At 42.1% G+C, this 72,089-nt stretch overlaps 1 protein-coding gene across 1 annotated transcript; it reads left to right on the top strand.

Moving 5' to 3' along the window:
• Positions 1-28,618: 28,618 nt before the first annotated feature.
• Positions 28,619-65,748, top strand: NDFIP1 (Nedd4 family interacting protein 1). The gene is made up of 8 exons (XM_053666486.1): positions 28,619-28,897; positions 42,949-43,036; positions 47,896-48,026; positions 51,333-51,420; positions 52,319-52,443; positions 54,355-54,421; positions 59,621-59,726; positions 64,711-65,748. Exons 1-7 carry the CDS (start codon positions 28,835-28,837, stop codon positions 59,722-59,724), a joined length of 666 nt encoding a protein of 221 aa, XP_053522461.1. The 5' UTR covers positions 28,619-28,834; the 3' UTR covers positions 59,725-59,726; positions 64,711-65,748.
• The last annotated feature ends 6,341 nt before the right edge of the window (positions 65,749-72,089 follow it).

The following is a 72,089-nucleotide window of genomic DNA, read 5'->3' as shown; positions in this document are numbered from 1 at the left end:
AATCCTCACATAAACTATGTCACACCCTACAGTGAAATTGTGATGCGGTGGTTACAAAGAACAGGTAGGTCTGCACACTCTGCAGTGAAAGTAAGGCCAAGACAAAATGTTAAGTGAGGAAAGCAAGTTGTAGCTACATTGAGCATGACCCTGTGCAGGAAAACAGAACAGATGCAACCTTCCCCAAACAGCAAAGGCTCAAAGACAAAATACCAAATTGGCTGCAGTGGATACTTCTGGGTGAAGTGGATGTGGGTTTGGGGAGTTGAATGGGCTTTTACTTCAACTGTACTGTTTGACCCTCCCCCCCTAGAGGGAATATATTCTTTTATTTCCTTGTCAGTAAAAAATGATTTAAAAGCTATGAAGATAAGTGTGTCCCTGAGTGATGTGCAGAGGGAGGCTCGGGCTGATTGTTGAGCCCCAGGCCAGCTCCCCCTGCCCGGCTGGGCCCCGAGCTGCCCTTCTCCAGGTGATGAACCCCAAGGTCAGCCTGAGTAAATGTGCACCCAACTCCCCAGCCCCAAGTTGCAGTTTAGCAGCAACCAAGTCCCTCAGGCCCACGAAGAACCACGAGCACACAGCCCTGCCCCTGTTCAGACGGTCACGGGTAGTGAAGCTGGGTCTCACAACAAACCACTGGCTGGAAGAGCAAGGTGGGAAAAACAAGCGAGACCGGGACATTGTGAATAGAATTCCGCTGTTTGAATGAAGAGAAAGACTGTGAACGTGCAGACTTGTGTGGACATAAACTATTTCTAGAAACTAGTGACAGTGACTGCTTCTGGAAAAGACCACAGGGTGGCTGAAAGACAGGAATGGGGGAGCCTTTATTATGAGCACTCTGCCTTTAGAATTTTGAAATATCCGTGTTGCCTAATTCAAAATAAGTACTTTAAAAAAACACTAAAAGTAAAATTGGACCACCAGAGAAAAACTACTAGAAAGGGCCCTTTTCTAAATTCTAACATGACTGGGGGTTTCCCTTGACTCAGGGACAGGTGCCACTGCTGACGGGACGTCCCCACAGGGGCTGCTGCCCCCGGTGGTGACTCAGTTTCTCCTAAGGCACCTGGGGACGCCCTCGCGGTGATCTAGAAATCATCCTGTTGCTGGCCAGGGCACCTCTGCAGGCATCTGTCCCTTAGTCTCCTTTTGGGGGTTTGGGGTGATAAAACAGTCACTTATAATTATTTCATACCGTAGTTGGGTCATGCCGCGGGACTGATGTTTCCAGAATGCAGCTGAGAAAGCTTCCTGTGGTTGCTTTCCTAGGAAACATATTATATATGCCTAGCCACTCCAATTCCTTTATGAAGTGAGGCAGAATCTAAATAAATATAAAGGAATAGGCCTGACTGGTGTGGCTCGGTGGGTTTGGTGTCGTCCCACAGACCAAAAGGTCATGGGTTCAATTCCTGGTCAGGGCACATGCATGGGTTGCAGGCCAGGCCCCTGGTTGGGGCACATGCAAGAGGCAACCCATTGACGTTTCTCTTGCACATCGATGTTTCTCTCCTTCTCTTTCTCCCTCCTTCCCCCTCGTCTAAAAATAAATAAATAAACACACACACAAATAAACAAACAAATAAATAAATATGCCCTTCTGCGTGTCACGTGGACCCTGAGCTAACGTCATGTGCCAGTTCAAATAGTGTGAACCCTCTTTTGTGAGAGTGTACTTGCCACACACACATTTTCTCACAAGTAAGCTCTCTTCCCACGGGTACTACGGACAACAGGAAGTTGGTGAAGGTTTTAAGCAGAGGAGGGACCCGACTGTATTTGCACTATTAAAAGATCTCCGCAGGCCCTGTGGAAAACAGAAGGGACTCTGGTGAGACCAGAGTGGACGAGGGGAGAAGAGGCGGGAGGGGAGGCTGCGATGTCTGTGGTTCAGGCTACAAGTGAAGGGTGGGCTCGGTGGGACAATAGACGTGCAACGGAATCTGTCAATTCCTCACGGGCGGGGGGCTCTCGGTGACTGCCTGGCATCAGCTCCCTGCAGCTGCCCCGCACGTCCCAGTCCAGGCAGAGGCGACAGGCTCTCCTTAGACGCAGCTGAGGACAGAGGGAGGGCAGGGGCCTGCTCAGGCTGCCACAGCTTGTGGAGTGAGAGGCGAACCCGAGTCTGTGCGGAGCCTCCGCCATGTGGCCGACGGAGCGGCTCCTGGGAGCGGATGTGGGGGATGGCAGACTCAGAGCTTCGGACAGAGAGGCAGCACCCCGCCTTTTCCTGGAGTTTAATTGCAGCACCCCTCAGCTTGCTTCTTTGGACGTCCCAGGCGGTCAGTGTGTGACCAGCTCTGAGAGCTGCAGAGTTAGAGACGCGTGACATCCGGGCAGGAGGGAAGGGGCCTGGCTTCTGGGACTTGACATCATCGCGCCCCGCCTGTCCCGATCCTGGGGCTTGGCCCTTAACCTCTTTTCAGGGAGCTCAATTCGGGCCTCTGTAACATGGTGCTTAGCAGTTCTCTTGCGGAATTTAGTGTGAACCAACTATTTTTTTCTTTTTTTTAAAATTGATTGAGTTATTTTTCAAGTACAGTTTTCTTTTGTCAATTTCTCCCATCCCAACCCCCCCTCCGCCCCGTCTCCCCACCTCCCTCCCATCCCCCCCTCCCCACAGACCTCATCCCTGTGTGAACCAACTATTAAATGCTGTTCTTGTCACACAGAGAGCTCCAGGCTCAAAGAGCAGAGGTGTTTCAAATGTGCTCCAGGCGATGAGCGAGGAGGGGGGCCCGAGGGTGGGACTCTACACCTCTCTCTCCCTTCCCTGGTTCAACAAGGACAGCTCCACTCTTCACAATTCTGGAACGTCGACTAAGATCTCATTGGCTCAAAGGGTTCTGTCACTAAAACAGTTTTGAAACTGTGCAGCATTCCTCACTCTGTAATTCAGAGACGTCTGGCCTGAACGCAGGGATGGTCACGAAATCAACCCCCACTTCCCATCTCTGTGACCGACCTGGTCGATGGTCTCTGGCTCTTTCCTGCTGAATCTTAATATGGCCTCAGGTTTGTTGGCGGCACTTCTAGCAGCCAGTTCCACGGTGGGCATGTGGGATGAAACGGATTTTCCTCCCTTTTGACTCTTCATTGTAGGTCAGCCTTGAGAGTCTGGCTGCATTGAGGACAATAGCTGCTCTAAAAATTCATTTAGATAAAGGAGTTTTAAAGCAAGTCAAAGTTGTCACTTTTGTCTTAGGCCATTTGTGCTGGATAATGATATACCACACAGGCTGGGAGGCTTAAACACCGAGCATGTATTTCTCACAGTCTGAGAGCAGGGTTCTAGTGAAAGCCCTTTTCAAGGTTTATAAGATGGTGTTTTCTTGCTGTATCCCCATGTGGTCCAGAGACAAACCTCTCTCGTGACCCTGGTAAGGGCACCAGTCCCAATAGGAGAGCTCCACCCTAGGAACTCTTACTTCCCACAGGCCCTGCCTCCAAATACCATCTCACTACGGATTAGAGGGGCAATATGTGAATTTGGGGGGGACAGAGTCCGCAGCAGCTTTCCTAACCTTGCTTAACCAATGCGTATGTTAGAAAGTAAGACCAGTCACTTTTGATCAGTCACAGACTGTCCATAGTCCCAGTGTGCCCTCCTTCCTCTCATTTTACACATGCAAGTAACACTCCATCCTTTAAATCCTTATTGAAATGCCCCCTGCTTACCTCTCCATGAGGATGAACTTGAACAGCATTCTATTTGCCTTGCTCTTGGTAGTTAATGCCTTTGCAATGTTTTGTTGTTTTTTTCCCTGTAAATGTTTTGTTTCCATCTACCCAGTGAGCTCCATGAAATCCTGTCTTTGCACACGTTTGTATCCCTCCAGAGTGGTCCGGTAGTTACTCAGTAGATATTCGCGGAGAGAATGAGTCAACACAATGGGAAAAACTGAGTGCCAGTCCCAAAGGCTTTTTCACTTTGTTAAACTACAAACCGAAGTATACATGGGTTCTATTGGTGAGTGGAAAGTAGTTGTTGAAATGTAAATTCTAGGACAACAGGTGGTCTTTGGTCCATGCTTTACTGATGTCTAGGACAGTGCCTGGCACACGACTGGCTCTGAGTTTATTTTAGTTGAATAAATAAAAGCATGAATGAGTCAGGATGGTTTGAGACACTACTGTAAACTGGCAATGACTTTTCTTGTGTTTATCTCGCAGGAGTTAAGGCATTATTGAACGATCGACAGGGTCTGACAACTTTGGAAACCAGATGGCCAATCACTTGGTTGTTTCTCTGGAAACTTGCACATATCCGAACAGTTAAGAGTTTGTGGGGTGTTATGTGACTGAGGGATGACTTTCACTGCTAACTAGTAATTTACTCATTATTGCCTTGTCTATATGTGGTCCTTTAAAGGATGCTAATTTTCTGCATATTTAACATTTTAAATTTTATGTTTGTTATCAGAACAGCTCCTGAAAATTCTTTTATTGATGTGCTCTGCAAATGGAGACTTGGGTCTTCCAGGGCCACCCTGCCGGGGGGGCTACTGTGGTATGTTCAGGTCCCTCTTGCTGTGAGACATCGTTTCACGGTTTGCTATCAAACAGCATTGATCAGAAGATTGCTTTACTGCTGGTTGTGCACTCACTGATGGAAAAGTCCAGTGCTTGTCATCCACTGTTTGGCACATAGTAGGCACTTAAGTACACGTGGAATCCTGGCATTTAGTCATTCAACAAATGTTTGTCCAATGCCTGCCCTCCGCCTGAGGTTACCGACATTAAATTCAGATTCTGAGAACATTATTGATGTTGTCTGGCAGCATCAAGTTGACTAATTAATGTGGGTATGTTATTATTTTCTTGTCTGGCCTCATACTGCCAAATGGCTCAATTAAAGCAATAAACCTGAAGAGGGCTTGATCTTCCCTTAACATTTATCATGAACAGGGACTCAGTTCTGTGCTAAAAAGGCCCTGGTAGAGATTTTTATTGGGCCCTTTGCCTACTCAAACTACTATTTAACCATTAACAAGTTAATCCAAATAGGTCCTCAGGGAGGCCTGGCAGAGCCATTAACTCCACATCACTGAAAGCCAGGTGGCTTGTTCAAGATCATTGGGTAAAGTCAGAGCTGGTTCATGATGGGGGCAGACTGGAGCCCAGCCCTTCTTTGCCAGGATTGGTCAACCGCCCCCTCCCCTAGCATCTGCATATCTGTCTTTATTCGCTCCACTTTAGAAGAGCTCTATTTTGCCACCTTCTAGAGTTGTCCACTCATGACACGACCTCATTCTGACCGTCTTCTAGACACCTGCTCCGAGCCCTCTGGTTCCCGTGCTGGCCCCTGGAAGTGAGGCCAGACAGCCTCTGCTGTAGAAATTATGCCCAGCGCTGTGCAGACGCCAACAACTAAAGCTTTGGAGTCAGGCAACTTGGGCTCAAATCTTGGTGTTGTTGCTTAGTGACAATATGACTTTCAGCAAGTCATTTAACACTTCTCAAGCCTCAGTTTCCTCCTGTCTAAAATGGGGGTGTTAATCATAGTACTCCCCTATAGCACTGTGGCAAAAATTAAATGGTATAATGTCTGTAAGCACTTAGCACATTGCCTGGCACATACGACATGCTCGATGTATAGGAGCTTTCAAATTATTAGGCAATCATTACACATTGTCTCCAGTCAGAACAGACTGAGACTTCTCATCCGGTCACAACTGATCTTTGCAACAAAACTCACCTGAAACCCTACAGACAGAATAGAAACCAGGCCCTCAAATTGAGACGGAGCAGATCTGATCTATATACATCTGTGTTGGCTAAAACTTGGGGGGAAATATACATATAATGAAAAAGGAGTATGCCTTGTAGACCTTATTTACCTGGGTGCAGCAAATTGAAGAGAAAACAGACACACTTTGGAGACATGCATTTATTACCTTTGAGAGGCTGAGCTGAAGTGCAGCTGAGCAACCAGGATTTTGACATTTATCTGCTTTCCTGATGCTTTATGGGCTTTACATAAAACCCGTCTAATGACCTTCCTACCAAAGCTGAACACTTGCTGATAGAGCTGCAGGTTTCAGTGGGCCTTTTGTGTGTATGAGAGGGAGTGGCTTTAATTTCATTTCTGGAATAAAGGAAGTACAAAGACATTAACTCTGAATCCATTGCAGAAAGAGCTCTGGTAATTGCAATTTGGCAGCAACTGTGCTTGGGCTGTGCGCACTCTGAAAGCCAGTGGTGATTAATCCCGTACGTTTATCAGGGCCCAAGAGCAGACATGCAACTGCATCGGGCAAGAGAGCGTCTCGTTTGATCGCCTCAGACTTGGGCCTGCTGTGACCCGTGTGAGCAGCGTAAGCTCATTCAGGTCTCAGCCCTGAAATCTAGACCTGCATGCCCACTATCGTAGCCATTAGGCCCATGTGGCTACTGAGCACTCGAACGCTGCTAGTCCAAACTGAGACGTGCTGTAAGTGTAAAGCACATACTATATTTCGAAGACATGTATGGTGTCCAGCAGAAGGCCTACTTGAGTGTGGTTGGTAGGGTAAGAATATTGGTGTAGTAATTTATAGTTTCATTTGAACATTTCACCTAAAATGTCATATGATGTGCTTGGTTGTGATATTGTTATGTTACAGAATTACATACTTATGATTTTGTAATGAAAAGGGGGTGTTATTTGTGTCGGACCCTGTATAAAAGAGAATGCAAAATATTTTTTTTGCATTAAGTGCATGTTAATTATATTTTCTATGTATTGGGCAAAATGAAATGTATAATAAAATGAATCTCATCTGTTTCTCTGTACTTCTTTACTGTGTCTGCTAGAAAATCTGACGTCGCATGTGGCTCACATTTGGGTCCCACGTCATGTTGCCATTGGGCAGCGCTGCTCTGCAGTCAGAGATTGACAGGCCAGGCAGACACCGCTGGGGCCACTCCCTGGCTCTTTCTCTCATTGTTCCCATATCAGGGCTGAGTGGCCTCCTAGTTGCCATGGTGATGGGTTTTTTTTTTTGCCTTGAGGATGAGCACTGACTCAAGTCTGTCCGTTACAAGGCTTCCTGGGGAAGCTGCATTGGGAACTGCTGGTTGGAGCGGTTACATGTAAACTGGAGTGCTCTGGGAGGCCAGGGTGTTCTGCTTTATGGGTCAGAAAAGCAGATGGAGCTGTTCTTCGAAGAGGAAGATAAGAACTAAGTACAGTGTAGGTGCAGAGAGGAGGAGATGAAACACAGGGTGTCCCGCTGGTGTTTGCATCTCTGGTTGCAATACATGTTTGGCCCAGCAAGATTCTCATCCTTGGGTCCTTTGAAGGGTCCTGAATCCTTACCATAAATGCCAACTTTTTTCATGTCATTGAATTCAGGTGGGTTTCTAGCCCCCAAACGAGTCTGAGTAATTCATACTTCAACCTACTTTTTTTTTGTCACCTCAGGTCTCAACAGGGATGAATTTTCCATGAAGTTGATAAAGCTTAAGCTACAGAGCCTCTTACTTGCAAAGTCTCCTTCCAAAACTTAATTTTGTATTTGTACTTTTGTATTATTTCTCTTAAAGAGTGTCCCCCAAATTGTGTGAGTTTCAGGCCACAAAAAAAAAATGTGGATTTGCCTTGCCCATGCATCTTTTTTCTGTGGTTGCAAATGCGAACACAGACCTTTGGTGATTTCTGGACTTCTCCTCCGTAACACCAAATTCATACCTATGTTAAGGCTTCTGACCAGTTTCCCTCTGCCTGCGATGTTCTTCCTGCAGATCTTTGCAGAGTTGGCTCCTTCTTATGGATCAGGCCTCACCTTCAGTGTCACCACCTCCAAAAGGCCTTCCCTGTATACCCCACCCAAGGAGCTCTGGTGTCTCTGTCACATCAATTCTCTTTTGTTTTCATGCCAATTTCTTGTTTATTCACCATCTCCTGCTCTTTCTAAAATGAAAGTACCATAAGAGCACAAACACTATCCTGTTCATCACTGTATTTCCAGGATCTAGAGCAGGGCCTGGCATATTGTACATTCAGTAAACATTTGTCAGGGTTATATCTATTTATCGAATATTTGTAAAGTGCTTCTTGTGTGCCAGGCATGATTTGAAGAACTTTACAAATGAATGAATGAAGTTTCTAACTTTCTATTATAGTCCATGCTCTGTGACAGATTTTCAAACCCTAATCACTTTTACTAGGAAAGAAATAGTTTCTCATTACCAACATGTATTAAGTTAGGCCTATGTTCCAGACACTGGACTAAGTGCATGACAGATATCTTATTTGAATCCTCCTAGCAGCCCTATAAGGTATTGTATGCACTTAGGACTGCATTTGGCTGCATGTAACAGAATATTAACCATAGTGGCATAACCCACTGAAGGTTTATTTCTCTCATGTCACATGAAGTCAGGGAGGGGTATGTGGCACAGGTATTTTACAGCATCTCCATGAAATCATCAAGGACATGGTTTCTTTTGCTTTTCAGTCATTATTAACAGATGGCTGTTATAGTTGCTAAAACGGCTCCTCTTTTTAAAAAATATATTTTATTGACTATGCCATTACAATTGTCCCATTCCCCCCCTTCATTCCCCTCCACCCTGCACACCTCTTCCCCACCATTCCCCCTTTAGTTTATGTCCATGTGTCACAAGTTCTTTAGATTCTATATTTCCCATACTATTCTTGCCCTCCCCCTATCTATTTTCTACCTACCGTCTATGCTACTTATTTTCTGTACCTTCTCCCCCCTTCTCCTCCTCCCACTCCCCTGTTGCTAACCCTCCCTGTGATCTCCATTTTTATGGTTTGCTCCTGATCTAGCTGTCCTCTTAGTTTGCTTTTGTTTTAGGTGTGGTTGTTACTAACTGTGAGTTTGCTGTCCTTTCACTGTTCATCTTTTTTATCCTCTTTTTCTTAGATAAGTCCCTTTAACATTTCATATAATAAGGGCTTGGTGATGATGAACTCCTTGAATTTGACCTTATCTGAGAAGCACTTTATCTGTCCTTCCATTCTAAATGAAAGCTTTGCTGGATAGAGTAATCTTGGTTATAGGTCTTTGGATTTCATGACTTGGAATACTTCTTTCCAGCCCCTTCTTGCCTGTAAGGTCTCTTTTGAGAAATCAGGGGACAGTCTGATGGGAACTCCTTTGTAGGTGACTGTCCCCTTATCTCTTGCTGCTTCTAGAATTCTGTCCTTCATTTTAATCTTGGCTAATGTAATGATGATGTGCCTTGGTGTGTTCCTTCTTGGGTCCAACTTCTTTGGGACTCTCTGAGCTTCCTGGACTTCCTGAAAGTCTATTTCCTTTGCCAGATTGGGGAAATTCTCCTTTATTTGTTCAAATAAGTTTTCCACTGGTGGCTGTGCCTTTCCCCCTTCTGGTACCCCTATAATTCAGATGTTGGAGCGTTTAAAGATGTCCTGGAGGTTCCTAAGTCTCTCCTCATTATTTTGAATTCTTGTTTCCATATTCTTTTCTGTTTGGTCATTTTTTTCTTCCTTCTGGTCCACTCCCTTGATTTGACTCCCAGTTTTCCTTCCATCACTATTGGTTTCCTGTGCATTTCCCTTCATTTCAATTAGTTTAGCCTTCATATGTTTCTCTAATTTGTGACTAAAATCAACCAGTTCTGTGAGCATCCTGATCACAAGGGTTTTGAACTGTGCATCTGATAGGTTGGCTATCTCTTGATCACTTAGAAGTATTGGCTCTGGGGCTTTGAGCTGTTCTTCTTGAGCCATAATGTTTTGGTCTGTTTGCCCCTATTATGTATGAGGGGTGGAGCCTTAGGTGTTCACCAGGGTGGGGCGACCCAGTTGCTGGGTTGTGACGCTGTATGTGGGGGCGGGGTCAGAGAGGAGCAATGGCGTTTGTTCTGCTCTCTCTCTCAGATTTCGGTCCCCTCTGCTGCTTACCACAAGCAAACTGGGCCCCCCTGGTGCTGGCTCCTGGGTGTGTGGGCTTGTGCACCCTCAAGAACCCTGTGGGTCTCTCCAACAAACTCTCTGTGAGCCTGGGAGCTTCTCCTGGCACCTCAATCTGAGAGTTTTTCCAATTGGTACTTTTAGGCTTTAATTCCCATTGCTGGGGCCCTAGCCTGTGCTGTCTGTCTCACTACTTGCTCCTTTGCCTGGTTTATCTGTGGGTGAATGTGTGACTGTGGTCAGCCAGCCACCTTGCACCCTCACTGGGTCTGCTCGTTGCCACCCAAAACCTGGGATCTGCCAAATGAGGCCTGTGCGCCTGGGCCGGTCTCACCACTTTTTTCTGCGTGACCCCTCTCTGCCAGCCACTGACTCCACCCCTCTTACCAGTCTAACTGAATGGTTCGTTGTTGTCGGACTTCCGTACAGTTCAATTTTCTGTGTTTTGGTTGCGTTTTTGTTACTAAAACTTTTTTGTCTTTAAACTTGGTTGTGCAAGGAGGCACAGTGTTTCCACCTATGCCTTCATCTTGGCCGGAAGTTTTCGCTCCTAATTCTTTAACTATCATTCCTTGCTTCAGGCAGGAACAGTGGCAAGAGTTAAGGCCAAAGAATACACGTCCACTGAATCTCTCCCCTCTGATAAGGGAAAATAACAGTTTTCTTGGAAGCCTCTTGTAGTATATAAGAATATTACTTACTCATTGGCCAAAGTGGATCACATGACCACCTCTAACTGCAAGGAAGTCTGGGGGGTGAGTATTTTTAGTTGGGCACATTTCTGCCCTGCATAAAATCCAAGTTCTATTGGTAAAGAGAAGGGGAAGAAGAGAATTGTGTAGTGAATTAGCTGTGTTGGCCATGACTAGGAGCTCTTGTTGTACACAGGACCTGAAATAGTGACAAAGTCGCAAACACTTTAGGAATTCAGAGTGTTTGGAATAGCTGGAAACACTAAAAGCTCCACAGATTATGCCGCGGTCCAGCCGCAGCAGGTCAAGGGGTCCCACAGGTGAGGGTAGGCGTCGACGCTGGGTAACAGACGACAACATGCCTCAAAGGACAGTGAAGCTCTGTTCCGTTTATTGCAAGTACAAGCAGGTTTTTATATTTTCATTTTAGGTAGTGATTAACATTTGCAGTATAACATGATCATTTAAGCAGAAAAAATTAATACAAAGGTAATCAGTAAAAGTACGAAAGTTCCCATAGATTTAGTTAAAGATTATTTTAACTAGGAGAGCCATTAATCAGACAATTAGAAGTATCTTATTGTATGTTAAGGTTTCTCAGAATTTGTCATAGGGCAAAAGGATATGCTAGATTGAGTAGAGAAAATAGGAAATTTATTATAAGGCCCTTGTGATGTCTAACTTAGCTATCTATCTTTTTTGCCTAAAATGTTTTTCTGTGTACCATAAATTCTGACTCTTTAGTAACTGTTTAGTTTGTAATAACTAGCTAGCTTTTGTTATTTCTTTGCCTGTCTAGTTGATATATATTCTTATTCAAGGTACAGGAGGGGCTATTCCTATGTTGCAGGGGGCTTTCAAGGGTACTTCTTTTAAGTTTCTCTAGGAGTTCTTTTATAGACATGTTTTGTACTTTGATTCCCTCTAAGGAAGCAGTGAGATCATCTCCTGATTTCCTAGAGTTTTCTATCTTATCTTGGGTTTTTTTCCAATGATCTGTTATTGATTAAGCTTGAATTCTCAGATTGTTCTGGTTGTTTCTTTGTACCTATATTCCCTGACATTTCTAGTATGATATCATTATTCTGTTCATTGAGCCGGGAAAGGTCTAGGCACACTATCTGAATCACCGCAAGGGTATTCATAATGATTAAAGCAGAAAAGGTCATGATCCCCAAAGCAAGCACAATCACAATAGGTATTGCAGGGCCTTCCATGCCACGTCCACCAGGTTGGAAACTGCTTCCTTGAAGTCTTACACCCCCTCTCAGGACCTTGTCACGGAGAGAGGGATCCAACAGTGGACACGGCAGTGGACGTGGCAAGATTATATAGGGTTTGGGCAATTAGATGAAGGGGAAAGCATTTTATTTTACAGATGGAGGCACCAAAGCTGTAAGTGGCCAAGTGCTTTGCTTGAGGTGTAGTGTCTAAAAAGATCGAGAGGGGGAAATAAAGATACAGACCTGAGATTCAAACCTAGGACAATCTGATGCCAAAGCCCATATTCTTAAGGACTGGGCTCTGTGGGATGGAACAAGCCATCTTTTCACAATAGACTTTCACAGGGATCACGTCTACCGCTGACTGAGCACTTGCTGTGTGTGATTTTCTTTATATGCGTTATTTGATTTTGAAAGTGGCTTTAAGTTTTTTGTAAAAATTATTCCTAATTATTATAAAAAATTTTTTTAGATCCCCCAAACAAAGAAATCCAAGCAGTGTGGCAAATAAGTAAGTAAGTAAGTAAGTAAGTAAGTAAGTAAAATCTCTAGAAGTTCCACCTCCAGAGGAAACCAAGGTTTGTGTGTTGGCAGACATGTTTCCAGACGCTTCTCTTTGCAGGCTGACATATCAGACAGGCGTTTAAATACATGAGTGGGAGCACACCGTCTGTTTCCCTGTAGACTCACAGGGTCCCAGCTAATCATCCCACAACCCCGTGGGCCATCCTTTTACAGGCTTGGGAAGGCTAGGTGACACGCCTGAGGGCACACAGCTGACAAGTGGGTAGATGAGGCTGGTTTCCATTTTACCTGAACTGATCACCCTGACTCCCTGGCGGAATTAGACCCAGACAAAGCAAAGGTCTCTTTCTCTGGAGAATTTTAAAATATCTGTACACACGATGATGGTCCCACTATCAAGTCACCTTGGTGATAGGAAAGCATGGCTGGTTTAGGGGACTCAGCAGCTGTACCGAATATACCCATTATGACTAAAACAAAGCATATTCAGGGCTGTAAATCTTCTGAGATATTGTTAGTCTGAAGTCTCTATTCGAAGCCACACTGCACTGACATCATCCAGGGCGATACCCCCCGGCCCAATTATGGGGCTGAGTCTTCACTGACTGGCAGTTTTTACAGCTTAAGATCATTACAAATTATCTTCTTTCTGGTGCATTGCAAATGACTTTTCATTCTACACACTGCCACCAGCTCTGTGGATGCTTTTCTTTGTACTTGTATTTGCCAGATGTTGTAGGCCAAGCTGAATAATCTTTACAGTTGCAGGATTTTGAATGAATGAATGAATGAATGAAATAGGGATCCTTCCTTCATATGGGTGAATGGCATGTCAATTGCCAAGGTGCACGCTGAACTCTTTAAAAGCTGTTTTGCCATTGATAGGGTACTGGTTAAATAAATTACAACACATCCATATGTTAGAAAACCATGTGCTGATGAAATGAATGAGGTGGGTCAGGAAAGAATGCCAACATGTATTATCTAGTAAGAAAAAAGGCAAGGTATAGAACATAATGTAGAACACATCCCTCTCCCTATTTCGTTTGTAAATTTAAAAAGAATATATATTGCCCTGGCTGGTATAGCTCAGTGGATTGAGCATGGGCCTGCGAACCAAAAGATCGCGGTTCGATTCCCCGTCAGGGCACATGCCTGGGTTGCAGGCCAGTTCTCAGCAGGAGCCAGTTCCCAGCAGGGGATGCACCAGAAGCAACCATACATTGATATTTCTCTCCCTCTCTCCTTCCCTTCCCTTCTAAAGATAAATAAATTTTAAAAAGTAAAATAAAATATATATATTTATATATATACATACATATATATCTGTATAAATACATAAATATATGTACATACATAAATATATACTTTTTCTGGAAGGATCCTTGACAAACTATTACTAAGTAATAATTGTTACCATTAGGAGGAGCAGAAACAGAAGTTATCACTTGTTGTTGTATACTTTAATGTTTAAAATTTCAAAAACATATACGAGAAGAGGCTCATACCTGGAAGGCACCTTGGTGATAGGAGAGCACGGCCACCTCACTGGGCTCGGCACCTGTGGTGGCTAATAGAATTCATGTCATAATTATTGCCTAATATCTACAGGAGTGATCTGACCAATGAGAACACAGGCCATTCCATGTTTTCTTCTCTGTACTTCTTCTCCATGCTTAAAAAATGTTAGTACTTATTTTTAAAAGACGTTTTCAGAGAGATTTCCCTCCTCCGGAAAGGAGCAACGGTCTCTCACCTGACAGACGTTCGGTGTGGGGAAAACTCACCAAGCAGCACCGTACGCACAGGGAACACGACCTGAGCAACAGTGCGAAGCTGCCCCCGCTTTGGGGGCAGATTTATTTTTTCTCTGTCAGTGGTTGTTCTAAATCACTAGGTCTGCCAAACAGCACCCATTGAGTTCTGCTGCTGGGGCTGCCTGGGGTGCGGGGGGAAGATCCCAGAGGCCAGTTCCGGGCTCGGCCGTGACTGGCGACCAGGTGGGGAGTCGGGTGGCAAGCTCTGAGGGGGTGGGTGTCGCCAAGGGACAAGTTCTCCCCAGGTTGGCTGTGGCCTACCCTGCCCCCCAGCATGCCAGCACATTGCAGTGTGCTCCCCAGAATGTTCCCACACCCCAAAGGGGGACACAGGGTCTAATGGAAGCAGCAGAGAACAAGAGACCTGATGGTGCATGAAATTAACAATAGACACAGGGAGACAGCTCTGCTTGTTCTGAGACAGGGGAATAGCACGATCATTTCATCAGAATAGGAGCTAAAGCCGGAGAAAAGCTGAGGGCCAACTGATCAAAAGGACGCCCCCCCCCACTTGTGGCTGGTGGCCCTGTCACCCCGAACCCTTGCAGAGCCTCTGTGAATAAGAGGGAGAGAGGATGAGGGCTCTGCCAACTGGGATCAACAGCAGTTTCGTCTTTAGCATCTCAAGGGCTGTGTGAGGCGCTGAGGAGACCCCTCTGAGGAGGACACAGCTGAACTGGTGACCAGTACGTGCTACACAGGGAGCCAGCCACTTGCATATCCACAACCGCTGCTTTCTTGTCAGGGCTGAGTCTTCCATGGGGCTTTTCAGGCTCCTACTGATAGAACATGTCGCCTCTGGCCTGGTCTGTCTGCCAGGGTTTAACTAACAGGGGCAAAGAGGGCTTTTCCCAAAGGTGGCTTTTTGGACCTCCCTGCTTTTTGTCTTTGATGGGTCTGGGGGGCAAGTACACAGCTGTGTGGTCTGTGAAGGTGCTCCCCGCAGAAAGCCGAGCACCCGCTGCCAGCATCCACTACCCAGACTTGCTGCTTAAAATAGCAGCATCGAACGGTGGCTTATTCTGCTTCTCCCAGAGATGCAATGAGATGACGCACAGAGGCGTCGGTGAGCCCTGGGAGGAGGGTGAGATGTTTACGATTCTGTGTCTGTTCATCACGCAGCCACCTTTGGGGTTTGGGCAAGTCAATTTGATTTAGTATTTAAACTCTTTGTTTGTTTGTTTTTGTTTCTTGGTACAAACTCCTAAGTATGAAGAAATTACTTTTCTTTCATAAATGGCAGGTGAAGCACGTGACTGAATAGAACCATTTGGTTTTCTGTGGCGGACGCTGCTCCCTCCCATCCTCAGAACACTGAAGACAGTCTTCCAGCTACACCTGCCTTCGACACATCAAAACTGGGGAATCTTCCCATCTTAGCCCTTAGAGCTGGTAAGGCTGGGGTCAGTGGCAGGACATAAACAATGGGTTGAAAGGGGCAATGGCTAGATTTTTTTTAATTTAACAAATGTATTACCTGTGTAGTCTGCCAGTCCTTGTTCCCAAGAACTCAGAGTCTAGTCGTGGGAGGTAGAAGAGGGCAGAGCTGCCCTGGCTGGTGTAGCTCAGTGGATTGAGCGCGGGCCTGCGAACCAGAATATCGAGGTTCAATTCCCAGTCAGGGCACATGCCTGGGTTGCAGGCCAGTTCCCAGCAGGGGACACATGAGAGGCAAACACACATTGATATTTCTCTTCCACTCTTTCTCCTTCCCTTCCCCTCTCTCAAAAAGAAAATAAATAAAATATTTAAAAAAAAAAGAAGAGGGCAGAGCGGGCATAAACGACGATGGAAGGAGACTTGACTTCGGGCGGTGAACATACAGTACCATATATAGATGGTCTATTATAGAACTGTACACCTGAAACCTGTGTGATTTTATTAACCACTCTCACCCCAATAAACTTCACAAATTTTTTTAAAAAGAACTTGAGCCTGGTGTGGGAGCTGAATCTGTTAAAAAACTATGTCTGTCTTTGTTTGCCTCCTTGGTTCCCTTCATTGAACCTTGTGGTGACGCTGCTCATGGCAGGATTAATGGGCAAAACCTATTAAGTGTTTAAGCTCGTTTAAAAATGGAGCCTCTAGCCCATAAACAGATGGATGAAATTACCAGGATCCTATTCTTGCAAAGAAAGGAACTTAAAAGTGTAATGAGAGGCTTTGGTGCTTCACTGTGTGTTATCACCACCTCCATCATTATCACTGGGACCTTGCGAGCGCCCATCCACTCAGGACCTTTGCCACATTGCAAAGTGGCAATGTGGCAAATTAACCAAGAAATTAACTTTTCTTAGTTAATTTTTTCATTTCTTAATTAACTTGATAGTAGTTCAAACTAGCATAGGCTAATAGGATTAAGGCCTCCAAAAATAAAATTACATTTGGCTTTAAAGAAACAAGGCCACAACCAAATAAACTTTGTAGTCATCCTGAACAGATGGCACACAGGACTAGAGTTGCAAAGTATATGACCTTATGCAGAAGGTAATGCTCCTTTTAAAAGAAGTGTACAGTTTACACAAAACATGTACATGAGTGATCATAGCATTGTTATTGATAATAGCCAGAAATTCAGAATAATCAAAATGTCCATCAAGTATATCCATACCAAGAAATATTCAACAAGGAAGAAATGAAGTTTGGATACACACGCTCTAATATGGATGAACTTTGAAAACTACATGCTAAGTGAAAGAAGCCATACACAAAAGGCCACGTGTTGTCCTATTGTATTTGTGGGAAATGTCCAGAACAAGCATATCCAGAGACAGAGAGCTGATTGGTGGTTGCCAGCGACTGGGTGGGGTGGGGGACTAGGGAGTGACTTCTTTGTGAGTGGGGCTTTCCTTTGGCCGCGATGAAAATGTTTCAGAACTAGACAGAGGTGAGGGTCGCACAACATAATGAAGGTAGTAAATGCCACTGAATGGTGCACTTTAATTGTTAATTATTATCTCAATTTAAAAAAAGAAGGAAGGTACAGGTACATGTTCAATTGTGGATGAACGTTGAAAACATCATGCTAAGTGAAAGAAGCCATATACAGAAGACCATGTATTGTATGGTTTCCTTTATATGAGCTGTCCAGCGCAGGCAAATCTACACAGACAAAAAGCAGAGTAGTGGTTGCCCAGGGCCGCAGGGGGATGGGACAAAATGGGAAGTGCCTGCCAGCAAACGCTGGGTTTCTTTAGGAGTGATGCAAAGGCTTTAAAGTTGAGTGTGGTGCAGGTTGGACACTGCAAACATGCTACAAACCACTGAATTTTAAATTAATGAATTGTGTGGCATGAGAATTATATGCCAATGAAACTTATTTATAAAGGTATGTATAAATTTAAGCTTTGAAAAAATGGACTCACTTCAGGGACAATTGGGGCAGTATGCTATCCGCAGCCCAAAAGACCCTATCCCTTTCGTTTACCTAATTCGTACATTGAGGGTTTTGTGATGTGAGTTTTCTTAAAAGCAGGGCTCCCAATAACATGTATGAACAGAGGAGTAAAAAAGAATCAGGGGTTCAGATATAAGCACAAGTATATATGAAGATTTTGTACATGATAAAGAAGACTTTTTATGCCCCCACATACAGCGTCACAACCCAGCGACCTGGGAGGCCCCACCCTGGTGAACACCTAAGGCTCTGCTCCTCATAATTAACAGGCGTGAACAGACCAAAAATGGCTCAAGAAGATCTCAAAGCCCCAGAGCCAATAACTCTAAGCAACCAAGAAATAGCCAAACTTTCAGATGCACAGTTCAAAACACTGGTGATCAGGATGCTCACAGAACTGGCTGATTTTAGCCACAAATTAGAGGAACATATGAAGGCTAAACTAATTGAAATGAATGGTAATGCACAGGAAACCAATAGTGATGAAGAGGAAACTGGGAGTCAAATCAAGGGAGTGAACCAGAAGGAAGAAAATAATGGCCAAACAGGAAAATATGAAGAAACAAGAATTCAATAAAATGAGAAGAGACTTAGGAACCTCCAGGACATCTTTAAACGCTCCAACATCCAAATTGTAGGGGTACCAGAAGGGGAAGAGGAAGAGCAACAAGTGGAAAACTTACTTGAACAAGTAACAAAGGAGAACTTCCCCATTCTGGCAAAGAAAATAGACTTCCAGAAAGTTCAGGAAGCTCAGAGAGTCTCAAAGAAGGTGGACCCAGGGAGGAACACACCAAGGCACATCATAATTACATTAGCCAAGATTAAACTGAAGGACAGAATTCTAGAAGCAGCAAGAGATAAGGGGACAGTCACCTACAAAGGAGTTCCCATCAGACTGTCAGCTGATTTCTCAAAAGAGACCCTACAGGCAAGAAGGGGCTGGAAAGAGGTATTCCAAGTCATGAAATCCAAAGACCTACATCCAAGATTACTCTATCCAGCAAAGCTTTCATTTAGAATGGAAGGACAGATAAAGTGCTTCTCAGATAAGGTCAAATTCAAGGAGTTCATCATCACCAAGCCCTTATTATATGAAATGTTAAAGGGACTTATCTAAGAAAAAGAAGATAAAAAAGATGAACAGTGAAAGGACAGCAAACTTACAGTTATTAACAACCACACCTAAAACAAAAGCAAACTAAAAAGACAGCTAGATCAGGAGTGGAACCATAGAAATGGAGGTCACATGGAGGGTTAGCAACAGGGGAGTGGGAGGAGGAGAAGGGGGGAGAAGGTACAGAGAATAAGTAGCATAGACGGTAGGTAGAAAATAGATAGGGGGGCAAGAATAGTGTGGGAAATATAGAATTTAAAGAACTTGAGACACGTGGTCATAAACTAAAGGGGGGAATCGTGGGGACAGGGGTGTGCAGGGTGGAGGGGAATGAAGGGGGTGAATAGAACAACTGTAATGGCATAATCAATAAAATTTAAAAAAAAGAAGACTTTTTAAATAATTATGCAAAAAATGGTGTGAGATCTAGCTAGCCAGCAAAAAAAAAAAAAAAAAAAAGCTGGACTCCTACCATATTACCCCCAAATAAATTGCAATTTGATAAAATATGTTCATGTAGAAAAGAAAACTATAAAAGTATTAGTAGAAAATATAGGCGAATGTTTTTTCAAGATCTTGGGAGTGAGGAAGACCTCCACAAATGAACTGGTTTTTCTCTGTCCTCTTCTCTACTCACTCGCTCTATCCGAATTTAATTGGTCCTGCAGGAATCTGCTGAAATTGCCCTCCCCTGTGGCACCCTCCCCATCCATGCCATTTCTTCCTTCTTCGAACTGATGCACGTGGTCAAAAATGCGTGGATGGAAAGGGGAGATGCATGGATTGTGTTTACCTGCCACCTCTAGACACCTGGCAGGGGGTGCTCAGAGCACTGTGTTGAGGAGGACCCTTTGGGGCATCTACCCTTGCAGGGAGTGTTGTGATTATTGCCGTCTGTCCTGGGCCTGGATGGGTGGAGGAGTCAGATGCACGTCCCCTGCCTTTGGGCGTTAACTGTCTTGCATATTCCCCTTCACTTGACTATGCCAGTAAAAGTACCTAAGTAAAGTACCTAAAACCCAGGCGCACCTAACAGTTCTCGTTCTTCTTAATGATGCGTTTGTGTTGTTGTTATTGTTATTGCTTTTATTTCCCCCCCAGAATCTCTCCTGGAGGCAGGCATTTGAATGCTCAACAAATGCTGTACTAATACTGTTACAAATACCATAAAAAGAGTACAATGGCATTCTGAAAACAGTGCTTTCCAGGAACACAGTGGTTCCCAGGAATAGAAAATACCCCAGAAGTATCCTCTAGTTTATGGGGAAGGTCAAGGAGGGTGGCAGGGAGTGGATGCATGGAAATAGGCACAACTTTACTTCTTGTATTTAAACAAAGCCTGTGTACCCTCAAGCTATGCTCACCATGTGTGGGCTTTGTATGAGCAGACAATAGAAGAGTTTTCTAAACAGAGAAGGCTGCCCATGCAGTAAGAATTGAATATGTATTTATTGAATGAATGAATGCATGAATAAAATAAGAAAACTGGAAACACCTCCAACGTGACAAAGTCTTCCATGGAGCTGAAGCATCACACACCCCCAGCAAGAAGCTAGCAAACTCGTCTTTGTCTAGAGAACAACTGCAGGTTCACACAGTGGCAGAGCTGCCCTTGGGAGGTCCTCCCAGGGCCAAACAAGGCTCTCTCCCTGTCTTCTCAATCTGCTGGCTAGTTGAAACTCATTTTTGTTAGGTCGGAGTTGCTCAAGAAACCAGATGGATGTAGTGAGCTAAGAAGCAGGGTTTATTAGAAGGGAATGAGAGGGAACAGTGGAGCCAACCATGGGAGACTGGGACTCACAGGGGAAGGTGGAGAAAGTGGAGCTAACTAAGGGAAGTTGGGGAGCCAACCAAGGGAGGTTAAGACTCGCTCGGTTGTTCTTAGGGCAGGGTTTTTACGTGCAAAAACCTGGGAAGGGTAACTCGTGGGTTCTTTTTCTGCTGACCATTGTTCTTGATACATCTTGTCAGGCTCAAGTTGAAGCTGTAACATGTTATTCTGGATAGGTCAACCCCGGACTCCAATCTCAGTTGAGCATCTGTTTGTCCTGGGTAGAGCCAGCAGGCAGTTTCCCACAGTACAGTTTCCTGCCTGATGATTTTCCATTCCTCCTAGGCCTGCCTAGGTCTGTCAATTTTGATGCATTCTAGCATCTGCACCCCATTTTAACTGGCATGAGCCCAGTCTCAGAACTGCTTCTATGCAGTGGGCCTAACCTCATCTCAGCACACAAGCGGTTAGTTTACCCATGGAAAACCCAGGCCGGGAAAACCACCTGGGTCTCTGTGCTGGAAAATCTGTGTCACCCAAGGTATCACAAGAAAAGTCATTCCTTCTGCTCACTGAGGATTCAGGAGCATGTGCACAGACATGTGATCATTCCTGGTATTGGCAATTTACAAAGCACTTTTCATGCATTGTTCCAATTATTGACCTCCAGGAGGTAAAAGACTAGGTCGGAGACCCACACCTTCTTTCTTGAAGTCACTTGGATTTAGAAGAGCGATAAGAAATATTGTTTCATTCTGCTGTCAGGAGATAATTCTCTCCCTTCTGCAAGATGGAAGTGTAGTCTCCAGGTGGGAGGAAGGCTTCTCTTTAAGTAGTTGCTGGTTTGGGAAGGAAGGGTTTTGCTCCAGGAAGTGATGTCTGTGTTTTGGAAGGGAGGAAAAAACTGACATTTTTAGGCTGCAAGCCTCTTCTGGGAGAGCTGGGGACAGATCTATTTTTAGATGCGTTCTCTGCCACCCACAATAAAACGCAAAAGGTAACCAAGCACCTGGAGGGTTTCCTGTGGGGAAAGTAATAAGGGCCAGAGAGCTTCTGCGTATCATGAGTCACAAAATTTGACGTCATTGTCAGTCTGATGCAGAGAGAGCAGGATGCTCCCCCTCCTTTGAATGACAACAGACTTGGGTATGGCATACATCCTCAACCACAAACAACTGGACCACAGACTCAGCAAACAGGAGTCCAGGGTGGTGTGTGCTAACCCAAAGTGGCAAAGGGTGCAGTTTGAGGATGAAACAAACCTTGTGTTAGGTATCAGCTCTGCCTCTTCCTGGCTGTGTGATCATAGGCACGTGACTTAACCTCTCTGAGCTCAGCTTTCTTATCTGTAAGATGAAGGATCATCAAAGGACTTCTGAAGCCCCTTTAGCCCTAATTTTCAAGATAATTCGCCTCTGTGGGACTTGTTCCCTCATCCACAGAATAGAAATAGATTCCACTTTATATGTTTACTGCAAGTGGTAAATTAAAAAAAAAAAGAATAAATAGAAATTGCTTGGCACAGACCCTGCCATGAAGTAAGTAGTCAATACATGTGGCCCTGGCTGGTGTGACTCAATGGATTGAGTGCTGGCCTGTGAACTGAAAGGCTGCTTCTTCAATCCCCAGTCAGGGCACATACCTGGGTTGCAGGCCGGGTTCCCAGTTGGGGTATGTGAGATTGATGTTTCGCTCATACATTGATGTTTCTCACCCTCTCTTTCTTCCTCCCTTCCCCTCTCTCTGAAAATAAGTGAATAAAATCTTCAGAAAAATACATGTGAGTTATTGAAGTAGCATTCTTGGGGCCAGTGAGATCAGAACACCTCTGTTGGAGCTGTGAATAGTAACAAATGTGCTTTAATGCTTTTTGTGGTGAGAAACATCAGTGGGAATTTAAGCTGGAATCCTGGATGTTTTGCAGACTAGCATAGTGACCGTGATTGCTCATGGAGTGACACCGACCTGATAGGAAATGGAAAGGCGAGGCGAGAGGATGTTTGGTGTTTCAAGAGCCCAGATCAACTGCTATTCAGCCACCCAGCAGCCATTTAGCAGGTATAAGGCCTATTATACCATTTAAAATGGAAATCCGAGTTGTTGTGACTTGCTTTATCACAGTCAGCTCTGGAGAGGCTTTGTGCCCACGGTGCCACCCCACCTTGCACCCCTGCCCTATTGCACACGGCACTGCTGACCCCAGGGGAGGAGTTTGACAGAGAAGGGGGCTTGTCTTTCCCTCCGGGGGCTTCAGCTACTGAAGACGGGCTGAGGGAGAGCACCACACAGGATAATGTTGGAGAGGAGTTCTTCAGTAATTGGCCGGGATTTCTGCTTAAAAACAAAGACATTATTTAGGTCCTGGGCCTTGTACCTTCTCCTCTAGAACGGGAGAGTCTCCGTGGGCGCTGCCTGAGGCCTGCATTAGTCCCCAGGACAAGTTCCCTGAAGGCCCCAGGAACCAGCCTTCGTGCTGTCCAGCTGCTGCCAACCTGCAGTGAAGTCAGCTGCTTCCAGTGGGGCCCCTGGCGGGTCACCTCTCTTCCTTGTCATAATTAACGAATTTTTTTCCTCCCCTGACACACCACCCGCAGCGCAGAGCTCCCGGCTTTCGTATTTCCCTGGTGTAATTGTGTTTCTTATGACACTCCCTAAACACAGTAAGAAAACTGCCATCCTGGGAAACGTGAGAAACCCTTTTCTTGCCTCACTAATCAGCCTCAGGGTTTGAGAGTTAAGAGCTTTCCCTGTTCAGCTGGGTTTTTTTTTCCCCAAGGCATTTAGTTATCACAACTGGTTGGTACAGGCTGTCCAAAGGTAAGGATCAGACACTTGATTTCCTTGTGGACACTTGGCTGTTCCTCGTGCCCCTCACAACACCCCATTTGTCAGGGGAGGAATCACTCAAAGATTTTACGGGGCCACACCCTACAGTTGCGCAGGTTGTGTACCGCCAGCAGGCGGAGGGCAGGGTGTCAGCTGCACGGACTGTAAGGGGATGGCTGTCGCGGGACGCGGCCGTGCACAACTGTACTGCGCCGCCTGTAGCTTCCCTCCCAGGGGTCCGATTCCCAAAACTTAAAGCACATATTCTGCTTGGGACACAGGGTCCGTGTAATTAAATGTTAGCGAGGACCCTCGGAAGAAATCTCTTCGCTGGTTTTGTATCTTCTCTTGTGTTATTTACCTCAGGCTTAATTAACATCAATTAAGTCCCACCAATCAGTTCCCCACTTCAAATGCACCCCAAATTTGTGAGGCATTTATAGCACACAGAACTTCATTTTTGTGTTCCCCTCATCCTGATGCCATTTCAGTCCTACAAGGGACTACTGTGCACCAGGCCCTGCTCATGTGGAGAGAACAAGAAGGGAAAGTCTGTTTCACGTGCTACTCTTGCTTTGCTTTTTCTTTCTCACTTACTTCTAATGCATGATTTCTTGCTATCCTGTGACCACTTGAATAGTTTTTGGATCAGCAGTGTATAAAATAAATAAATGCTATAAACATACATGCACCTAACAATAGAGCATTAAAATGTATGAAGCAAAAGTGACACAATTGAAGGGAGAAACAGAGAATTCAACAATGATAATTGGAGCCTTGAACAACCCACTACCAGTGATGGCTAGAACAAGTAGGCAAAAGATCGACAAGGAAATAGAAGACTCGAATTACATTCTGTCAATTCAAACTGATATACACTGCACCCAACAATACCAGAATATACATTCTTCTCTAGTGGGCAGGGAAAGATTCTCCAGCACAGACCGCATGCTAGGGCATAAAACAAAACTCAGTAAATTTAAACAGATTAAAATAATATAAAATATGTCCTCTAACCACAATGAAGTTAAATTAGAAATCAATAACTAAGAAATTTGGGAAATGCACCGACATATGGAAATTAAATCACCTACAGCTAAATAACCAATCAGTCAAAGAGGAAATTCCAAGGTAAATTAGAAAATCCTGAGCTGAATGAAGATCAAACATAGGATAACAAAACCTGTGGTAAACAAGTAAAATTAGTAAATAACCACCATTAGCATTTCTTAATTTCATTTTGGAGAATGAGAAACTATTATATTATAGTTTCAGCTCCTATGCAGAAGGCCACAGTACTTGCCCATATTGGTGCTAAGTCAATATTTGTGGGATGAGTGAATACATTGTGTTCCAGTGGGAAGAAGGTAAACCATGGAATCAGGAGTCCACGTCAGATTCCCGCTCAACTAACCCTTGTCTTCTCACGGTTTTGTACAAGCTGTTTATGTTTTAAGCTCTTTTATAAATTCTCATCCTCTTCTCTTTTTTCCTTCCCTCTCCATGAGGCCTTCTGCATTGCTCTGTGGTTTCAACTTCCTACTCAGGCTCTTAGCATAGAAACTTTTTTTGTCTTGCTAAGGGGTTGGCAGACTACTGCCTGGGAGCTGAATGCAGCCCACCGCCTGTTTTTGTGTGATCTGAGAGTTAAGAATAATAATAATCCTTGGAAAAAAATCAAAAGAAAAAAAATATTTCATGACATGTGAAAGTAATAGAAAATTCAACTTTCATTTCTCATAAATAAAGTTTTATTGGGACACAGCCAGGCTGATTTGTTTGGTATGGTCTATCGCTGTGTTTACCATACAATGGCAAAGTGGAGTATTTGTGACAGAAAGCATGTGGCCCATGGAGTCCAAAATGTTTACTATTTATCCCTCTACATAAAAGTTGGCTGCCCTTGTTCTGAGTTTCTGCACAAGTATACTTATGACTTCGTGTGCCTTCCCTTTTCCCATCACAACAAAGCCTTTTTCTCATGTGAAGCCCTTTCGCCTGAATTCTTACCTGATTAATCCCACCCGGTTACATAATTCTCTACACCATCTCTCAGCATTAGTTAATGTAGCTCAACACAGATATAATTAACGTGCAATATTCATATTAAAAATGTCTTGACTATGTGTTTACTGTCTCCTCTCTTTCATGGTGAAGACCCCAAGGGCTGACCTATTCCTTGCAGATCCTGCGTTTCCCTTCACACCCAGAGCAGCGCTCAAGCTTTGTAGTCAAACAGATCACAGTTTGACTTGCGATTCATTCACTCACTAGCTGAGCAAGGGGTGTACATTTTCTTAGCCTCTTCATCCGCAGAATGGACTTGAAATGAGGATTAAGGAGATGATGTAGCAAAGGGTCAAAGACCCAGGTGGTGCTCCACGAACAGTAGTAATCATCAGTGAACAGTTTCTTTAGTTGAATATGAAGATACTACCTTTTGCCTTTAATGAAACTTTTAGCAATGCAGTGAGAATAAAAAGTAGTAAGTCAGTAGAAATGGAACTCCACATTTCGGTTGGAGCCCTGTAAAGATTAGCTGGAGACATTTAAGGCCTGAAATGTGATATTAGACCAATGAGGCTTTGTTTAAAATTTAACAAACCCTTCTTGGTTTCTCATTGAGCTCAGTACTGTGTAGGACTCAGGTGTGTGTGAAGGACAGAAGACCTCATCTATCCAGGGGACAGTTTTGTCTAAACTAGGGGAATAAAGAAAAGCAGGCATGAGCTATGCTCTTGTTTGTCCATAATGTTTCTCTTCTCTCTCAGGATGGATGATTCAGAGTCAGCAATTCACATAAAAAGTATTGCACATGGAAATTATTACTGTTATTCTGTAGGGAAATAAGTTTCTAAGTGCAGCAATCTGAAATTAATAACTTTCTCTGTGGAAACTCTCTTGACAACATCTCAAGATGAGGCCAAAGAGTGCAGTTTTTATGGCCTTGGAGAACCTTCCCATCTGCTTGGCTTTGCAGCAGGCAGGGATCCATGAATCAGAAATTCAGAGTTTCTCACTTCCCTGTACAAGTTGCTTACTAACAGGAGACTGTATACAGCAGAGCCTCAATTTCTCAATCCCCTTTATATCCACCTATCAGAGCAACACAAATCTTTTCAATTTACTTATTAAAGGCTTTGGGGAAAACTCAAAGAAAAAGAAAAACAGTAGTCTTTACTGTTAACAAAACATTTTGGTTTAGGACATCAGGAAAGGAGCAGGCAAGGGCAATTGGAAACTTTTTTTTTCTCTCAAGAGGAAATAATTCCTGTATGAAAGTCTCATATTTATATTGTGATAAATATTTATGTCCATACGCAGGGAGTGAATAGCTATTGAGGGAGAAAGTGGTTTAGGAAAGAAATCGATGGGAAGGGCACCCATGTGCTACGGCCGCGCAGAGACGGCAGCTGCAGGTCCAGGAGCCACACGTGGCAGCACGGACATCATTTTCATTCCTTTTTACATGTGAGTTTAGAATATCCGAGCAAAGAAATCTGGGTTTCTACTTTCTATTGATGAGATTGAAAAAAATTTCAAATTAGACTCCCCCCCCCTTATGTAAGACCACAAGGCAGGGCATTATGTTTGGGATGAGTCACTGTACTTTATTACATTTAAAGTTGTTTTTTTTTTCTGGATTAAAAACTGAGGGACAGAGTAAGGAGCATACCATTTTGGGACTCTCAGATTGTCATGTCACTGGAAATAAGGACAGATACGTAGGAGTTTGTATACTAGCAGAGAACTCAAAGTGAGGAAGATAAATATCTAGAAATTTTATTGATTACAATTGGTTCCTTTATACAGAAACCTCAAAGTAGTTTCAAAACACAGCTATGTTTTAAAATATATAGTCAGCCCTGGCTGGTGTAGCTCAGTGGATTGAGCGCCAACCTGTGAACCAGAGGGTCACAGGTTAGACTCCCAGTCAGGGTACACGCCTGGGTTGCAGGCCAGGTCCCTAAGTGGCGGGTGTGTCAGAGGCAACCACACGTTGATGTTTCCCTCTCTCTTTCTCCCTCCCTTACCCTCTGTCTAAAAATATACAAAATCTTAAAAAAATAAAATATATAGTGAGATAGACTTGAAAATTAGAAGCCAAACCAATAACCGTATTGATGCCAACCCCAGACTACCAATGTGGAAAGGCAATCAAGACGAAATTACAAGCCTCAAAGATCAAGTTGTCTTCTGTGTTGACCCTGTGAGTAGAAGCAACCCCAGAAGGCTGGGTGTGATAGAATGAAAGAAGACACCTCAAATTGCTAGATAAGCTATACTATGCTATATGCTAAGGGAGATATCAAAATATTTAAAAGACAAATACCCTTGTCCACAAAGTTTATAATTTCACTGCATGATAATGGCTTATAAAGCTGGCTGAATGGGTTTGTATTCTAGCTTTAGCCCTTACTAGCTCTTTGTTATCGGGTCAAATGTTTTATCTCTTTGGGCATCATTTTCTCATGTATGAAACAGTAATAATTATCTTCTTATATGGCGGGTATGCCTGCCCCCTCTCAGCCCTTCCACAAGGCAAGCTCTCACTTCCCTCACCACCTTTGCACGTGTAACTGCTACCCAGAAGGATAGTTGCATGTCTCACTCTTGGAAGTTTTGCCTTTTGTGTCGGCTCCTCAGAGAGCTTTGGATCACAAAAGATCATGTCTACATCCACGGATGAGGCTGTTAAAACACTTAAAGAACTGCGTGGAAATGAGGATGCTAATATCATCACTCACCTTCGACAGGCTTTGAGATTTAAGAGGTTTCTGAGGATTTAGGGTTAGCCAACGTTTTCTGCAAAGGGCCCAATAACAAGTAATTTAGGATTTATATATATCACACTAAACAAAGGGGAGCGGCTGTGCTCCGAAGAAACATAATTTATGGACACTGAGGTTTGACTTTCATATACTTCCCACGGTCACTGGATAGACCCCTGCCCTGCATTTGACTCACCCCTGCTCTAGGATGACTGATGGCAGACAGGAAGGGAGTGAGCCGATAAGAACCCAGATAGATTCTGTAGCCAGATACCAGGGATCAGGTCGCTGTTGTATTTAGACTGTCGACCTCCCTGGGGGTTAAAGACCTCTGCCTTAAGGGAGTATGGCCCCTGTGTGTGACGAGGGCTGGTAAGAACATGTAGGGGGAGCTCGGTGCAGGCTACAAGGTGCTCGTCACCTGCGTCATCTTCTCAGTAGTGGCCTGTGAGCAATTCGTTTTCAGCGGACTGCAACTCGACGCTTCAGGCTGGGAGGCGCGGGAGGAGGCGGCTCCCGCTAGGACGGTGACTCCACGGGGCTGCGCGAGTCGGGGGCGGGGCGGCGGCGCAGCGTCGTCGTCTTGGTCCCCGCCTCCTCCCCTGGGGCCGTGTCGGAGCCTCCGCGGCGGCGGTGCTCACAGCCGGAGGAGAGCGGCTTGCTTGGAGACAGCGGCGGCCATCGAGACCCACTCGAGGCGTGACCCCCTCAGCCTCCCCGCGCTCCCCGGCTGCGGCGCCCGCGCCCCTTCGTTCAGCTCGCTCGCTCGTCTGCCCTCGTCCCTGCGGCCGGCTGCGCCATGGCGTTGGCGTTGGCGGCTCTGGCTGCGGTGGAGCCGGCCTGCGGCAGCCGGTACCAGCAGGTGAGCAGCGCCCAGTCCCGCCCTGGGCCGGGGACTCCGGCCGTCCCCTCGCCGCCGGCCGCTTCAGGCCTCTGCAGCCCGGCCTGTCGCCAGCTCGACGCCGCGGCTTGGCAGGCCGTGCTGGGCCTGGGCGGGCCCGGGGCTCGGATTCGAGGCCGCTGCGGGCTGGGCGCGTCCCTCAGTGACCTCGGGCGGGACTCAGGCGGTGGAAAAACCTGCGCCCCGCCACGTTTCCTGCCTGCCCCACGGCCCACGGGTCCGCCAGCGCCTAGGGACGTCGATCTGGGGACATTACGTTTTCCATTTTCTACCTTTGGTTTGACGTCATCGGGAAGGAAAATAAAAATCAACCATGAAATGGAAAAGAAAACAGGGTGGAGAAAAAAGATTAAAATCGCTGCTACTGCCGCCGACAGCTCCCTGAAGGGAGACGCGATTACTCAGGGTTTCACAGCCCCGTCTGTGTCGAAACCCATCCCCCTCGCCTCCGTTTTAAGACAAAAGTCAAAAATGAGGCGAGAGACAAGCCTGCATTCTGCAGTAAATTAGGAAAAGACGCTATTCAACTTTGATTATGTCCCAAAATGTCGCTCTATGTGGAAGGCTGCAGGGAGTGTGCCTTGGGGTGTGCTTTAACGGCTTGGAAATGTCGTGCAATGAGGTTTAATAGCATACCTGGGGAGGGAATGTATGGGGGATGATTGGATTATTATCTAGCGTATGATTTATAAGTTGAGGCCCTCGGGGAAAGAGCTGCTTGTTTCACTTGCCACTGTCTGTAGCATGGTTTCCTTCGGAAATTCAGAGACCTTCTGCAGGGGTTTTGTGGGAATTGAGCCAGCTAGTAATTGATGTTGATTTGGACCGCAGATAGCTGCGTTCTGTCGTGTTTCGAATGCTTAGTATAATTCGTGTAAAATGACAGTTGTGCTTCTATGAAGTGAAATGTTCTATCTATATTGTAGAAATAAGGAAAAACAATGAGTAATACATTCGAGTTAACCCTGGTGTGGCCAGAGATTGGTTTGTTTTGTTGTCATTATTGCTGCGTTGTCTCTTCCTCCTTCCTTCAGCTGGACTCCAAAAATGACTGGTTAAGAATTTAGATCCTTGGTTTCATAAACACACCTAAATTGTGTCAAAGCAGTCTAGTCCTTAGATCTCTTACAGCCTGGGGTCTGGCACATGCTTTTTTGTATGACCTTGGGCAAAGCTCTGGGTTCCTCTCCGCTTTAATAAAATATGAATGATAGGTGTCACTTAACTGTCACCAAGGTGTTTGCAAATCATCCGCACCCCATAGCGTGACTAATTCATTCTTTTCCTTTGCCCTGGATCAGGCAAACAAGCAAAATGCTATGGCTATTCTTTGTGCTGCCATCTTCTTGAGCTGTGAGGTAGTGCTCACATACTGCTAGAATACAAAAAAAAAAAAAAAAAAAAAAATTGGTGGAGTATCAAAATTACGCGTTTCTTGGTGTGGTATTTAAATAGCTTTAAAAACACATAATTGAGGTATGCCAGAGACAGCCCATTATTATTTTGAAGAAATAAGCTTCAAAAGAGAGTGAAAAAGCGAAATAATATTCTTAGAAAAATTGGAAAATATGAAAAAAGAAAAAAACCTCACAACAAAAACCTATCGTCCATAGATAACCAAAGTTAATACTTTGATGTGTATCTCTGGATTTATAGCTCTGTAAATAAATTTAAGTGTAGATCAGGAAACATGTACAGAGAAGGAAAGCTAATATTGATTTACTGTGAGCATTTACTATGCACCAATCAGGGCAATAGGTGCTTTACAGCTGTTATTTTACTTAATCCTCACAGAACCCCAACGAGGCAGGGTTTGGTACTGTTCAGATGACACTGAAGACTCCAAAAGGCTCAGTAACTTGCTCAAGGTCACAGCTTCTAAGTAGTGATTACAAGGATAATACACACTCACCTACTTAAAACGCAGGCTCATGGTGCAAATATAGGCATGCGTATTACATACATGCACCCACACGTACACACAATCACATATTTGCACACAGATGTGTCGCCATGCCCCTGATTATGTTTGCACACAAACATATGTGCACATGTATGTTTACACGCCCGTACATTCACCAACATGTATTTGCAGATGTGTGCACATTCACAAACATGTGGGTGCTCATGCACATGCATGTACAGAGGCACACAATGTAATAAGATGGATTCACATTTCTATGTATAGCATGTAATTGTATGGCTATACCATAATTTAACCAATTGCCCAGTGTTGGTCACTAAGGATATTTAAATTTTTTTCATTCACTGGAGTTTCTTTTACATACACCTCCATCTATTTCCTAGTATAAATTTCTAGATATGAAAATGCTTGGTCAGGGAATACATATATTTTAAAAACATATATATTATGAATTATAAGATGGTGAATTATCCAGGCAACTTAATAGAAGCATGAAACTCTTTGGTTGTTATGAAAGACCATTCTGACTTATGTTTGATCTGTTTAATCAAATTGAGCTTGTCTTCTGTTTGAGTAAATGCACTGAAAACTGTACGGTTCACTCATAAATGCAAACAAAATTTTCTCCTTAAAAGTCTTTTTATTGGTAGTGCAGTATGTCCACAGCTTGAATTTAGCATCATGACAGACTTCACTGAAAGGCTGGGCTTTACCCACCCTCCCCCCTTTTGCCACTGGGACTGTGTGTCCCGACATTCTGAAGCACGTTTGAGAGAAGTCTAGGTCAGCCCATTGTTGAGATACCTAAGTGTTGTATTTATTCCTGTTCATACATTTCAAGCCCTCTTTGCCTCCCTGGAATAGATCTTTGCCTATATCATGAATTTTGCCAAATACTTCCTGAAATGTTTTGAGCAATTTGGATTTGAATCAAGTATAAGTGGGCAATTATGACACTGCCATATAGATTTAAAAGTAGACTGCAGAATGTTTAGTTTGCCTGCAAAAGAAGTTGCCTGCTTGTGAGCATCACCAATATGTTGGTACTGTAGTTTGATGACATAGTGGAGCAGCTGTGAGAAGGGCATCTTTTTGGGTATTTTCTCTCAGGATTGTGGAAGAAGGGAAAGAATTTCATCTTTGGTAGGCCAAACCACAGTCATGTTCAGATGGAGTCAGGATCCTGAAGGAAGGGCCAAATAGTGCCCATGTGGTTCAATTTGTCTAGTTTCACAAGTTATCATTATATAACATAATGCCCCTTAGAATGTTATGTCAAGATTTTAAGGTTATTTTGCTGTTTTTGTGGCCTAGACAGCCTGTGATCAAAGAAAACATTTGTAAAAACATTAAGAAACTGGGTAAAATTTTTTCTTTAAAAATTTAAAAATTGTGGCATATATCTGTGTATAAAATTTACTGTTTTAAACATTTTTAAGTGTACAGTCTATTTAGTGGCATCAAATACATTCACATTGGTGGGCAGCCATCACCACCATCTGTTCCCAAGACCTTTTCTTCTTCCCCAACTCAGACTGTGTGCCCATTCGAAATGACAACTCCCCGTTTCCTTCTCCAGCCCCTGACAGCCACATTCTACTTTCTGTCTGTGAAAACCCTTTCTGACTCTTCTAAGCACCTCATGTAAGTGGAGTCACGAGCATTTGTCCTTTTATGACTGGCTTACTTCACTTAGCATAATGTCCGAGTGGCCGGTCCATATTGCAGCATGTATCAGAATTTCCTTCTGTCTTCAGGCTGAGTAATATCCCACTGTGTGCGTGTGCTGTACTTTGTTTATCCAGTCTTCATAGACGGACGCTTGGGGTGCTTCCACCTTGTATTTCATCGTGTGATCGTTGTAAGGAATGCTGCTGTGAACACGGGCGTACAAATCTCTTGAGTGCCTGCTTTAAACTCTTTGGATATGCACTCAGAAGTGACCTGCTGGTTTATATGGTAATGCTATTTTTAATTTTTTGAGGACCCGCCATACTGTTTTCCACAGGAGTGCACCATTTTACATTCTCAACAGCAGTGCCTCGGGGCTCCAGATTTTTCACATATGCGTCCACTCTTACTATTTTATGTTTTTCTTTTTGATAAAGTTACCCTAATGGGTGCAAAATGATATCTCATTATGGTTTTGGTTTGCATTTCCCTGGTGATTAGTGGTATTGAGTGTCTTTTAAATGTGCTTATTTTATTGGCCATTTGTGTATCTTTGGAGAAATGTGTATGTAAGTCCTCTGCCCATTTTTGAATTGGGTTGTTTGCTTTTTGTTATTGAGTTGTAGTAATTTCCTAACATTTGTTTTCATTTTTAACTTTTACTGTGAAAGTTTAAAATATATACAAAAATACTATAATAGCCCTTACGCATCCATCACTCATATTCAACAGTTAGCAACAAACGTTTCCTTTATACTTCCCACCATTTTGAAGCAGATCCAGAAATGATAACATTTATTGATAAATATTTCTGTGTGTGACTCTAAAGATAATAGTACCATGTTTTAAGCAGATATTGTCACATGAGAAATGTATCACAAGAGCACTTCTGCAGTCTGTTACTGATGGAGAAACAGGACTACTGAGTGGTCGGAGCTGCAGGTCTGACTGTCCTCTGGGTTTCACTCAGTGAGCTGTGTATACTCGGTGTTGTTTTTGTAGCAGTGATAGATTACTGTTGATCCATTCCTGTTTTCTGCCTGGTGCCACTGCTAGACCACTTATTAGGGAGATGTAATTGGTTTAATCATTCTGTCTCTGCCCTGGAAACAGGGCGGGGCTCCCTGGCTTGGGTTGAAATCAAGGCCTGGTTGAGGTGCTTTGGGAAATCTAGTTTGCACATAACTTTATCCTGCACACCAATTCTGTGACCTTGCTTTACATTGAATTATATTATAAAATAAATTTCACCATGATAGTGATTTTGTATTTTTATTTTAAAAAAAGACTTGAAGAGGTTCAAGTGATATCTTCTAATTTATTTGTTCTTAGGGCTTTAAAATAATTGCTTTGGTTTCTTAATGATTTATTCTTATGTTGTCTTTGAACAGGGACACTGTTTAGTGGAGCCATATTCTTGTAGATGGTAGATGATGCCCGTTTAGATAAAGTGGCTTTTAACACCTTAATTAGAGATTGATGCTGTAAATCCGCTCAATAGTCTTATCTTTATTCTCAAGTCATTTTTGCCAATATGCCTAGGCAGTTGGTTAATATCATGCATCAAATTTACATTCTCTAGTTGTATTTTTTTTACATACTCCAGTTAGAGCTGCCTCCAGTGGCGTTCTGGGGAGAAGCGCTGTGTGAAGTCGCTGTTGCAGGCCTGCCGTTTAGCACCGCTCAGCACACCCGGCCCTTCCTTTGGGGCCGACTTGTTTTTTCTGAGCAACACAATTTATGTTAAAAGTTCTAAATCAATCAGCTCTAAATACTGATTGATTTTAAGAATGAATCTAGCAGAATATTTCCTAATTAAAGAAGTTATTTTCACGTATATATTTGTATATACCCTGCCCAGCCATTTAGTATACATAATCTTTGACAGTTTTTCTTTTAAGTTAATGTATCACAGCACTGTTAATAGTTAATCAGAAGCTTGAATTTGATCTGCAGGCCTTTCTGGAGATAGGATAGTTTATTAGTAGAAACACAAGGGTTTAGGGAATGGTTCTATTTATTAGCAATTTCATTTTTATTATTCAGTGCTTAAATGTGGCATTTAAAATGAAACATTTATTGTACAATAGTACACAGATCCATTCTTCATATATTAGAATTAAACAGTAACTTGGTAAAGGAAAACTTGATTTCCCTTCCCTCACATTTGGTGTGTATTCTTCAGGCTTTTTGTTTTGCTTCAAAACACAGGGACCTGCAGAACTAAGGCCTGCTTGAGTGTGGTTGGTGGGGTAATAATATGGGGGTAATAACTTACAGTTTTAATTTGAACATTTTACCTGAATGTCATATGGTGTGCTTGGTGATATTGTTATGTTATAGAATTACATGCTTATGATTTCGTAATAAAAGATTTTATAATAAAAACGGGGTGTTATTTGTGTTAGACCCTGTATATTTAAAAATTTTTTACTTTTTAAAATATACTTTACTTTTTGAAATGTTTTTAGAACTTCAGACACATTTAGAAGATCGTACACCCCGGACTTAATTTCCCCTGTGAACATTTGACATCCATGTGGTACATTTGTGACAGTTAATGAACCGTTACTGACACATTATCGTTCATTAAAGTCCATAGTTTATTTAGATTTTCAGTTTTTATCTAACTTCCTTTCTCTGTTCCAGGGTCCCACACAGGTTACCACATTACACTTGTCATCATGTCTCTCGAGTCTCCTCTCGGCCACGATCATTTCTTAGATTTTCCCTGCTTTTGATGCAGGAGTATTAGCCATGTGTCTGTAAAGTGTCCCTCAGTTGGGGCATGTCCCATGCTTTCCTCATGATTAGATGGGGTTTGGGGTTTGGGGGCAGAAGACCATAGAAGCAAAGTGCCATTTTCATCACATCTTGTCAAGAACACACGTGGTCAGCATGACTTACCACCACTGATGTCGGCCATGGTCACCTGATTGGAGTAGCGCCTGTCAGGTTTCTCTGCCGTCCTTCCCAGCCCCCTGCCACACACGTCTTTCCGTACTGCACTCTGGAAAGAACTCACTGTGCGCAGTCCCTCCTTAAGGACTGGGGACTTACACTCCACCGCCTCGTCTATATGAAGAGTGTCTATATGAATTATTTGGAAATGTTCTGCATGGGAAATTTGTCTCCTTCATTCATGTATTTATTCAGTGATATCATCATTGGCTCATTTTTTTATTCTTTGGATTACAGTCCAAAACTACTCTATTTTGTTCAAATGTTTCCAGCTTTGGCCAGTGGGAACTCTTTCAGTTGGCACCTGTGTCCCTTTGACATAGCTCAAGTTTTGTGTTCAATTTTTTAATTTTATTTAATTTTTTAAGAAAGATTTTATTCTTAGAGGGAAAGGGAGGGAGAGAAACATCAGCATTGAGAGAAGCAGGATTTTTTCAATTTTGCCTTAAAATTAACAAAACTTGACTAGCATTTACATTTAAGAGGGTTTTGGAAGGGGTAAGAGGTAAGTGTGTGTGTTTAACTGGAACATTATAATTGTAACCATATCATAATTACTTTTTTTTTACTTTTTAGTAATTACAATTACTTTGTAATTGCTGTTTTTGATTGTCCTTTTTGGCTAAGGTACAGACTTGGTGAGGTCAAAGACACCAGCAACGTTCACTGTTGTGTCCTCAGACCCGTGGCGGTCATGGTTTGACGTGGTCACTGAATGGTGCTGAGTTCATCCAGCAGCTAAATACTTGCGAAACGGCACATCTGTGATGACGAGGTAGAGGGAACAATATGAGATGCCTGCTGCACTTCCGTCTTGGCTCTCTGTTCTTGCAGGACAAGGGGACCCCATGACCAGGCCTAAACTAAGGCAGGCTCTCGTGAATAGAATACTTGTCCCACCATAATCTCTGCTCTGTCATGCTCTGCCAAGGGTCTCCAACCTTTTGGCATCTCTGTGCCACACTGGAAGAGGAGCCACACATTAAATACACTGAGACACCTAATCACATACACACAAAAATCTCATAATGTTTAAAGTAAATTTACAGTTTTGTGTTGGGCCGCGTTCACAGCCATCCTGGGCTGCAGGTTGGACACCCCGCTGCACCATCAGCAGCGGCGGCAGCAGCAGCAAGCATAGCTCTGGAACTTCTTGGCCTGACAGCTCTGGTAGCTCACGGTCTAGCAAAGCTACGCAGGTCACATGCAGTTAGCACACATCCCTGATTTGTAGGCATGTTCCCCCCATTACTTTCAGTATTTGTACATTTGACTTCATTGTCTTTTTTAGTGTAGAATATTCCATTTTTTGGGTATGCCAGTTGGTTGTTTTTAATAAATGTGAACTGGTAAGTTAAGATGGCATTAAGATTAGCTGCCATTTCTTCAGGTAGTTTCTGTGTGAGTTCCACATCCTGTTTTAGTGAACATGCGCTAGGAAGGCGTCCACGACATGCCACCTGCTGTTAGTGCCGGGTCAGTGTAGCCATAAACACGCAAAGGCCCCAGTCTGCAGAGCTCACGGTCTGCATCACTAACTCTCCGACAGGCTCCTTTCCCCCTTCCTGAATCGTTAGTGAAGTATAATTTATATATAGAAACACAGATTATAAATGTCCAGCTCAGGAAATTCTCCCAAGCTGTAAACCCATTCACTAGCACCCAAATCAAGAAAGAACGCAAGGATCCCTTCAGGTGCCCTTCCAGGCGCCCCCGCCCCAGGATAACCTCTCACTGGCGTGTGAGGTCTGTGTGGCTGTTCTGTATATACCACGTGCACCTAAGAAACAACTTCCTTTGCTATCTCACTGTGATGCATATAGGAACAGTGTCTCTGCCAGCAGATTTAGTGAAAAAATTATCTGACCTTGTTAACAGACGTTGATCCTGATAATTGTACATGAAGCATCATTTAACAAATCTCATCAAATTACATTTTTAACATCCAGAATTATCAGCCTAAATAATAGTATTATGGCTTAAAATAACAACCAGTTGTTCTAGTTAATTAATAGAGAAATGGAAGTGTCCTTTCAGAAACATTAAGGGGAAATAGTCACAAGCTGGTGTGATCCTGGTACGTAAGCAGTGCCTGGTCAAATTTCACGGAATGAAATATTCAAATTTCTGACTATCCCAGAGGAAGGTCAGTGTGAGCTATGGCAGAAGAAAGGCAGTGGAGAGAGCAGACAGCTTGAATCCCAACATAGCATTTACACTGGATGAAGCAGTCGCTCTCCTCTATTTTCTTCTTTGGGCACTTGGCAACCACTGATATACCTTCTGTCTTCATTGGATACCTTTTCTGGACATTTTATAGAGATAGAATCTTACAGTATTATGTGGGTTTTGTGAATGGCTTCTTCTGCTTGGCGCAGCGTTCGAGTTTCACCTGCGTTGCAGCGCGAGTCGCGCCTCCAGATAGGGAGAGGAGCAGATAGGGAGACTGCTCCTCTCTGTCCTTTCCCGGCAGGATTGCCGGGTTCTGTGTGCCCCCTCGTCAGCTGGCGTGCATTTTGGCTATTACCAGTAATGCTTCTGTGAACATTTGCGTATGTGTTTTTCTGTGAAAATTGCTTTTCAGTTCTTAGGCATATAACTCATGGTGCGAGGCTGGATCTGTGTGTAACTCTGGTTAGCCTCTTTGGGGGAACTGCTGAATTTTTCCACTGTGGCTGCACCACTTGACGTTCCCAACAGTAGTGTATAAGGGTTCCTCTGCTTTCGCCACATACTCAACAAAGCCTGTTATTTTACTTTTTAATTTTCTGACGGCCATATTGGTGGGTGTGAAGTGGTATCTCATGGTTTCGATTTGCATTTCTCTTGATGACTAATGATGTTGAGGATCTTGTGTGTACTGCCATTTATATATCTTCTGTTAATTTTTTACCTTTTTAAAAATTAGTCTTTTTATTGTTGAGATTCTCTTTGTCAGAATTATTTTCCTTGCATTAAATGTCATCCCCTAATTAATAACAGTCAATAGAGGGCTGTTCTTGAATGTGAAGAATTTTGGTGATATTAGAATAACGTAATTTATAGTCACTATACAATGAAAAATCCACAGTCTGTATAATATAATAGAAATTTACAGTGCTCACAAATGCGGGCCATTTCTGAACAACAGAGTGAGGGAGCCTACTCAGTCATTCACGCAGTCATTCCCTCAGTCATTCCCGCAGTCATTCCCTCAGTCATTCACGCAGTCATTCCCTCAGTCGTTCACGCAGTCATTTGCGCAGTCGCAGAGCCAGGGCTAAATACGTGTGCTGTTTCCTTTCTGGTAATTATACCGTCTCATTTGGTAGGAGTTAAAGAGTAGGCAGAAGTAGTGGGGTGGCAATGAGAGGTTTAAAAATTGCGTTTTAAGGTAAAAGTTTTATAAATTAACTCTAAAATTAGAAGTGGTTAAATAACATAATGCTAGTGTTTAGGCATTTGTCCAGGATTTTCTTAAAGGGGGGATTTAAAACTTAGGAGAATTTTGTATATTTAAAATCTGTATGATTTTTATTAACCAATGTCATCCCAATGAATTTAATGAAAAAAAATACAACTAAAAATAACTTAGTATCTTCTTGCTGTTTAAATAGGACTCAGCCAAGAAAAAAATAGTGAGTGGTACACAAACACTTGTACTTCATGGAATTTGGGTAGTTGAGCATCAGTTTACGCATGCGTGTTGTGTTTGTGCGAATTAGGTGGTATGTTGTGATACCTCTTCTTGGGTATAAGCATTTATGGTTTTTTCCTCTTTGTTGTTTAGTAGGGTGTTTCTGTTTTGTCATCCATCCTATTCTTGGTAAACAGAAAATCTAATAAAAACTTGTAAGTGCCTGTAGGTACTCCCATTGGTACAGTTGTAGATGTAGCTCCTTACTTAGGTCTAATCCTAGCCCTGGCTCTGCTATTATTTAAAAATAGCTCATTTCTAAATTGAAGGTTATCTTTAGAACTACTTAGAGGGGAGTAGTGAGGAAGTCTTCTTGCTGGGGTGGGAACTCAAATAAGAAATTTGTAGGATATGTGTCTTTAAACTTCTTAAATTCAACTTTGTTTCTATTAGTAACTAGAGTTATGAATGATTTCTATATGGGAGATTCCTTATTGTTTAGCTGAAAGTCATACATTTGTTTTTAATAGCAAAAGTACAGACAGTCTGCAGAGGGATGTAGTAAGAGGAAGGCCTCCGTTCCTTTAGATGTACTCTATTTCATAGGCTCTGTCTAAAGGGCAGAACATTGTTACCACATATTTGTAGGTAAATATTAAACAACTAATTGAGGGTGATCGAGGCTAACAGGTATGACAGCAGATTGTGATGAGTTTAAAGTGGGAACATGGACGAGTCCTGGGGTTCTTCTGGGGGGCTGTGACGGAGTCTGCGCGGAGTATAGAAGGAGCATCAGGAAAGTGGGGGTGAAGCGCGGCCTGGGGTGTGATTGAGGGAAGCCCATCTGAATTTTCAGATCGCCAGATTATTCCTGTCTCAGCATTGGATACAGATGACTGTAGGCAGTTCTGTACTAAATGTAGTACTTTACATAGCATACATAGGAAATTGTATAATTCTTTTTGGAAAAAAGCCAGTTTTACTTATTCACAGATTAGTAAAATGGATCAGAATTGTTAAAAAAAAAAACAACATGATGAAAGAACCCAGCCCCCAACAGGTGTTCCTTACCTGTCACAGTTACACGCTATCAGGATCCTCCAGCTAATAGCGCTGAGCAGGGAGAGAGCAGGAGGGCCACCACTGTCAGTCCTGCCACCACGCTCAGTCCTGCCTCTCACATCATCCCTTGCAGCCAGGGCTCTGTGACAGGTGGGTTGTACTCAGGCTCCCACTGACCCAGTTGATGGAGGAGACTGGGCGTCTTTCCGTCCCCAGCTCCCAGGTGACAATGCTGCCTCTTTCCCGAGAGAGCCCCTGGGGGGGACCTGAGGATCCTGAGCCCCAGGGCTGTTGTGGGGAGGAGTGCACCGGAGAAGGGCACCTTAAAAATGCATTTTGGAACCAGGCACCCCCCACCCCAGTCCTAGTGCACATGCCTCCCCCTCCCCATTAGTGTACCTGACTGGTCTGCCTGATGGTCGAAATCATGGCCTTGGGTCCCTCCAAAGTGTAAAAGGATGTGTACTTGGGGATTTGGTTGTTTAGCAGATGGTGGTCACTAAATACTTCTTGAAGGATTTATTGACCACCATCTTTCCCTCCTACATTGTAGTATTTTAAACACATTCTTGATGGAACCTAAACTTAGCAGCATTATAAAAACAGACCTGTACAGTGAAGTCCTGGAGCCTTCCCAGTATGTAGTCAGAGTGGGTGTTTTTTGCTGTTTCTGTTTTTAGTTGGAAATGATATTAGCACATGATTCTGAGGGGGTGGAGCAATTTTTATGGAGCAAAAAATGTCACCTGTAAATGTTTCTTTTTTGCTCACTAAAGAGAAAATGGGGGTTTCTGAGACGGTTGGAATTTCTTCGCTCTGTTATCTGTTACCTTGGTGTGGGATGATCACATTTCTCATTTCCAGGTTGCTAGGAAACAGGCAGCCTATCTGTAGATACTGGCATATCAGACCTCATTATTCTTTGGACCTCTGTATTTCCTAGAATTGTCATGCTTGCTTTCCAAAACCTAAATTATGCAGAGGCAACATGATTATTTGACCGAGCTCAGGAAATATAAAACAGGTCAAAGATATCAAAGCCAGGTTTAAAAACTGTCACTAGCCACAGTATATTAAGGCAACATTTTGCCTGTTTTTGCAGCAGGCCCTTCTTTCTGCAACATTTCCAGGGCACAAGAACGGTTAGGCGGGAGTAGGCCTAGATAATACTCTCTCCAGAGCTTCAGATAATGTTAAAAAAAAGTATTCCAAGTGAACCGTGGCCTCGGGAACTCTATTTAAATAATAAACTGATTTAGTGTCCTGGGAACACTGGCTTTATAATGGCCCTTTTGCCTACATGTTTTTCTTTAAAAGGAGAATGCACCTTAGGTTACAATAATTTTGGGAATGCTTTAAGTTTAACATTAGATTACAAGGGTTTTAAAAATGTGATCAGATGGTAGATATTTATGGAAATTTGGCACAGGAATTCATTTGAAATTCAGTGCTTTGCAGCGTTAGAAAAGTTTCATTGGCTTTTGATTTCGAATAGCATAAGGATTGGAGACTGAGGTAGTCGGGTACAATTAAACGAATTAGGGAGCTCTACTCCATGTTGTGAGTGGCCAGGCTCGCTGTTTCTCTCTGTTGAGTTCAAGGTGGAGTTCTTCGGAGCAGATGGTTCAGAGGTGTGTGTTGTCTGAGTGGCTCAGCTGACTGTGTGTCTGTGTTATGATGATGTACAGCCAGGACGCAGACCCCAGTGAGTACTCTTCACAGGGTGACTCCCATTTGCAACCGGTTTGTCTTTTAAGTGAGCTGTAGTCTGTGGTCACACTGGAAAAATTCAACCAGATGTTTTTGTCCTGTGAAGGTAGACTAGCCATGTAGGCAGTGGAAGGAAGACACACTTCCAGTGTGAGTTACAGTAACTCACTGAAGCCATAGATTTGACTGGTGAGAAAGTTACCGAGATGTATTGACAGAGGTTGTATGTAGAATTAGGTAGAATTTTGTGTTTTCATAAATATCTCAGTTTAAGATTAATTTGTATGCACAAACTGAATATAACAGTGATTCTCAGTTTGCTGTGATTTGTCTTTGTCTTAACATATTCTTATCAGATTATTTTTGTAACTTAAAACTTATACAAGTGATAAATGTTCATTATAAAAACTGAGAAGATACATAAGAATTTTAAAAGAGCTCCTACGATCACATCACCTGAAGATAAACCATGTAAACTACAGATGTGTATCATTCCAGACCTTCTTTCCATTATATATATTTGGTCTTTCAAAACCAAATTGAATGATTCATACTGTTTGGTAAATTTAGCTTTTTTTTCATGTTAACAGTGTAGCATGAATATCCATGTGCTCCAGTCATCCAGTTGTCTTTGTTTTCATTGTTAGTCTGCTCAGTAGGCTTTTGTGAGATGATCTATAATTTACTTCATGTTTCCCATGACTGGAATTTTCGTTGTCTCTAATTTTTGCTGCTTGGCATTTGCAGGGTGGAATAAAGTAGGTTTACTGTTGTTTGTAAGGAAAACAATACAATAATTAATGAATAATAATTCAAGGACAAAGTCTGTGTTCTGCGTCCTCAGAGCAGAAACCTACTTTTGCCCCACCCTGTGTATCTCTAGCACTTTGCCTGTCCGATTCTCTCCTTTGGATGAATTTCTGGGAGTAGGACACTTCATAAAGGATCTGCACTTTTAAGGCTTTTGAAAGACATATGCCAACATTTCCAGAAAGGCAATTTCAGTTTTCAGGTTCTTCTGTCTTAACTGGCTTTGTACTTACATTAAAACATGAAATTTCTATTTAGTTGCAGAATGAGGAAGAGCCTGGAGAGCCGGAGCAGGCTGCAGGTGACGCCCCTCCTCCTTACAGCAGCATCTCTGCCGAGAGCGCAGGTAGGTGCCAGAGGCGCGGCCACCGGGCTCCGGCCTGCGCTTAGCGCAGGCTCCAGTCTGGGGAGTGTGGATCGCTGTTTACCTTTGCTTCGGCCTTCCCTCCGTCGTCTTTGATGTTAGGTTTACTTTATGGCCTGAGGTGAAAAAACTCATTTTAGTGTTTAGAAAAACAGGTCAAACCCCATTTCAGTGTAGCTTTTTTATGGAACTCCATTTCATTCCGCAGACTCAGTGTAGAAGTAGAAATTCGGGAACCAGATGATCACCTGATTTTCGTTCTTTCTGTGGTTTCCTCGTTGTTTCTTTTTGTTCTTTGTGATTTTAGTACCTATAGTATGTTACATTCATTTATGCTACTAAATTCTTTAAAAAAAACAAAGAAGTCTCCTATTTCATTCTGTTCCTCATAATTTAAGTGTTTCTCATGGTTTGAGTCCTCCTTAATTTTCCTTTCATCTTCCCGTATTATGCCAGATTATCTTTTTAATTTTCACAAATATGTGTAGAGGGTTGGGGAAGAAGAAAAAAATCTCAGTAGCTGAGGACTTTTGGTGATCAGAGCTTCCTGATAACTGTTCTGCTTTAATTGCTGAAAGTTGACTGGTTTTAATGAAACCTCTTTCATATTTTCTAAAACAACTGAGGCAGAGCGGCAAGTTCCTGGCTCGTGGGGGAGGGATGGAGAGGCAAACTGAAGGCAGCATTCGTACCAGATGGCCTCGGAATGCTTCTCCCACAGCCCTCAGGCAGCTGTGGTCATTAGATGTGAGGTTAAGTTTATTGGTGGTCTTGCCCTGGTCAGGTGGCTCAGCTGATTGGAATGTCGTCCTGTACATCCAACTGCTGTGGGTTCAATCCCTGGTCAGGGCACATACCAAGGCGGTGGTTCCATCCCCAGTCAGGGCAGGGCGTATGTGGGTGGACCACCAGTCGATGAGTCTCTCACATCAGTGTTTCTTTCTCCCTCTCTCCCCTTTTCTCTCAACCCCTTCTCTCTCTCTCAAACCAACATGCCCTCAAGAAAGGATTTAAAAAAAAAAATTATTGTGCCCTGGCTGGTGTGGCTCACTGGATTGAGTGCAGGCCTGCAAACCAAAGGATTGAGGTTCAATTCCCAGTCAGGGCGCACGAGAGGCAACCATACATTGATATTTCTCTCCCTCTCTCCTTCCCTTCCCCTCTAAAGATAAATAAATAAAATCTTTTTAAAAATCTGTTGGTAGTCTCAGTGGCTCTGAGGTTGCCATTATAATCAGGAGGAACTTCGAAAATTTCTCACCTCTACGCTGGTTTCAAATTCTGAACTCTTCTTGGATTAGTTAAGTTACTTTTATTGTAAGTATCTGAAACTAACAGTGTTAGCTTACAGTTTTGGAAGAATTCTAAGGTGTCTCATGGAATTAAATTGAGACGACAACAGCAAGACTCCAGGAAGAACTGCAGCGCTGTTTCCTACGCACTCATCTCCGCCTGGACCGTCAGTACTGGTCTTCCATTAAGTGTGTTGGTAGGAATTTCAACTGGCTGATAAGAAATCGGGTTCCTGTTTTATTAATGATAAATGTCCTTTATATGGATAGGTGGTTGTTCCTGAGTATCTTAGTTTCTGCTCTGTGTGAGAAGTTATAACCATTTTATATAGAAATCTTTCTCAACCACTTCTTTCCCTTATTCACTGACATCTGCTGTTCTTGGTTTGAAATTTTCTTTATGACCCAGGGATTACGACAGAAGCAGTCTCTGGAAGGTGTTCTGTTCTGTGCTGCAGTGATGCTTTGATTCACTGAGATGTGTAGACCTTTTTGACTCAAGAATCCAGCACCACCACCCGCCCCTGCTGTGGGATCACGGCTCATGTTGCTGTCACCCGTGGTCCTTTCCCCCTTTCTCTTGTTTTCATTCATCTTGCTGTGGGCCTAACAATGAATAACAAAACTTCTTAAGATTAGGTATAAAGGAAAGGTAGATAGATTGTAGAGTAAGGCCTGGAGAACTGTCTCTTGAATAAAGTCTTTGGGTTTTGTGGCATTTTATCTGACTATACAGTGTCCTTAAAAAAAACAAACAAAAGAACCGTAACTTCTTAGGTCTCTGTGAGCTCTTTTAGTTCCGAGTCAGGGAAATAGGTTTTTTGAGATCACAAATTACTCAAGACCGTTAATTATTTTTATTGTTTATGAACTAGGGTTTTCCATTTTCAGTTTTTTAAAAGGAAATCTCTAAAATGGCTTAAAAGGCCCTCTCCCCTTTATTAAATTAACATTAAAAAAATTTTATTTATCTTTAGAAGGGAAGGGAAGGAGAGAAGGAGAGAAATATCAATGTATGGTTGCCTCTCATGCGTCCCCTGCTGGGAACTGGCCCCTGCTGGGAACTGGCCTGCAACCCAGGCATGTGCCCTGATGGGGAATTGAACAGGTGACCTTTCAGTTTGTGGGATGATGCCCAACCCACTGAGCCACACTAGTAAGGGCTGCATTCCATTTGTAAAAAATCTTTTGAAATAGGGAAATAAAAAGGTTTTTGTGCCCTGGCTGGTGTGGCTCAGTGGATTGAACGCGGACCTGTGAACCAGAGGATCACGGTTCAATTCCCAGTCAGGGCACGTGCCTGGGTTGCAGGCCGGTTCCCTGCAGGCCAGTTCCCAGCAGGGGACGCACGAAAGGCAACCATACATTGATGTTTCTCTCCTTCCCTTCCCCTCTAGGGATAAATACATTAAATGGGTTTTTTTTTGAAGTTTTTGTTTTCCTCAACTTTGAACGTAGTAGATATCAGTTTTATTCATCTGTTAAAAGTTCCCATGACAGGGGGCTGACCCGCACATTTTTCTTTGCAATGCGACTTCAGTATGATTTGATGAACCTAACATTTTATAGGAAGTTATATATGGAACATTTTATAATATATACATTCACGTGTGTGTATGTATACATGCATGTATGTGTGTGTATGTTAAATAGTTATTTTGACATGGAAAAAACCAAGTTTCTTAAATTGGATCAGGTGGCAGCTTTAGTTTCAGTAACACTTTTTCCTATATTTTCTAAAAGCTTTGATAATTTATCTTTTCCATTTAGATCTGCATTCTGTCTGAAGTTGTTTTTTCTGTATAGTGTTAGGTAGCAGTCAAGATTAAGTTGTTTTTCTAAATGATATCCAATTGGTCCAGCATCATTTCTTGAAAAAACCATTCTTCTTCCATGTGCCACAGTGTGGTCTTTGTCATAAGATAGGTGACCACGTATGTGGGGATCTGTTTCCAGACTCAATATTCTGTTCTTTGGTCTATTTTTTAAAATCTTTGTGCTTATGCCCTACTGTCTTAATTTGTAGAGCTCCATAACCTGAATATCTGATACAGACCCTTGAACCTTTTTGTTCTTTGAGATGCTTTGGCTCTTCTTGGCTGTGTACATTTTAGAGTCAGTTGGTCAGTTGGGATTCCATTGACTCTGTGGATCAGTTTGAGGAGAAGTCATATCTTTATAGTGTTGCATCTTCCAGTCTGAAAATATGACATATCTCTCCATTTATTAAGATCCCCTTTAATTTCAGTAATATTTTATAAGTTTCAACATAGAGATCTTGCATATTATTTGTTAGATTTATTCCTAGATATTCAGTATATTTTGGTGCTATTGTAAATGGTGCATATATAATTTTATTTTCTGTCTGTTGCTCTTATGTGGGAATACAATTGATAGTTTATTAACTGTGCATTCAGAGACTTTGCTAAATTCTTATATTTCAGTAGCTTGTCTGTAGATGCTTGTGGGTTCTCTCTGTATACAATCACGTCATCCATGATTAGGGACAGTTATTTCTTCCTTTCTAATTCTTGTATTTCTTTTTCTTGCCTTATCACATCTACTACACCTTTGAAATAATGTTTTATTAAAGTTTGATAGTGGGCATTTTGTCTGATTCTCTACTCTTGGGGTAGAAGGCTTTAAAAAATTTACCGTTAATTATGACATTTACCCTATTTTTTTTTTTAAGACTTGTGGTCAGATTAAGGAAGTTTTCTTTAAATTCCTAATTTGCCAAGTGTTTTTTTATTAGTAGATACTGAATTTTATCAAATGCCTTTTCTGTCCATGTGAAGAGAATAGGATTTTTTCTTTTTTTCTGCTAATGAGGTGAATTATATTGATTGGTAATTTCAATAATTATCAAATTATAGTAAAATTGGTAGTTAATTACAATTAACCAAAGAGGAAAAAAGAAAAATGTTAATCTTGATAAATTATAGGAATTTCTCCAAAATTCTTGTTTTTTCAAAAATTGTATAGAAATTTTATTCATTTGTAAATAGATTTTCTTTAATAATAAATATTGAATCCTTTATAGTAGAATTCAGTGAGAATGAGGATATAGCATTAAGAAGAGGAAATTAAAGATTAATGCAGATAAATAATGGTTCTGTAACTAAGTTACCTTAGGTATGCCATAAAAAACAATACATGGAAAAAGTAATATGAAAGAATCAAAGTACCGAAACAAACCTGAGAAATGAATTTTAACTTCTAAGTTGATTCTCATGTTTATTAATGGGAGGAAACCATGGTACAGATTTGTTTTTCTTATACCATTATTACTATTACTAAATGCCTTTGTGAATTAATTGAAAAAAGTGTTCAAAGCCCTTAGGAGAGCAAAGAGTCTGGAATTTAAATAATTGAAAAATAAATAAATTTAGAAACCACTCCTGCTGTCTTATTTGTACACATCTTTTGATTTAATTTTATATGTGCTGTTACAATGCCTGGTTTTTGTTGGCCAAAGTTAGGGTGAGTCCTTTCTGTCTTCTGTGTAACTGAGCACCAGGTAATTGTGATTTCCTTTTTATCCCGCAGTGTATTTTGACTACAAAGATGAGTCTGGGTTTCCAAAGCCCCCATCTTACAATGTGGCTACAACACTGCCCACCTATGATGAAGCCGAGAGAACCAAGGCTGAAGCTACTATTCCTTTGGTTCCTGGAAGAGTAAGTCCCTGGGAATCAAGTTATTTTCATTATCCAGTTTGATTTACTACTTATGATTGCATTGATTAGTAAAAGTGCATCTGATTTTTAAAAACAAGCACAATTTCTTTTGGGATAATAAACTCTTACCTCTTTCTGAAAATGATGGGGTAAAAGGTGCAAATGAACAGAAAATCACTAGTCCAGCCAGCTCATTTTTTCTGTGTCTTTTCTGCTTCCAGAACTTTCTCAAGTCTCCTGGAATGGCGGAGTGTCTTGGAACAGGAGCTGATGTAGGAAATACACTGACTTTGCCTTGATTCTGCACACTTAAGTCTTAGTGTTGGGTAGATAGCTGTGAGAGAGATCTTTGGAGATAATAAATAAGTGCAACCTTATGGAATTAAACTCACAAAAAGGTCCTAACGGTCACCTAAGAGATGACCTTTGTGCCACTAGCAGTCCAGATTATGCCATCTGTGGGCGCATGGGGAAGTCAGACCCCATCCAGCGTGGTGTTAATTCATGGGAGTGCAGGTGGAGTGAGATGAAAGCTAGCACTCTTGGTTTTTGATGTCAGACCTGTAAATGATGTAGATGTGGTTTCAATATTCATCCAGGCTGAAGTTGATACAGGTAGGGCCTTGGGCCAGATCTTGGGAGAATAAGGAGCAGGATAGTGTCCCCAGAAATGTGGGGTGATCAGGGCTCCAGACCCTAGTTCTGGCAGGAAACTAGAGTGAAAGGTAAAGACCTGAAGCTCAGTCTGGGGGAGTGCAATGCCACAGGCTGTGGACATTCAGGCCACGGGGTAGCGAACTGTTTACAGACCATACCTTCAGGGGTAGAGCTCCTAAAACCTGTGCTTGGCAGAAATAATAGTTTATAAGTCTTAGTCTAGGCTGCTTCTACATGGCGATGTTTATTCAGTTCTTGTAGGTTCTCCAGGGAGAAACTAAGAACCTTTGTGGAGCTTACTGCCTGAGGTCAAAACAGTCTTAGCCCTGGCTGGTATAGCTCAGTGGATTGAGCTCGGGCCTGCGAACCAGACAATCGCGGTTCGATTCCCAGTCAGGGCACATGCCTGGGTTGCAGACCAGTACCCTGCAGGCCAGTTCCCAGCAGGGGACGCACGAAAGGCAACCATACATTGATGTTTCTCTCCCTCTCTCCTTCCCTTCCCCTCTAAAGATAAATAAATAAAATAAAAAACCAAAAGACAGTCTTAATATAATTACCATGTATGGGAAACAAAAAACATGATTGGTCTGTGCTTGGTGCTTTTATATATCATAGTATTTTGTACATTATTTCCAGCACTCACAGTAACCTCACAGGATAGAGATTATATTATCCTAATTTTACAGATGCAGAGACTGAATTCCAGAGAGAGGAAGTAGTTTGCCCAAAGTCTTGTAGCTAATAAATAACATAGATAAGAGCCAAATACAGATACTCTAGATTCCAGAGTCCTTGGAGGTACTCTGTACACCTGTTGGAATATATGGCAGCTGACCTATGGAATTAGACCAGGAGATTAGAATCTTTAGAATACTTTCATTTCACAACTGTACATGCAGAAGTAGGCAGAATAGGTTTACAGTTATAATACAAATAAATAATTAATAAAGAATAATACAATAATAAACTGTTTTGTGTACTCACAACTGTAAACCAGCTTTGCCCACTCCTGTATTTAGAAGCCTCTTTAAAGGGCTCTGTTATTCAGCAAACCTAATAGAATACTTTCATACAGTGCGTGCTGTGTGCTTTGTGGTGGATATGTAGAAAGCTTTGCATAAGGGAATGTTCCTGCCAAACAAGAGCTTTTCCTTGGGGAAAAGGCCTACAAATACCCGTATCTGAGCAGCAGCACAGGAGCGTTGGGCAGTAAGGACTGTGACTTTTCACTGTGTGATTGTGGGAAAGAGGGTGAATAAGAGCAGTCCGGGGGAAAAGCGCAGAAAGCAGGTGTAAAATCAGCCAGGTGCAGGACAGGTTCTGTGGATGTAGTCATTGGTTTTGCTTGAGCAGAGAGTTTGTGAGCAGATCTGTAGGTTGTAGGATCTCCTGAATGCTAGGCTAAGGCATTTAGATTATATGTAGGTCTCATAGAAGCCTTCTAAGTTTTTCATTGTTTATCTTTGCCCAAGGACATTTTTAATTGCTTTTAGAAAGAGAGGAAGGGAGAGAGAAAAACCTCGATGTGAGAGAGAAACATGGATTCACTGCCTCCCATCAGCACCTGGACAGAGACTGGGAATCGAACCTGTAATGTTTTGGTTACAGGATCACGCTCCAACCAATGGAGCCACACCAGCCAGGGCTTCAAAGTTTTTGAGCAGGGATATGGTAAACAAGTGTGGTATTTTAGAAGCAATAACCCGGCAACAGTTGGTAGGAGGTGTTTGCAAATACAGATGGTTCTCAACTTTCAGTGGGGTTACATCCTGATAAACCTGTTGAAGGTTGAAAATCCTGTATGTTGAAAATACATTTAATAAACTTACCCAGCAAATATCATAGCTTAGCCTAGCCAGTTTCTATTAACGCACATCACTTTCACACCACTGTATAGCTGAAAAATCGAAAGTCCAACTATCACAAGTTGGGGGCTGTTTGTATTGGAAATTACTTTCATGCAAAAAACAGAATTAGTTTCTAATTTGTCAAAGCCTTATATGTCCTGCTAATACGAAACCAGAATTCTCTGTATTAGTGTTTAAAAAATATGAAACACATACTCGCAAAAATTTTTGGATAGTAGAAAAAATGTGCTAAGTTACAAATGGAAGCTGCCACTGACCCTTCCCTTTTGCTAGTTCCCACCCCCCAGGGGAAGCCCTGCTAACAGCTCATTATGGATTTCCAAGCCCCTTTTCTGTGTAGGGCAAGTTCTGACTGCTCTTAAAGTTTTTCGTATGTTTAATTTAAGGAATTCTCATTGGACTGTGTACAAGTCTACCACGTTTATATGTATGAAAAACATTTTATTTAGAAAACTGGAGAGAGAAGAAAGATTTCCCCCCTCTAATTATGTCTTCCTTTTAGGCAATAAATGAAAAAAATAATAAAAAAAATTTAGGTCTCTTTAAAAATATTTTTTATTGTAGTAACATAGGTTTATAATGTTATATAAGTTTCAGCTACAAAATGAAATTTTAAAAACATACTGAGCCTTACTGCTCATCGTTTTGAATTGAGTCAAAGCAGTACATTCCTCCTTGGTACTTACTACTCTTGTCCTGTTCTCTTTTTCTAGGTGTTTTTCCTTTGCCTGGAAAGAATTCATTGTGAATTTACCTTATTTTTTTTCTTTTTGTGTAGGATGAGGATTTTGTGGGTCGGGATGATTTTGATGATGCTGACCAGCTGAGGATAGGAAACGATGGGATTTTTATGTTAACTTTTTTCAGTAAGTACATGTGCATGGCGGAGCCGCTTCCCACAGAGCAGACTGCTTTGGATTATGGGTGAATGTGACTGAATTAAAATAACTAGTTGAACTAATACTTTAATACATTATAATTATTTGGCAATCTTTTACTGAAATGTCAGAGCTTAGTACACTTCTAATATATTTTCTCTTTGTCTTTTACTTCAGTGAATATCTATGGAAAATATTAAAATAACTAAATAATTAAAGCAGTTATGGGAGGCAGCATTTTTGTATGAGCTAAACCTCATCTTTCAAGTCTGCATGGGCCGCTTAGCCACACTCCTACTTGTACCTGACCTGGTGAATAGAAATTAAGCACCTTTAATTAATTTTGTTTTGTAAGCTTCTGTTTTCTAACAGATCAAAGTCAGCATGGTTTCCCCCCTTGATGTTATTTGCATTTATCACTCCATGTGCCTTCCTTAAAAGTGAGCAATTTTATTGCTTTTATTTGTTGTATTAAAAAGATATGAGGGAAATGCCACGTTTTTAGAGGCGATGTTATATAAACTGTCAAAAATTTTTAGAAGCAGGAGGGATGAATAACTTGAATCAGATTAAAGTCACAGATTTCAGTCACAAATTATTGGGAGCAATAATTTGATGTTTAAAGCATTTATTTACTGAAGTATAACACATATGGTAAAGCCATGAGTATACTAGTCTGGAGAACGTTAGGGCAGTTTTGAAAGTGAACAGCTGGAGCATTAATGCATCACCTGATATTCAGAGGGGATGTTTGCCTGTTTGCTGCAGGCTGCGGGGCACCTGTGATCCTTGGGAAAGCCACTTGGCGAGGGCACGTCAGCAGGCACTCTGGCTCTGCGGCTAACAGGGCACGTCTGACATCTTTTTTTCCTCTCTGTGTTCACAGTGGCATTCCTCTTCAACTGGATTGGGTTTTTCCTGTCTTTTTGCCTGACCACTTCAGCTGCAGGAAGGTATGGGGCCATTTCAGGATTCGGTCTCTCTCTAATTAAGTGGATCCTGATCGTCAGGGTAAGTCGTACGCCGGGAAAGAGAGGCTCTGTAGGGAAACCATAAATCGAATAACTTGGAATATTTGATTGTTTCATTTGCTTTCTTTGCATTATGTCAACATTTTAAATGATTCCTGGTTTGTCCTTGTTCTGGTTTCATGAAGTTGAACCTAAATCGCTTGCAGCCGGCTCATGCATGCCAGTTTTGTAGTCAAATCTAGTGAATATTGGTGGTCCAGGGACATCTATCCTGTAGGTTTTCCACCATGAAATACTTTCTCTGTTTTTGATGTTTATAATATGTGTTTGTTCTGAAATTAGTTGTTTTTATAATAAGAGGAAGGTTTTATTATAAAAAATGCAGGTGTCTTGTCAAAAGCTGGCCTTCTTTTCATTACTTTGGTTTTAGTGTGTCGTGCCCCGCCCCCGGCCCCCCGCTTTCCCCCTGCTTTCTCCCTCTCTTCCTTTGCTGTCTTCCTTGCTCCCTTCCAGGGTGGCTGTCAGTAGCATCACTGGTTATGCTGAAGCGTTTGGGGAGTCAAAACTGTTTATTTAGCAAGTGCTAGTCCAGTAGGGGGACCTATCTGTAAAGTAAGTTAGAGATACCTTCGGTGATTTGTTTGGAAGTTAGCAGTTAGAATTATATGAAGTAATTTAAAATAAAAAAAGATCTAGTCTCTTAAAGTGTCCTCTGATTTCAAATAAGTTAATTTCTACTGACAACTTTGTAGATAAAACCAACGTATTTATTATAAATTGTCATTATTAACTAATTAATGGGTGTTGACTGACCAGTAGAGTTTATCAAACTTACTATTCTAAAGAAGTTGCTAACATTTTTTAGGATTCCAGGTTCCTTTGAGAGTGTGGTAAAAGTTACAGGTTTTTTTCTCCAGAAAGCTAATATACATACTCATCTAAAATGAGGACTTTAGGTTAAGAACCCAAGCCCTTAAAGAGGTTCTTCAAATTGAAAAAAATAGGTTTTTCCTTCTTTCTCCAAATCTTGTTACATTAAGAAATAAAATACACTATTTTAATGCTCAAACTGTGTTACATTTTTGAACACCAAAACCTCTAATAGAAAACAGAGGTAAAGTAAGTTACCGATTTTTTTTTACTAAATTTTTTATGAAAATGACTAAATTTTAAACTAAATTTAATGAATCAGTTTGTGTCAGGATGATCTTGTCTTGCAGGTAACAGAAAACTTAGTTCAAAATGGCTTGGAAAACAGGAGGTTAGTTATACCAGTGCTTCACTGGCATCATCAGGGACAGCCGACATTGCCATTGAACATGGCGGCACGGCTGCTCCTTCCTGAAGTGTAAGGCACCGCACCGGAAACGCGGCGGTGCTCAACAGAAGAAAGGGAACTATTGCTTCTTCTCCTTTTCTCTTTAGAGCAAGGAAACCTCAGTGGTCTTCAGCTCCCATTGTCCAGAATAACACCAGGTGCCAGGCCCCAGTAGAGGAACGAGATTATTATGATACACATTAGGGGGCTTTCAAGGTCAAGGCATGGCTGACTGAGGAGGAATGAAATCAGGACTCATTAGAAGGGAGGACAAGCGGTTGGTTTTGGCGCTGTGTCTGCAAAGTAAAAATATCATTAAAATCTATTTCTAGAAGAACCAATACATTATGTGGGAAAAGATTTAAAAAACCAAACAAGATTTGAACACTTAAAAACAAGAAGTCAGTAGAGGCCGAAAGCTATCATTTCAAGATTGCTTTTTCATAAAAGTAAATTATATTTGTTTATATCATAAGTATTTCAAACTAGTAATATATAAAATAGTTTATTTTTAAGAGCTAAATGACAGCATTCACATACAAAATAAAGCCTTATGTTTTATGTGCCCATTAAGTTAAAATGTGAGATTGTATCTAATACGCTGCTATGAAATATTTTGCTGTATTTTTTCAGTTTTCCACTTATTTCCCTGGATATTTTGATGGTCAGTATTGGCTGTGGTGGGTGTTCCTGGTTTTAGGTAAGTGCTTTTAACATAGACAAAGTAAAGAAAAGATTATGTTAAATTTTAGAAATAAAATTACTTTTAGTAAACCCTCATCTTTCTTGCTATCCTATAATATGTTAGTCAGCAATGAGTATAATTTAAACAATATTTCTTACAAAGAGCAGGCTGTTGTCACCATCAGAATAATGTGCATGTTAATAAAATATCTCTTAGTAGTTGTAGGTTTTTCGTAACCCATTCATTTTAACTTCTCAGGGTCCCCAAGTGACCAGTGGGGCACACTGATAAGAGAAGATGACTCTGTAGTCTGTGGACTTTTTCCCCTTGTGAATTATTGCCATAAAGCGTTCACAGACTTAACCCCAAATTGCTTATAAGCATGTTGTAATCAGCAGAAGTACTTACGAGTGTTTGTGTGTTGGATCTGTCAGTAGAAGACAGAAAATCTGTGGCCCTGCTAGACATAACTTCTGGGAGAACAATTGCTGGGTTCCAGAATTCTTCAGTTTATTATTAATGAGAATAAGAATTATTTTTGATGGGCACAAGGCTTTTTTTGTATAAACCAGACATTTCAGGGTTTCTTAAGATTTTATTTTTACTCTTATTTATTTTAAAATCTTTTCTTCCAAGATATTTTAAAGCACAGAAATGAACATTGAGGTAAATACTGTTGTCTTCTTTGTTCTTCATAGAGAAACTATTTTTGGTAATAACAGACCTCCATCATTTCTGTAAAACAGTAGCAGGGCCGTCCTGTGGCTCTCGGAGATACAGTTGCCTTGCTCTGCTTCTGTGACAGCACTTTGCTATTTCCCATTTTGGGCCTTTCTGTCGCCCCCTCAACTAAGATCTCGGGGACTTCCAGCCAAGATGGAGGCATAGGTAGACACACTCTGCCTCCTCCCACAACCAAAATAAGGACAACAATTTAGGAACAAAATAACAACCAGTACTGACAGAAAATTGAACTGTATGGAAGTACAACAACTAAGGAGTTAAAATAGACACATTCATCCAGACCAGTAGGAGGGGCGGAATCGGGCAGTCTGGTGGAGAGGGGTCGAGGCACAAAAAACGGTGGCACCGGGTGCACAAGGTAGCAGCTGATGAACTCTGGGCATGGGGTGGCAATGGGCAGACCCAGCGAGGTAGCAGATTGTGGAGGAGGGCGCAGGCGCGCAAGACTTACCTGGCAGTCGCACATTCACATGCAGATAAACCAGGCAAAGTGGGGAGCAAGACAGACTGAGCAACCCAGGGCCCCAGCAGGGGAAATAAAGCCTCAAAACACCGATTGAAAACACTGTGAGGATTGAGGTGCCAGCAGAGACTCCCAGCCTCACAGGAGAGTTCGTTGGAGAGACCCACAGGGTCCTAGAGCATACACAAGCCCACCCACCTGGGAACCAGCACCAGAAGGGTCCAGTTTGCTTGTAGGTAGTGGGGGAAGGGACTGAAATTTGACAAGAGTGTGGAGCAAGTGCCATTGTTCCCTCTGGAACTCCACCCCCACACACAGCGTCACAACCCAGTGACTGGGTTGCCCTACCCTGGTGAACACCTAAGGCTTCTCCCCTCATACGTAACAGGCGCAACAAGACAAAAAAAAAAATGGCTCGAACGGAAGAACGAATCAAAGCTCCAGAGCAAATACAACTAAGCAATGAAGAGATAGCCAACCTATAAGATGCACAGTTCAAAGCACTGGTAATCAGGATGCTCACAGAATTGGTTGAATTTGGTCACAAATTAGATGAAAAAATGAAGGCTACGGCTAAGTGAAATGAAGGAAAATGCACAGGGAACCAATAGTGATGGAAAGGAAACTGGACTCAAATCAATGGGGTGGACCAGAAGGAAGAAAGAAATAACCAAACAGAAAAGAATGAAACAGGAATTTAAAAAAAAAAAAAAAGAGAGGCTTAGGAACCTCCAGGACATCTTTAAACATTCCACATATGAATTGTAGGGGTACTAGACGGGAAAGAGGAAGAGCAATAAGTGGAAAACTTACTTGAACAAATAATAAAAAACTTCCCAAATCTGGTAAAGGAAATAGACTTCCAGGAAGTCCAGGAAGCTCAGAGAGTCCCAAAGAAGTTGGCACACCAAGGCACATCATTATTACATTACCCAGATTAAAGATAAGGAGAGAATCCTAAAAGCAACAAGACAAAAGGAGATAGTTACCTACAGAGGAGTTCCCATCAGACTGTCAGTGGATTTCTCAAAAGAGACCCTACAGGCAAGAAGGGGCTGGAAAGAAGTATTCCCAGTCATAAAATCCAAAGACCTACATCCAAGATTGCTCTATCCAGCAAAGCTTTCATTTAGAATGGAGGGGCAGATAAAGTGCTTCTCAGATAAGGTCAAGTTCAAGGAGTTCATCATCACCAAACCCTTATTATATGAAATGTTAGAGGGATTTATCTAAGAAAAGGAAGATAAAAAATATGTACAGTAAAATGACATCAAACTCACAATTATTAACAACTACACGTAAAACAAAAACAAACTAAGCAAACAATAGAACAGGAACAGAACCACAGAAATGGAGATCACATGGAGGGTTAGCAACAGGGGAGTGGGAGGAGGAGAGAGGGGGAGAAGGTACAGAAAATAAGTAGCTTAGATGGTAGGTAGAAAATAGGGGGGAGGGCAAGAATAGCATGGGAAATGTAGAAGCTAAAGAACTTAGACACATGGATATGAACTAAAGGGGGAAATGTGGGTGGGAGAGGGTATGCAGGGTGGAGGGGAATGAAGGAGGGGAAATGGGACAACTGTAATAGCATAATCAATAAAATATATATTTTTAAAAAAAGATCCCCGCTGGCAGAGCTGCTGAGGGGTCTGTCTGGCACCGTGCAACACTGGGCCCAGCTGGCACTCAGTGCATTCAGGACCCACCTTTGTCTAGGGTGGTAGCCGTGCATGCTGATCCCAAGTTTTATTTAGAAAATACAAGTCGTTGTTCGTGCCATCCCTGTCCACCCGTCGCCTCCCCAAGAGCATCAAATACTCTACTTTCAGTCATTGGAATTCCAAGGAAAGAGTTATTCCCTCCCCCACGATTATTGAGAAGCTCAATAATGAAAGTGATCTACAGGAAAGTTACTTAGGAGGAATAGTTCCTTGGCTTGGCTTGTTCTCTAAACTGTATCTTTAAGAGAAAGGCTGACTTCCCTCAAGCCTAAATCCAAGCAGATTCTGAATGGACCAAAGAAGAGCCATTAAGTATATTTTCAGGTTAACTGAAAAATTAAAATTAAAAAAAAAAAAAGGTCAAGTTAATGAAAAATTAAAAATTAAATTTAAAGAAATTTAATAGATGGATTTCCTTTTTTAAAAAAAGATTTTATTTTCAGAGAGAGGAGAAGGGACGGAAAAAGAGAGGGAGCGAAACATTGATGTGTGAGAGAAACACTGATTGGTTGCCTCTTGTTCACCCCAAATGAGGACCCAGCCTGCAATCCAGGCATGTGCCCTGACCAGGAATCTAACCGGCAGCCTTTTAGTTTGTAGACTGGCCGGCACTCAGTCCACTGAGGCACACCAACCAGGGTTGATTTCCTTCTTATATCAAAGTTTCATGGGAGATAAATTTATAATACTTTATAATTGATCATTCTTGCTATCTTACTGTGTACTAGTAAGCAAGAAATGGTGAGACTTTGGATGTTCACTTAGTGCACTTGGACCCAGGGTCTGGGTCATTTTTGGAAGTTCTCTTGCAGGAGAACCAGGTTTTTTGGAGTTTTTCCTGTAAGACCCAGGCCTGTACAGAGTTCTTAAGCTGGCATCTCATAAATTGCATCTGGCCTGTAGTTGTGGTTTATTTATTCAACAGTTATTTTCAGAAGCTTTTTAAATTAGTTGCCATCATTCAAAAATGAAGAATTTTCACATAAAATGTGATTATTCCCTCTTTTTAAAAAAATGGGAATATCTAGCAAAACTAGTCTAATTCCCACATGGTGCCCACTCTTTTTCAGGAGCTGAGTTGTAGCTTCTCTGTACAGGTTATATGCTCTCCAGTTCACTGGGACGTGCCCACCCAGGTTCCAGGGGTTGGCCCCTCTGTAGTATTACTGCTTTTTTCACTGACCAGAACAGTGTTCATTGAGCTCAGTGCTGACAAGTCTTGGTTACTACCAAAAATCTGTTTTGTCTGAGTACAATGAGTTTTCTACCACTCACTATATTTTAAAATGTATCTAAAAGAAGCGGGTGCCTAGGCCCCGGGGAGGGGAGAACGGTGCAGCAAATGGGGAGTGACGCTGATAGGTATAGATTTTTTTAAGGGTGTTAAAAAAAGGTTCTAAAATTATATATGGTTTTGGCTATGGAATTCCATAACTATACTAAAAGTCAGTGAGTCATACACATTAAATGGAGGGACTTTATGGTATGTAAATTATATTTCCATAAATAGAAAAATGCATGTGTTTAAAAATACACATAAGACACAGGGACCATCTCTGGAGGAGGGCGGCCCAGAGTGTCTGAGCTACAAGCGGAAGGGGCACATCACCTTTCAGCGACTCTTCCGAGAGGTGCCAACTTCTGTGAAAGTATAGATTCTGGTGTAGCCATACAAAATCAGACTTACTCTTTAGGTACTTGCCTGGTAACTAGATGGCCAAGTGCCCTATTTGTATGTATTTTTTGAGAATAAAGAAATGAGTTGAAGGATAATGGCCACGTTAGGTTAGGGGATCCTGACATCTAGTGGTCGACATTATGTACTGTTGCTAGTAAAAAAAAAAAAAAAAAGTCCCCTGACAATAAAGGATGAAATTTTTTTACTTAAGAAAAAAATGTATAGCCTCTCTTTTGGGGGGTGGGGGGTAGGGTTAATTATCTTGGAATGCTTTTTTGATATTCAGAAGATAGGCTTTGGTAATGCTTTTCACTAAAGCTTTCAAATGTAAGTGGCCCCATCTTTTTTATTTCCTTTTTAGACCAATTAGATTCTCAATATGCAAAAGAGACTTTTATTTGGCTCTTGAGATTATGTTCTTCTCACTGAGAAATGAAAAATTTTGTGTAGAAATCCTTTGGGAACTTGGGAGGAAGTTGTTTATGTTTTGCTAGTTTTTAGCAGAAAAATGATGAAATGGGGCTATCAAGAGGGATGTTTGGGGGGAGGGGACTTAATATGGAAATTATAAATTTATTAATTTATACTTTCCTTTTTTAAATTAGGATTTCTCCTGTTTCTCAGAGGATTTATCAACTATGCGAAGGTTCGGAAGATGCCAGAAACTTTCTCAAATCTCCCCAGGACCAGAGTTCTCTTTATTTATTAGAGGTATTAAAGAAAAACAAACTTCATTCTAATCTCAATGTGGTCACGTGGAACATTGCAGATTGCTGTTGAGGTTTAGTGTAGGGCTGCCTCCTGTGGTAGGGGTAGGATAAGGGGAGGGTCAGCAAGCCACGGCCTCTTCCACGAGGGGTGATGAGGGGCGTTTCCGCCCAGAGCCGTGGGAGAAGGGAAGTTAGGAAAGCTGCTGCAGGAGAAAACGGTGTCCAGGGCCGGGTGTGGGTGGTCATCCGGGAGCTGGGATACTGGGCTGGGACTTGGGGCTGTGCCAGTTCCGGAAGACAGTGTCGGGAAGGAGACTTGCAGGCCTAATCACTCAGTCTTAATTACGTACCGCCCCCAGTCCCCTGAGCCAGGAGAGACCATGGGCTCTTTAGGAACTCCTTTTGCCCGGGCTGCCAAGGCTTCCATTTCTTACAACTCAGGGAGGTTCCCTGGGCCTTGTTTCAGGGTTACACCCTGATTTGACGACTCTGGTGGTGGGAGGCTCAGAAGAAAGGAAGGGGAGAAGGGTCCTTTCCCTGCTCAGAACAGGAGGAGCCGGCCGTGCGGGGGCTCTCTGGTTCGCAGGTGTTTTTTCCCCAGAGGCCAACTCCATCTTAACATCAGTGGCTGTGAAAAAAAGAGATAGTGGGTCTTGGAAAGAGTTCCCCAGAGAGGCCTGTCTAGTACCAACATCTGATAGGCCTTCTTGGACTTCACTGTCTGTTCCTTAACATTGCTGATCGCGGTGGATCCATCCAGGCCTGGCTCCTAGGCGTCTTCAGCAACACTTGGAGCCCAGGACAGAAGAAGGCCTTAGGCAAGGCTTTGTGAAGGGTGTTAGCACTTGAGATAAGCTTTAAGTGTTAGGTAGAATTTATATTAGTGGAGATTAGCTAGGGCAGGGGAAGAATTTCAGAATCACCTGAAACCGAGTGGAGAACAGAAATCGCCTGGGCATTAAGAAGCCTGCTGGAGGGACAGCACAGTGACTGTAGTAGAAAGGAACGTTTCGGGGCAGGGCCGAAAAGCCAGGTTGAACAGCCAGCTGTCCTGTTCTCAAGTATCTTGAGTACCAAGCCCATTTGCAGTGGAGCCAATAGGATTCGTGGAGCAGCATTTAAACCTGGTGACACGTTGGCTCCATCCAAGGCTAATAACTCCATGTGAACGTTGGCTGCTTGTTCTGTGTTTGCTATTGGGGCATCATGGTTTATATAGCTAATTGTATGCTAAGGGTGGCGTTCTCAATTCTGAAGATGCGTTTAGGTCTCAGAATGCACATTTCTAGAAAAGAAAGTATTTACCATATTTAATTTGCCAATTGGTAGGATGGCATTGAAACTTTTTAAGCATCAGAATGATATGATGAGAACTTGAATGTAACAAACATCAACTTTTCCATGTATCAGATATTGTATCAAGCATTTTTTTTGTGTAGGTAAATGTTCTTTTATGCAAGCAACAGAAGGCATTAGTGACAGTTAAGCTCAGATACATGCAGGGTAAGGTGTATTTTTCAGGCATTTCTTATGAAGGTTAAAGTATACAAAGAACTTAGCCTTGTGTTGGTTAAAGTTGGTTCCTTCAAGGGAATATGTACTTTATTTAAAAATGAAATTTTAGTTATTAAGAATACCAGTGTGTTTATGATTTTTTTTAAAGAATAGTTACAGTCTGTTACGTGTTTAAAAGTGTGCGGCGTGTCCTGAATTTGAGGTAGGTTACAAAGTCTGAACACGGAAGGACATCCGCACAGCTGGCCTCTGCCCTGAGGCCAGGGCCAGGCCTTTCTGTGTGTCCAGGAGAGGAAGTCTGGACTGCGAGAGGCCTGTCAGGGGTTCTGTGTCGTTCTGTGCCATTGCTGTCGCCATCTTTTTTCCGTGTCTTACTGTATTTTACAGTCACTCTCACCTTCCGAAGATTCAGAAGTTGATTCTTTGGGGTTGCTGCTGCTCGCCTTCTTACAAAGGGCACTGAAATCAGCTACAGACTTGGCTTTTCCCTCATCCAGTATATACTGAGGGGACAGTTTTTTTTTTAAACAATATTTTCTCTTAAGTCTTGTCAAAAGGTAGCTTCGAATCTCCAAATGGGTTGAGGGCGCATCTCTGTCCGTGCTCTTCATTCTTACATTAGAGAGAGATTTCCATTCCTACTAGGGATTGCACACCTTCACCTTGCTTCTGACACCTAACAAATAACCAGGTGGGGCACCTGAGCCTCTCCGTGTCCCTGAATTGTTAGCACCATGTGTAGGGTTTTAGCAGTTGGTGGATTTTGTTTTGACTTTCTGAAATCTCTGAAATGTTTCATGGGAGCATCCCAAGTGTGAAATAAAGCACCTTCAGGGCTAAGCCTTGAACTAGCCAGCCCTGAGTAACAGGCTGTGGCAGCTGGGCCGTGTCTGTGTTCAGTCGGAGCCCTGCTGCCTTGGGCGTTCTCGGGACTCGGTGTTTCGGAGCTCCCCGGTGGAGGGCACTGTGGGGCTTCTTTGCTGTCTGCCTGACTTTGCTGTTCCAGTTGATTTGAAATCATTCCTGACATGCCCACAGGATTCAGAACTCTAAATGAACGGTTTGGGGATTTAGAGCAGCGTTTAGGATTCTGTTGACTTTCTTAACCAATTTTCAGTGACCCCAGAGGGGGTAAGCCATAATATCCCACGAGACTGAATTTCTTTTGTCCATCGACAGGGATAAGAACTGTCCATCCAGATTCAGATGTAGAATGTTTTCTTTCTGTAGTTCAGAGTAAATTGAGTTTAATTAAGTTTAAAGATATGTTAGAAAACCATCATGTATAAAGATTTTATTTTCTTTCATTGAGACTTCTTTAGTGGACATGTCACTAATTAAAAACTAGCTGGAGGCTTACTTTTTGCCAGAAAGACACAGATAGGGAATGTTTAAAATAACTTTGCTAAAATAATAACTTAATTCCCATGCTGTACTAAGATCTAGCATTTTCCTGGAAAAAGTTATAAGAATAGCGACCGTTCTATTCAGGCCACCCAAAAGAAAGTGTGCACACAGACACACACCTTGCAAAGATCCCCAGGGGCCTCTTTCTAATGAGCCAAAGTAGATGTTACGAAAGCTGGCCACTAAATCTCACCTGCTACTATCACAGGGGCAGCTTCTGGGTTCCCCTTTGAAGCCCATTTAAGGTTAAAAAAGGAAATCTGGTTTCCTACCCCACAGCAAGGAAAGCCAGAAGGAGCTGCTGGCGGTGGCAGTCAGCATCAAGGGGAAGTGCATGACCGCCGGGAGGCAGAAAAAGCAAAACGTTCCTTCTGTTGTGAAAAAGAAACATGCTGTCTGCATAGGTATCTGAAATGCTGAAAACCGTAAGGAACAGTTCTGTTCAGGCCACCCAAAAGAAAGCGTGCACACAGGCACGCCTGTGATGTTCATACTCGTTTACCAGTTAACTAGAAAGTAAATTTTATGGATTATCACTCTCCCTGGTGGCGCCAGGTAATCGAGGGGTAATTAAGTAGCTGTAAGGTGGTAACACAGTTGACTGGTATGTGAACTCTGTTCCAGAAGCACTTGTGCACCTGAAAGGTAATAGATTATAAAATTCTGTTACTTTAGCAACAGCTCAAATAGGAGGAAAGAGGATTCGCAAGCTCCGGCATTAATGAGATCAGAGGCCCTTTGTAATTCGGTGGTCTCTGCTGACCGGGTCAGCTGGACCTTGCTGGGCATCAGACAGTTTAACTTTTTCCAAATGCTTTCATTCCCCCCTTTTCTGTACTGTTCCCTGCCTTCTAATACCTCTCTTATTAGAAAAAATTCACTTGAAGTTAATTTGATTTATTGGTAGCAACTCACAGAAATGTTTCCAGTGTAGTTTTTGCTTTTTTAAAAAAATCAGTGTCCAAGAAGAAATTGTGTCTTCCTCTTGAAATTAAATGATCCGTGGCTGTTTGATTCCCTTTGTTTCTGAAGCGTGATCTACCGTTTAGTAAAGATGTCCCCAGCCCTTGAAACCCCTCCAGTTCATGTTCCCCCACTGCTTGGTAACAAGCCGTGACTGAGGGTGATGTGAACAGGCTCCCTCCTGGCCTTCAGGAGCAGTGAGCGCCTCTGTAAGCAGGCTTTTTCATCTGGAGTCTGTGTAGTGGTGAAGGTCCCCGTGGTGACCCACCTAGGTCCTCTTAGTGGATTTTTGGTGTTTGCTGAGTGACTCTGACTTTGAGGGATCTGTTAAAGGTGATTAACTTCTGTGGAAGCAAGATCTAAGGAAAGTGGCCAGGTAGTCATCTGGACCATTGTACGTGTTCTTGAAATATCTAGTGTTTCCCACCTAATAATTATAACATTATGTTTTTTAATCTGTTTATGGAAAGTGATAAAACTGAAGTCATTTAGGTTTGTATTGAGTCTAGGCTCAGTGCAAAACCCCCCATTTGACATCAGTCTACCAATGTTTTTTCCTCCTCCCTGCCCCCCCCCCCACTTCTTTATTAGAGATCAGATACTTGTAATACTTGTGAGTTTACAAGTCGTTTTTGCTCTAAGACAGCATGACATCATTGGCATCCTTATTGGAATCCTTCCTCTCGTGAGATCTGGCAGAACGGGCAGAGTGCCTTCAGGTGTGTTAGGAAAATGGCCTAGGTGCTTGGATGTCGTAGTCTCTTTGTCTCCAGGTTTCAGTCGTTGCTGTTGAGCTTGAATGAAGGAATTGCTACTTGTGTTCCATTCTTTTGTTAGGCAGTTTGGAGAGTGAGACCCTTAATTCATGGGTTTTAAACAAAGCATTCAAGTTCTTTTTAGTTCTAGAGTCCTTGATAACTTGAAGAACTGAAAATTTAATGCTTATTGAATGCTATGATGTCAGTGTATAGTAATCTTAAAGCCATGTTAAAATGTACTTCTTGTGTCTCTACACTTCCTGTCTTTTGTGACCACATCCTTCTCTCCACCAAAATAGCAAGCTAACTAGAGTTTCAATATTTAATATCCTTCTCTGGCAGATGTTTTCTGGCAAAGGTCTTCCTGCATTTATGAATTCTCTCTCAAGAAGCAAGAGAACACCTGCAGGAAGTGAATCAAGATGCAGACCACAGAGGAATAATCACCTGCTCTAAAAACATAAAGTACTGTTGCAAAGATCATTTCTCTCTATTTGTTCCTAGGTGTAAAATTTTAATAGTTAATGCAGAATTCTGTAATCATGGAATCATTAGTGGTTAATGTTTGAAAACGCTCTCGCAATCAAGTCTGTGATGTATTAATAATGCCTTATCTCTTGTTTGTAGTCATTTAAAATAGCATGAACCTTGTCCCTGTAGTCAGTAGGGGGCAATCTTGCTTTATTCATTTTCCATCTCAAAATGACTTTGAAATTAAATATTTTAGTGTAAGACATGTGTAATGCTGGCCATTCTAAAGGGGTTTTCTCAAAAGTTAAAACCTTTGTTATGACTACATTTCTGCACATAATTCATATTTGCTGTTAAAATTAATCTAGAAATTTATTCACTTGTACTGTGAACACCTGAAAGCAAAACCATAGTGCAAATACATTCAATGTATGGTCAAGAACATGTTCTTAATTGGTAAATGAGAAGCATTAATTTCACAGTCTGTATTCTCCATTTTGCAGTACCTGTTGTTCTTTACTGTGCACCTGAGAGGTTGTCAATGTGTTGTCACTGTATAAAATAGAAAGGACAGGGACAAATACAGCTTAATTACTGAAATACAATTCTTGTTACTTTCTGTATGATTAGAGTCCTTATCCCTTTTTTTCCTTCTCTTATCTCCTGATGAGTAGGCCAAGGGTTGGGAGTAGGGAGGGGATTAGCTAATAGGAGCAAAGAAAGAATTAACTTGGAACTTTTGAGATGATCCCTAACATACTGTATGTACTACTTGCTTTTACAATGTGTTAGCAGAAACCAATGCGTTATGAGTGTAGAATGATGTGCTTTCTGCCAACTGGTTATTCACCTTGGTTTGTTAAAACTGTAAATACAACAGAACATTAATAAACGTCTCTTGTGTAGCAACTTTTGCTGTAGATTAGTGTTTAATTTCTTAGTTTGCATTTGTTGATTGCTAAGGCAATTTTTTTCTAATCTTCATTCACATAGAATCATATAGAATCATTCATTAAATGTAAAATAAATTGGTCTTGGGCAATTTTTCCTTCTTTTTCAGCACAGAAAATTCCCTTCTTTTATATCATACTCAGGACATTCCTAGAAATTATGTGAAAATTGGTTTTGCAAAAGATAATGGACTGAAATAGGGAGGAGTTGAAGAGATCTTAAATCATCCCAGAATTCCTAATTATGCTTAGTTTTTTAGACGTAATCTTAGATAATTTATATTCAGTATTTTCTGCATGTTCTCTGCATTTGCCTTTTTTTCTCACCTGACCACAGCCAATTGGTTTAAGTACTGTGGGCACCCAGCTGAGGCAAAAGAATCCTCATTCCTCTTGATTTCTATTCTTAGCTCAACTGTGTTACATTTAGAAACCAGTGATTCTTACAATGTCGGCCATTTGATTTTTTTCCTTCTTCCACTTACTCAAATAAAATATAAAGAAAAATGCAGCAAAATGGTCAAATAACACACAAGCCAGCACGTGCACGGTGTGATAGCTGCGCATGCTCCCTTACCTGCTGCAGGCGGGCGTCCGGGGTGAGCGCTGGAGCTTGTGCGGGCGGCAGTGCCTCGTGTAGGTGGTTCGAAAGTCGGACAGGGAAACTCAGCGCCTCCTGGACTGTCGATGTGGCAATAACCATTCTAACCAATTTATTGATTGTCGTAAGTAATAGGACAATATGTTCTTGTTTAAAAGCTACATTTTGCAGTAAATAAGCAGGGGCTTCATGCAAGTTTCTTTGAAAAATTTTCTATTTTGAATTAAATTATCCCAACAATAGAGTTCAGAAGAGTATATAACCTATAACATTCTAAGTTTCAGAATGACTATATTTCTAACAATCTGAATAAATTCTCTTACAGAACAAGTAGAAGGGCCCTAAGTCACACTCACTCAAACATTGGGGACTCACTTGGCATTTTCTGTCTAGGTCCTTGTGCTTTCTTTGGTTCTGTATCTTCAGCTCTCTGAAGACACAGAACCAAAATATTTGGAATTCCTATTTCTGCATAGTTGTTGGTTTGTAAGACTTTTGTCAAATGTAACCCTTGCAGTTTGATATGCTTTGAAAGTATTTATGAGGATGATTTTTTTCTTATAAATGTTTTAGAAATTAGTCTTTTCTCATCCATAAAGTTGGTACCTTATTTAGCTATATAGTCCTTATTCAGGGCAGAAATGTGTGTGCTGCATACTTCTTGTTTTTTCTTTCTCATCTTTTCTGTCTCCCTTTGGTAGGCTTATTACTAAGAATAACTCTCTCAGACAAAAGGTTGGTCTTTAAAATAAATTACTTGAAAGGGGATGTTGAAGAATCACTGTACTTCACCCATGGGCTATGAAATAAACTGGCTTTTACCTTGGGCTAAGGGACAGCCAGGGCTCCCCCAGGACCACAGAGGTTCCTCATGTTCCTCACTCATTACCATTTGGAATTACACAAACTATGTTTAAAGGGGTCTACGTAGCCATTCCTTTTTTTCTTCCAAAGAAAATTAGATTGCTTTGTGTGAGAATAAAAGGTGTTACTAAGACTTACTTGTTAAAAAATGATAAGAATGAGTATCTTTACTAATGGGATCAATTCTGTTCAGAATTTTAAAGAAACAAGATTTTCAGTTTGGCATTCTTGGTAAGTATAAGCTATCTAACGTGAGCTGTGGTCCATCGTGAGTCATCAGAAACACAGATGAAATTTCCTTTGGCCTTGTCTATATTCATATGCTGGGATATACTCCACTTAGTTGCAAATTTTTCACATTTAAAGGAAGAAGTAACTAAAGGAAGAAAGGGAGCTTCAGGACCAGTAGAAGTGATCATTTAAGTGGTTGCCTGAGGTAGCAAGAGTCTCAGGTGAGGATCAACAAAAACCCAGCCCACACTGGCCTCAGCTTTGAATCCATCCCTGCTCCCTCTTCCAATGTCTGATCTCCTTACAGGTTGGCATGGGAGATACTGAAAATCACTTGGCTCTGATTCTAGTAAATACCAGTAATCAACTCGTAAAACATGCCAAAAGTAGACATAGAACTTATGTTTACGTAAAGCATGAAGGAGTAATTTATGAAAGGTAATTATGGCTTCTGTTACCTTCCCAAATCTGGTTCGCATGGAGGTGAATCATGTGCAAGACGTAATTCAACCATTATTAGATTCTGCTGGTGTTTTCAGCTGTTTAGATTTTCACCTTTTCAGGTTTTCTGAAGATGATGTTGGAGATAATGAGAGTCATAAAAATGCAAAATCTGTTTTTATAGATGTTTTTGTGCATTGTTAAAAATTTGTCTTGCATATTTTAGAGCCCAAATAATATTGCTAGTCTGTAAGGAAGATAAGGTAGACTGAGTGAGAGTACTTGTTGAACCAAAACTAAAGCACTCTTGGTTTAGGTTTACACCTATTGACCTGTGTACATTTGTACTCATTTAAAACAACCTCAGAAAGTGCTCTTTGACAGGTAGCCTCTGAATGTTGGTTCTTCACAGGCCCTGCTGCGTCGTGGAGGACATGGCACCGGAACAGACTGGGAATTTCCAAAGGGGCGAGTAAACTTAGGTGGAGAGTAAAAGGTTCTCAGGAGGAAAAGGTAGTGACAGAAACTGATTCTGCATTATCCCCATTCTAAAAAGAGGCTATTTTACGACCCAGTTCATTGTATCACCTACAACTTTACAGCCTGTAGACAGCCCTGCTCTTACAGAAACCTTGAGAATGGAGAACTGTCCGCTTGAGGACAGTTTCCCTGTCTATAAAACTTGAAATGGTCCATCTGCTATATGGCGTTTTGGTCTCCTCGGCCCTCCAGTTATCCTCAGAACTTGCCACTTGTACCGTAGAGATATTACTCAAGTTTTGGGTTGATACCTGTTTTCACTTAAATATCTGTTTTTTAATCTTTACCAAAAAGCATGTTTCCTGATTTTAAGAGTTTTAATTCTTAAGTTCATCAATTCATGAATTAGTAAGCTGTAAACTTAAATGCAAAGCTCTTAAACATGAATAGAGAACATAGGAAATACAGAGAATTCTCTTGCATTTGTGCAGGATTCCACGCTGGTCAGAGACAGGTGCAATTGTATGAGATGGACATCTCCCGACCCAGGCTGTACATTGTCCTCCAAAAGTGATTGTTTTGCTCATTTATAGTGGAGATGAAGTGTTCCACAAACTTTCCTCCACCCTTATGTGATTGCAGGTTTATAGACACGAAAACTGAGAAAAGTGGTTTTCTTTACGTCTTACAAGGATGAGTGATGGATATGAGAAGTGAGTAGTTATTGTTACTCATTAGTTGTCTGGAAGATTTGCGAGTGGTATACACCATCTGGGGAGTGAGAAATTGGGTCAAAAACCTAAAAGAAATCTCTCAGAGGTGATTTCTTGGCACAAAGCATCGTGGGCTAAACTGTAGGACTAAGAAAGTGTGCTGCCGCCTTATTCTTCCGGAATTCACCCTGAGCTGCGGCGATTTCTCCCGCTGCACATCAGGGTCTGCCTTCGTGTGCCCTACCGAGAGCTGCTTCCTCCATTTCAGCCAGTCACTTCCTCAGCCACGTAGAGAGCATCCGAGCAACCTGTTATCGTAACTCACTGGAGTCGCACTGGATGAAACATCCTTCTTTGCATTTGCACAGCAGAGAGAAATCCCTGAAATGCTCCCTTGAAATGTGGCTTTAGAATTTTGCCAGCTGCTTCCTGATTTCCATGTCTTTATTTTGACAGCACATTTCATAGGCTGTATTTGTCAGTCACTGGGTTTAGATGTCATTTTGGTACCTTTCCTTTTGTGGTTATCAATACTGAAGATTTTTACACCCATGATTTATTCCAGTTTCCATTTTCACGGGGATTCCAAATACGTTAATGGAGCGAGCCACTGGGTAGATCAATGTTTTGACCAACGCTTTCATTTCTAGCAGCATGTGGCACTGTACAGTTGTTTAAAAGAAACAGAGTGGCCACTGGTGGCCCAAAGAAACAAAATCAGTACTCTGTTTTTTTTCTAAGTCTGACTCAGTGACTCTCAGATCTGTGTCCCATGGTCACGTGCATGAGCAAAGCCTTGTGCGGGGTAGGGACAGACGCTGTTCCTGAGGCCGTGTGTGTGAAATGGGTTTCATCTGCACGAGGTCTGTCTTCTACTTGTCCGGGGCCTTCATCCCTTCTGTGATGTAGTAGTTTCCTAGGCTCAGGTATTAAAAGCAAGCTTTTTTTTTTAAAGTCACTCTTTTTGCAACCCCCATTCTGTAGAATTATAAATGGTTCCTGCAGCCATTCCACAGAGCTTCCAAGTAAGGGTAATAGGTAAGTACTCATTTCAAATCTTCACTTTCTATAGAAGGTTGAACAGAAGAAACTAACACTTAAAACTGGGAGTTAGTTTTTAATTAGTATATTTGCATGGCATTGATTGTTGGGTAAAATTAAGAATTATTTTGCCTTCACGTAAGTGTTCTCAAAGCTCGTGGTTACAGTATTTTCCTCTTCCGTACACCAGGAGTAAGAGAAGGACTGTATGCAGAGCTGTGGAGAATGGCCACAGGGAAATTAATTTCTAAATATTCACCCAAGAGTGATCGTGGACTCTTCCTTGGAGGTATTTAAAGCTCCTTGCTTGGACCATCTAAGGGTAAAGGAAGAGGGTGGGTCAGCAGGCCCCTTGGAGTCCCTAACAGCTCTGGAGGCTTGTACATGGCCCATGTCAGTGGCCGATGGAACAGTAAGTGCGACAGCCGCCACGTCCGCCCTTCCCAGGCTGTGCTCCCTTCCGTGTGGTGGCTCTGGGAGCACGGTCCCAAACAGTCTGCAGGAGAAAAAAGAGTGTGTCTGGATGGGTAAACCTCACTTGGGGGGCTTATCACCTACTGCTACCTTTTTTTTTAAGATCCGGTGATCAAAAAATGTTGCATTTTGCTCAGAATTCCAAAATGAGAAAACAAAAAAACCACTCTTTAGTTTCTGAAGGCACTTTCAAACCTTTGTATATTCTGAAGCAACTTCGTTTAGGTGGTATTGCCTAATATTACCTTTAAGAATCCTTCTAAGAAGGGGCTGGAAAGAAATATTCCAAGTCATGAAATCCAAAGACCTACATCCAAGATTGCTCTATCCAGCAAAGCTTTCATTTAGAATGGAAGGGCAGATAAAGTGCTTCTCAGATAAGGTCAAGTTCAAGGAGTTCATCATCACCAAACCCTTATTATATGCAATGTTAAAGGGACTTAGAAAAAGAAGATAAAAAAGATGAACAGTGAAAGGACAGCAAACTCACAGTTATTAACAACCACACCTAAAACAAAAGCAATCTAAGAGGACAGCTAGATCAGGAGTGAACCATAGAAATGAAGATCTCATGGAGGGTTAGCAACGGGGGAGTGGGAGGAAGGGGCGGGGAGAAGGTACAGAAAATAAGTAGCATAGATGGTAGGTAGGAAATAGACAGGGGGAGGGCAAGAATAGTATGGGAAATACAGAATCTAAAGAACTTGAGACACATGGACATAAACAAAAGGGGGGGAATGATGGGGGAGGGGTGCAGGGTGGAGGGGAATGAAGGGGGGGAATGGGACAACGGTAATGGCATAATCAATAAAATATATATTAAAAAAAAATCCTTCTAAAAGACCAGGGTGGAAGGCAAGAAAGATGAGGTGGGTGCGGAGGGGTCTGGAGGAAGTGGCGGCTGCTCTGTTAAGAAAGGAGGCCCGGTGAGGACTGGAGCGAGCCGGTGCCCGTTGTCCTTTGCCTCAGCGGGAATCCCTGAGACTCACAGGACAAGAGTTCCAGCTCATTGCTCAGAGCCCCTATAAAAGGGTTGGTCTAAGTTGAAGAATCAATTTAAAGAATGACTAAGGATTTTTTTAAATTCCTCCCTTTTCTGGGTCACTTTTGTTTATATATGATTATGTCTTTCACCCTCCACTGTAGCATCTATGTAAGAGTGTGATGAACCAAATTCACTAGACTGTAATTTATACTTAAAAAAAAAACCCAAAAGACTAATGCGTTTTATGGTGGCAAGTGACTCACTGGTAGAAGTATATGGGCCATTTTAAAGTGCAGTCTGATCTCGGGGTGGGGGGGACATTTAAGTTCTCTGAGTATAGACACTGTATTTAGGACAGATTATTTTGTTTGTACCTTATCTCAACTATGTTCCCATTGGGTGCTTATTTTCAAGTAATACCTGATCCATCCAAAAACAGTATGCTAAAAATTGTTGTTCAAAACATACCA

This window comes from Artibeus jamaicensis, unplaced genomic scaffold (genome assembly GCF_021234435.1).
Source record: "Artibeus jamaicensis isolate MK-2021 breed Jamaican fruit bat unplaced genomic scaffold, CSHL_Jam_final contig_456, whole genome shotgun sequence".
NCBI lineage: Eukaryota > Metazoa > Chordata > Mammalia > Chiroptera > Phyllostomidae > Artibeus > Artibeus jamaicensis.
This window is presented reverse-complemented; position numbering and strand designations above follow the sequence as displayed.

Coding starts and splice junctions, on each gene's coding strand:
- NDFIP1 (XM_053666486.1), top strand. CDS start 28,835: ATGGCGTTGGCGTTGGCGGCTCTGGCTGCGGTGGAGCCGGCCTGCGGC. Junction 48,027..51,332: donor TTCCTTTGGTTCCTGGAAGA/GTAAGTCCCTGG, acceptor CTTTTTGTGTAG/GATGAGGATTTTGTGGGTCG. Junction 54,422..59,620: donor GTGGGTGTTCCTGGTTTTAG/GTAAGTGCTTTT, acceptor TTTTTAAATTAG/GATTTCTCCTGTTTCTCAGA.